This window comes from Pholis gunnellus, assembly GCF_910591455.1.
Source record: "Pholis gunnellus genome assembly, chromosome: 12".
Classification (NCBI taxonomy): Eukaryota; Metazoa; Chordata; class Actinopteri; order Perciformes; family Pholidae; genus Pholis; species Pholis gunnellus.
The window spans coordinates 11,468,403-11,525,409 of NC_136539.1; the positions used below are offsets into that span (position 1 = coordinate 11,468,403).

The window sequence follows — 57,007 nt, forward strand, 5'->3', positions numbered from 1 at the left end:
AAAACACTTTTTCAGACAAATCATGGACCTTTGTTTTCCCAAAGATGGCTGCACTCACTCCAACCCAGATTGTGTCTGTGTTTGTTGGCCTATAATAAGTGGGTACATTTATTTCCAACAGGCTCTTTTTCTAATCAGTGTCTTACGAGGCTGTGGTGGATTTTTACACTGCTGTAATTTGACAGTCAAACAGAGACCCGGCAATTAAAATACTCAAGGCATCCAAGATTTCATACCTGGCATCGGGGTGAGATTCTGTACCACTAATGAGGCATCCTTCTTACTCAGGTCATGAGGTGTTTCCTTGGAAAGACTTGCATTCTTGGTTTGTTGGCGGCTTACCACCTTAATGATCCATGTCTTCCAAAGGTTGTTTTTGAGCGCTAGGATGGAGTTTGTAATTTAAAGGAGCTATCTAAAACATTCAGAACATTAATATTGCAGCACACAACTACCTTTGAAACTGTGGGCCTTCCCCGGTTCCTTCCCTCCCTCCATTGGTGTTCATGTACTCCTGGCTAGCTAATCGCCACCGCTCTGTACTGCACACTACCCGGGCGTTCGCTGGAGAGCAATGATCATACCTGCTAGACATTACTGATTTCTTTCAAAAGGATGTATCTCTTCTTTCTAGCAGGTCACTTCATCTGTCTTAGTTTGCGTGTAGCTGTCAAGCGACTGGTTTGGATGTCATCACATGCTGATGATGCAGGCTAAAATAATTGTTTAAAGCCACTTGATATGAAGTTTAAAGGCATTCCTCCTGTATTATCATACATGGGGCCTTTATCCATGAGTGAAAAGCCACAGACTAAATCATGCATAATGCTGCTTTCTTTCACATGTTTCGTGGGTTTGGGATCTTTTTGGCGCAGCAGACTGGGGAGTCCATGACAGTCTGTGATGTCGCAGAGACAGGAATGTGGTGATTGACACGTTTTAAGTGGGATTTGGTGGGAGTGAAAGACTACAAGTGCATTAGTAGTGGAGACATGGCGCCAAAGGCAACACCTGTAATATGAGTTGCATGTTTCAAACAAAGTAGCATTACAGTCACTTTCAATCTGCAGGAAAATGATGCATAGCGGGCAGTTAAATCCTGAAAAATACAAACCCACTCATGCTTTCCCATGCCTTGACACTGATTGATTTTATTTACCAAAACAGTGAGATTATGAGAAATTTGTCTTTTCATTCCATGCATTTAGGCCTGTCTTCAGAGGCCAAATACCCTCTGTTAGGTGGAGGCCCGTGGAGCTGGGAGCAGGAATGCAGCAGAGATTGTAGCTCTGAGAATGTATTTACTGTAATGAGAAGCAGACAGGAGGAACTCTGAGCTGCTATTGTTGTGCACAGGTTTGCTTTGGATTCCTGTCTCACCCCTGCAGGCTACAGACCCATGAATATTTAAATAGGAACGGGACTTCCTCTAAACATCAATCAAAATCCTATATCTATTCCATTTCTGGCCTCAGATCTGAGATTCAGAGAGTCAACAGCAGCTTCTGATGAGAGGAAATTCTGCCCATGGCCATGCCCGTTAATGCACCAACCATGTGGACAATGAGTCAATTAAAAACAGCCCCACAATAGCTGGTAGACCTTTAAGAGAGGAAAGTCACAGGCTACATAATCAGTGGCACTGCACTTGGAAGAAATTCATAAGAAGTTTAAGTCAATTGAAAGAGGATCAGAGTACGGCAGGAAAATCACAGTAAGAAATATAATCCCTTTTTCTTGTAAAAAAAAAAGAAAGAAATGTACCCAGTATGAATGTTTAACTCAATTCAATATTTTCTCATAAAGTATGTTGAATAGGCTCAAATTCAAAGGCTCTCTCTCTCTCTCTCTCTCTCTCTCTGAACACATTTCATCCTTGATAAATGCCAGAGGCCAACACTATTTATTTTGTATGAAAAGAGAGAGCAAAAGTGTGTGTGCGTGAGTGTGTTTTCATGTGTAGGTGTGTATGTGTGTGTGAGAGAGAGAGAGGGAGGGAGGGAGGGAGGGAGAGAGGGAGGGGGGGGGGGACTGAGATGGGATCAAATACACAAACAGTAATGTTAAGAAATCTCAGAAATGAGTGATGAGAAAGGAAAACAACAGCTTTGGACACCTGTTCAAAGACTGTTCTATCAGGCCTTTGCCTTCAGATAAAGATGACTCACACTGGCGGAGGATCAGTCGATGGGAAGTGTGTCGTTTAGCAGCCCCGACATCTCTGTCAGTGAGCGATTGCACACAACAGTCCCATGACGTTCTTCAACCACAACAACAACACGGCTCAGCCTGCAGAGAAGCTGTGCTTGACACAAACCTATCCTCCTATAACAAGAGCCAGACACATCAGTCAGAGTGCTATTCTTGGCAGTCAGCACTGGTCGACTATGAAAGACAGATCGCGCAGCAAGGCCAAAGGACTACGAGAGGGATTTTGCAGCAACCACTACAGCGGTTGGTTAATATGTAATGTTTGCGTTTAGTATTATCTTTACATATTGTGGCTTCATGTTCTTCATTCGGTCATACTATAATAATCAAGCAAAAAAAGTGTTGTGCCCTGAAGCAAATGGTTGATTATGTTTTATGAACATAATACAACCATAGAGGAATTGAAATAAACACAGCAAAGGGACAAATGACAAATGATTAAAGGAATAGTTTGACATTTGGGGAAATACGCCTATTCGCTTTCTTGCCAAGAGTTAGAAGAGAGGATCGTTACCGCACATATCTGTGCGATAGACATGAGGCTACTGCCAGGAGATGGTTCACATAGCTTAGCACAAAGACGAAAGCAGCTAATGTTTGGGGCGACTGCAAAAAGAAGGCTTCTCACTTGATTCATTTTTCATTCTTTGCACAAAATACTTACAGTTCACTGGTTAATGGGGTGTCTCCACAAATACGGAAAATGTATCCAACTTAAGAGCTTGTAAAATGCATCAAAGCGGTTCATCACCTGGATAATGATATCGAATATGTTTTGTATTAGTGTGATCAGAGCTCAACCTACAGACACAAAAATTCTACAGTTTCTTGATCAATTCATGACATTTTTCTTCGACATATACAGGGTATGAGACATTCATGATCAAATATTAGTTTGACTTTGTTTGAAACAAAGTTCAAGATTAATTTAAACGCACTCCCGAAAGCCACGAAAGAGATGACGGTAAAATATTGCCAGAACTGAAGTTAATCTGCAACGCATTAGGAGCCATGCGTGGAGGAGCAGATGAAAGGAGCTGCCCTTATATTAAAAAAAAACTGCTGGGGAGGTGAAGAACTCTCAGGAGAAATCAGAAACACTCTTTTCCCACTGGCGCACTGACTGTAAGTCACCGTGCTGTCAATCCACATTAATCAAATTACTGTGATGTTTCAAACAGTTTATTTTAAAGCTGGAATGACATAAATCTGAGAGATTGCTAGTTTCCCATTATGAAGTCTGTTTTCAATCAGATCCGCACAATATTTCATTGTCTTTGGAGCTTTGCTTAAAAGACTGTGAGCACAGAGATGAACCGAGTTGAGGATCTTTGGCAGCATCAGACATTCACAGATGTGAGAATATAGAGAAGGCTGGTAGAAGCGGCACGAATGATATTAAGCAGTACATTGTTTCTGAATTGAAAAGAGGAAAATGTTTGTTTGTTTTGCACACGTGAACTGTGTTGTTTTCCAGTAATCACCTCTCTTGAGGCGCTCCGCTTCAGCCAAATGACAGCTATAATGTTTCGTAAGACGGAGCCTCTTGAGTAAATCAATGAAAGCAATTTAAAAGATAATAATAACATGTTCCTGCAGTCATCAGACTCCAGTGTAAGTGACCTGAGTGTGGAAAATATGCTCTGGGTTTCTGTCACAAGTGATGAAAAGCAGATTGTCCTCAGATAAGTAGCTGATAATGTCATTTATCCCAAAGGTGGGACGTGGTTAACAGCCACTTACCATTCAAGTGTGGAAAAAGAGAGATCATCCTCCGTCAAGCCGTGCTGTGCAAACCTTCCTAACATGTATACCATATGTTTTTTTTCTCCTCTTGAGAATCATAAATGTGTTACAGGCTGCGCGGGCACAGTGGCCTGTCCTGACACTGAATCACAGGATTCCCTCAGCTCACCTAAATCTCGGATCCACTCAACACCTCAACACAAACGGAACTGTTTATGTTGCAAACGGACTTGAAAAAAAGCACATTTATACAGGGGATTTATGGACAAGATGTTACTGTTTTGTTTCATGTTGCTGATCCACCTTTAACACAGTTTTAAGATACGAACACCTAACGTCTAGTAATACCAAATACATATGCCTTTTGTCCCTTCAGTAATGTGTAATTCTTGTGAAATAGGACAGTGGTATGAATGAGATTTACACCATCCTGCTCTGCTCACCGTCGTCCTCACCCTCTGAGACAAACAAGACCAGGCTGTGCCTCCAAGCATGCAGAGGCACAGGAAATGGTCAGCCATCACTGAGGGTGTATTAGAGGCTAGTCTCATGTGAGTTTACAGTAATGCACAAGCAACCTGTGTTTTATAGGCTTTGTTCAAGATTAGTAATTGATTTAATCATGTTGCTTTACAGATCAGTCACAGCATATTCACAAGAACAATATTTGGCCGGAGTTGAAGGCTTATTAGAGCGTTTTAAAAAGCTGTTAACCTTTAATAATGTGGTAGTAACGTACTTAGTTGGCTTGTTGGTCATTGAGTAAGTACTCAAGGGTTATTCCACTACAACAGTCCTGTTTTTGGGCCCTTAAATGCCATTTTCATACAGACAGCAGTAGAAACATGACAGGAAATGAGGGGAGAGTGAGATGGGAGGATTGACATGCAACATAAGGCCCCATACCTGAAGAGAACCAGGATGACACAGTCCCTGTTTGGCGCAGACCGGTAACCTCTAAGTGACCAGGACACCCTCGTGGTCTATTTAATGCATTAAATAATTAGATAAAGACAAAATAAGTTATGATGTAGGAGGATATACACCAGCCAATGGTTGTTTTTGCATAACTTGTCCTTATAAGTGTTTTTTTTCACTTGTCTATAAAGCATTAATTAACATGTATTTACATTAATAAATCTGTTTGTTACAACTTTTATAAACCCCATACAACCCAATTTTTCTAACATGCAGATATCAGAAATCCAAATTGCACGAATGACAAGTGTATCTGTGAATCTTACACACATCGATCCATCATTCAGGTTGTTTTTTTTTTTGTTCGATTCTTTGTAGGACATTACTGACCAAAGCCAAAGTGTCAAGTCCACCAGGTCGAACAGCTCGGCCGGCGTACGGAGAGAGACGCCGACGACCAGAGAGTAAGAGCAGTTGACTTTCGCCAGCCAGGCCCTCTGTTTGACATCATGTTTTGTTAATGAGAGCCAGCTGCATTCAACTTCATACCAGCATAAAAAAAACCATGAAAGTTAGTGCCTTAAACATGTCCAGATTCCTTTGTACGCCACGGGCAGAACTAGCCTGCTCGTCAGCATTACAATCAATGGTGCCTGTGATCATCAAGGGTGGAAATGAGTTCTTAGCCTTGGAGGACACACACACACACACACACACACACACACACACACACACATAGACAGACAAGACAAAATACTGCATATTCATTATATAAACATATGCGGTTTGCCGAGCCATGCGCAGGCTTTGTTTTTAATGTATTTAGATCAACGTCTTCATACAAAATAAAAACAAAAAAAATCTGATTATCCTGGTGCTTATTTATTTGTGGAGTCAATTGCTGCTTCGTGTTTTCGGTGGCCTGTAAAAGCTTTTGTGATTGCACTTATAAGCCGTTCTTTTACAGAGTAATCAATTTCATGCTCCCTTTTCAGCCCGTGCCTTATTTTGATTGTCTACGCACAACCAATTGATTTTAACATGAGTTCTTAAAAAATATATCTCAGTGCCATTATTGCGAGCGATAATTGCCTCTGATGCCCTCTTTCTCTCAGTAAACAAACAGGCACATTTACTATTTTGGGTATGAACCAGATGTTGGTCCTTAGCAGTCCTCCCACATGAAGAGAGAGCGATCGACTGTTTAAAAGATAGCCTTTGCTAATCTGGAACAATCAAGACGGAGACAGAGCAGAGTTTTTCCTCAGAGAAATCTCGGCATCAAAATGTGCAACTGTGATTGAGCTGAAGTGAGTACGAGATTTGTTTGTTTATTGTAAAAAAAAAAAAAAAAAAAAGAGTGCATGGACTAAAACAATTTAATCAGCCCCCCAGAACACATTTTTCACAGCTCTTTTTCCTGTCACATAAGTTTATTTGGACAAAGTCAGCAAGCAGAGGCGCTCAAGCGCAGCGTTTACACATCAAATTATGCCGGTCATAATTTCCTCCGCTACTGTAGTAGCCACTTTGGATTGCAGATGCATCATCTTATTAACACCTTTTGAATTAGTGTTCAGAGCAGGAGATGTGTTTACAGTCTCGGATGCCGCTCCTGCCTTGTGGAGTGTTTGGCGGGCAGGCACTGCAGCAGGAAAAGCGAAAGAAGCTCTGTTCTCCCCTGACAATATCTATTTCAACATCCTCTGTGTGGATTCCATCTGAACTCAACCCCTGACCCTTTCCCTTGTCCCCGAGCCTGGGCCCTGCCCTCACGCTGCCGTCCATCCTCCTGGGTACACGCCGACCTGTGAACTTTGCCTCGCCTCTGAGGCCCGGCTGCCGACCCCGCGCGCTGACTTCACAGGGGAAAAGAACACAAGACGGAAAGTTGCCCCTCATCGCATACAGTCACGCCCGGGGGGCGAATTGTGTGGTGAAAAAAGCAGCGATCCCAACTAAAAAGTGTCAGCTGTTGGTGTAGTTATTACCTATGAATTGTATCATTAGGGGCTCTATTACAAGCTCATGTAACACTGGATTGACCACAATGCATATACTTTATAGCATACCAAACTTCATTAATTAGGAGCGGGTCACTTGGGTCAACATGTGTTTATTCTCAGGAAGGAGCATTAAGGGGATTAACACTAATCAGAGGGGATTATAAACTGCTATTACCCAGCTGGATGGTGCTTTCCTGCCTGATGTCTCCACTTTGTACGCCTGTGGAGAAGGATGTTTGGTTTGGACAGAGGGATCTGGATAACGACTCCTCTGGTGACGTTTTCTCAGTAAACACAAACATACTGGACCTCTTGCTTACCTTTGACCCAAACTCCAAAGGATGGCAAGTCCTTTGAACAAAGTGTGCTTCAGCTCAGGATAATGGAGGTGCATTTCTCTTTGTGAAGCTCTAGATGTTTAGATTGGTTGACTCTGTTTCAGAGAGGTGTTGAATTGGGTGATTTTTTAAGCTGAGGTGAGCCGTGTGGTTGTGCCATACTGCAATACGCTGTACTCAATGGTGGAAAGGAACTTAGTACATTTAATGACTTGATGAAGTACAGTTTTGAGGTACTTTACCTGAATGCTCCCATTGTATGTCACTATATATCTCTATTCCACTACATTTCATGGAGATGTATTCTACTTCTTACATTTACCCGACTTTACATATTAAATGTTACATGCAAAACAGATGATTGGTTTACAATACACAGTACGAAGCATCGGTGTAGATTAAAAACCCAGCAGAAAAAGCAGTTAGAATTAGATGCAGTGCAACTAGAGACTTACATGTTGATGGAATGATAATAATCCTAATAATAACAATAATAGCGGTGATTTAATCTGTTGCTTCCCACAACAGGTCTATATAGTGTCCCAATATATCTCACTACAACAGCCACTGAAGAGCTGAATCCATAGCTTTCTGACCGTGTTAACAGAAATGAACTTTATGAGATTTGAGTTATCGGAGAGCTATGGCTCTGGACTGCATTTGATTGCACAGGTGTATCTTATAAGCTGGTAACTTTGTTTGTACGAAAGAATGTTGTTATGGTTGTATTACAGCCGCTCAGCAGCTGACTTGTACAACCCAAAGAAAGCTGTTCCAGACACAGAGGCCAGGAAATAACGTTCCCTGTGGAGACACAGAGGCAAAGGAAACTGTTGCTAAAATGAAAGGCGGTGAAAAACAAACACATTACCTGTCTGCCTTTGGACGGGCCGACGTTTTATCCTACATTGTTCTGGCAGTGCTGCTTTTCAATCACAGCACTTATCGAGCTTCTCACTTTGTCAACCTTAATAGAACAAGAGACGAATACTAAGCTGATCAACAGGGTTGTAGTTTCTAGTGCTTGTGTAATGTGTGGCATGTTCTCAGGTCTGCCCATGTGTTCTGGTCTTCATTAGACTTAGACTGGACATCTTTTTTTTGCGGCCTGACAGGGAGATCCTTTCATGTGTCCCCTGCCTGGTCCCACTCACCAGAGCCTAACCAGAAACATGCCACTGCCCAGGGCAAGGTCAGATTTCTCGCCATAGCATTAAAGCAACATTGCCTTTCCTAATGGAGGGGGGGAAAACACACTATTTTTCATCAATCTCACAGACAATGTATTCCATCTCATCATATTGAAGGAGTACCAGCGCAAATGGATGTGGTCCATGTGGTAGTAATCTGGAACAAATGCCCGGCTCTGCTCGATGACCTCACTGACCTGAAACTCACATGAGACTAACACTTGCTTTCAAATCTTTCAGGTCACGATAGGTGTCATCTGAAAAGGGAAAGTAAACTCCATCCATTTTCTTTTCTTTGCCTCATACTTCAAAGTCACGCTCGGTTCGTACCTATCATCAACACTTAGATTCCACTCATCCTTTAAGGAGTAATGTATACAGTTGCTCTCTCAGCTATTGTAGGATGACCCATAAAAGTGGCTTAGATTTGATAAATAGCAATGCATGGCTCATTGCAATGTTAATCTGCAGAACGGGTGCAAAGGGGTCAGAGGAAATGTGTGGGAGAAACAGACTATCTTTGTTGCGCTCCTCTGAATGGCCTCACTGTGGTATTCTCAATTCTAATAAGACGAGGGATAATGTCAACCAGGAGACGGGTAAATATTTGATTGACCGGGATCATTCGAAGAGCCAAATGAATAATATTGTTTTCAGAAATATGTGTTCAAATTTGAACGCGATATCCCCCCGTCTGACTTTCACAATAGGGATGTAATGTCATGCAAAGTGAATAAGCCCTCACTGGCCTTGTACCATAAGAGACAAAGCTTTTCTTCTGACGACTGGCCCATTATTTAGTTGTTGCATTTTTTTTCCCTTTCTTTTACGTCCTTGGAGACTTGGACGTCTTGCAACATGCCTCAAAAGAGGCTGGAGGCCCTTTTGTTTTGGGGTTTTCACACTTGAGGGCCATGGTATTTGGTGTGTGTAGAGAAGGGACTGTGACAGCCTGAAAGGGAGAGGGGCTGGGCTGGCTCGCACAGAAAGGAGCCTTGGCTAAACACTGGCCCGGCTCCTAGAAAAGAGAGAGGGATTAGCGTGCACAGACCAAGAGGAACTAATCTCCTGTGACATAATAGAACTGTACATAAACAACATCCCTGAGAAGTGAGCGGAGAAGCATTGACTGACTGAAGTGGCTGAGTGTGTGAAAACAAGGGCTCGGAATAATTTGTCGCTCGCCGTGGAAAATGGTGACGTGAACTGACTTGAAATCTAAACATCTGGACAGAAAGATCTCCTCACAAACACACACACACTTATGAAAGCAAGCACACGCACACATATGCAAACACACAGACATATTCAATACAGTGCATGATGTCAAATGTTGTATTTAAAACTGACATATTTGCAATATTTAATTGACACTGATTAACTTCAAACAGCAGAAAAGGAAACTATGCCTCTGCTTGCAGCACACTGGAATAATAATTGTGTATTTTGGGACACTCTTTTTCCTTAAGTGCATCTCAGGCAAATTGCAGTTGCACATGGCTCAGGGGATTAAAAATAAACAAAACTCATGAAAATGCATCAGTTTAAGGCAGAAACTTCGAACTGCACCAATTGGAAAAATTAACAATGTAAAAAAATAGAAAATGTATTTATATTAGTTTCTCCTCTGCGTACGTCTTTGTGATGATTTTTGGTAAAATAATGTACGAAGTTGATCTGAATGCACAATTTCTTTTATTCCGTTTTCTTCTTTTTAATCTATGAAGGAATAGAGATGAAGTCCAAGCACTGAATCATTTCCTGCATGTTGACTTCATAACAAAAACTTACTGATGAAGTCCAAAATGCCAGCAGATGCAGAAACTCTGAATACGTCTTTGACACTGCTTTTGTTCCCGCGGGGGATTAGTAGGTCTCTTTGGTCCAAATGTCTGCAAACTTAATGACAATGCCCACATTTATCTGTGGTGTAAATAAACCTTAATCTAAATAAACTACCATTTACAAGAATGTAATGTCAACTTGCCTGGATATGATAAAAAACATAAACGGTATGCACTATTAAACACTATTCTGCATGTGCTCCATTAAGTCTTTTACCCAACATACACAAGTAACTTTAAACACAAAAATACACACACCACACATATGTAGGACACTCTTGGCTTTTATTTGCTTGTAAACATTTCCACTTTTCATTTCATGAGGGTGAGAGGCTGCTGAGCAGAGGAGGGATTTAATGCTTTTCTAACACTAAAGTGCTCTGAGAAGCAGAGTATTCTGTCGAAGGGTGACCGACCTCAGCTATGGTAAATCCACGCGGGCTGTTGAGCTCGATGACCTGTTTATTTGGACTTGCAGAGTGAATGTATCGGGCTCCTGGACCGATCAGTGAATATGTTGTACTCAGAGTCGGCCATGATGGCTTTTACAGCCAAAATAAGCAACATTAACTGCCAAATGGTTGAGCACTAGGAGGAGAAGCATGTCTATTTACTGCTCGCGGCAGCTTCAATTAAACAAACAGCAAAGGGAACTGGTTAAGGATTATTTTATTACTTAGCATTTTGTACAGTTTCTAGCATGGAAAAATAACATGTAACATTAGACTGTATTTACAATTCCATTTTTACAAAATGTCTTTACAAGATTTTTTTGCCGGTTCAAAAACTTGAGACTAGAACACACGGAACATACACATTCACACACATCCAAACCAAACTTTGTAATACACACATAAATAAATATAGACATTCACTGACTGTTCCACGACAAATATTTCTACAGCCAAGAACATGTACAATTCATCATTTCCACACAAGTTATAATTTCATTAATAAACATTACGTATTACTCCCAATATAATTCTTTGTTAATCTTTTAATGAAATATTGCTAACATACTGAAAAGAGGTAACACAGACATTATTCCATGCCAACAGAATGCTAACGGTTGTCATGCAAAACCATTACAAGCTTTCAATTTGAAGCAAGTAATTCATTTACAGTTAAAAAAAAATCAAATGTACTACATGCAACATACTATGTGAAATATTCTGGGTTAGACAACAATGACTTTAGTTACATTATCCATCAGTACTGACTGTATGCCTAAGCGCCTCTTTAATGGGTAACACAAAATAAATAGATGAATTTCTACTTTTCTTTCTTCGTGAATAGAAAAATGTTTTACAGTTCTGGCATTTCCCACCATCCGTGTTCAATCATCAATGAATGTTATTCTTTAGACCGTGACCTAATTGCTTGTTGCTGATCAACTGATTGAATTGAAATTGTGTTAATAGCTCGTGGCTGCGTAGGACGACAGCTGGATCACAACTATTTAAGCGGTTCCCGTAACTTACTGACCTGATGAGTTCGGGATGTTTGGGGAGCTGTCTACTAACAAACGCAGAATATGAGACCTTGCAGGATAAATTTCACTGTACAGACCAACCCGTCCGCTGACATGTACCAGTCAAGGGAGAGGGGTTAAGAAGGAATAGCTGATGTGTTGTGGAGCCAGGAGAAGATGGACCCATATTTCACAAGCAGGGGGGAGGGGGGGTCAGTTCATGGTCTGGTGTGCTGTGTTTCTGTTTGGTTCCACACATTCCTTCCCTGACAGACAGGAGCAGAGAGCCACTGATGGTTCTCCATATTGGGTTTGCCTCAACGTGCAGCTCAGTGCCTCTCTACTGATGGCTTCTGGTGGTGGGAGTGGTGCTGCCGGAGTCTGGGTCCTAGAAAAACACACGTCATCAGAGATTCAGACCTTTGTAATGGCTGCCTATTCATCCATGCGGTATAAATGTGCTTGTTTTGCTCCTCGCTGTTGTTGATACATGGCCGTGTTTAACCTGTTATCTAGGTCATAAATACGTTTTACATCCTCTCCTTTTGCTGAGCTAAACACCCGGCGTTAAGTGTGTCTTCTTTGTACAAATTATATTGCCTAACACAAAGCAATGAGGCGCAAGCACAGCATCTTTTCTTAAAACTGCTGATTTTTTGGCAACTTGGAGGCTGTAGACATTGACATAATGTCCCCTTATAAAGTATACATTGAACTTGTGGGCATTAGTTTAGAGTTGTGTTTCTGGAACTCTGAACGTAAGATCAATATCCACTCTTCTTTTGGCTTTGTTTTGCTCTCCACCAATTCATGAGGGAAAAATATCAAACTCTTCAGCTGCTAAATGCTCCACTATGTTCCCTAGCTAGGCATTTGGTGCTGGGCAGGTAGCCTAACAGTATAGGTTTTTAGAAATGTTTCACAGTGAACAGCTGCTTGTTGTGTCTGGAAAACGACACGGGCCACAAAACCAGCTGAAAGATACCAAAATGCTCCAGAGCTGAGGGAAGCTGCTGTTATTCTCTGTGGGTTCACCGCTTTAAGAGACCCATTTCACATACAAGTAGGTAACTATGTGACATGAGCCATTGTTGAAATTAATAGTTTGACAATTTGGGAACTATGCTTATTTGCTTTCAGGTAAATGATTATTTGTGCAGGACTATTTCTTGGCTCGGAGCAGTTGCCAGGTAGCATGTTAATGAGTGAGCTTTAGAAGTGTGTGTAGGTGGATTTTGTTAACGTGGTACAAAGCTATGGTAGCTGTTTCTTCCCGTTTTCCCTCCTCTTTGGGCTAAACTAACCGGCTGCTGGCTGTAGCTTTATATTCATTGCAGACGTCAGAGTGGTATCGATCTTCTCAAAAATGTCAAACTATTGCCTGGCAGGATGAATGAAAGATCTACAGTATGCTGTTAGCACGGAGCAGGAACAGCCACTGAATAACACAAACTTTAACAGAAAACAAAATCACATTCGCGGACGGGATGCAGCGTCAAAGACAGTGACAGTGACTTACGGTGTTGAATGACTGGTAATATGTTCGGGGTCTGAAAGGTCTTGACAGTGGCAGGACCTTCCCCTCCAGTTGTTATGACCTGCACCTCCAGTCTGTAGTAGGTGGATGGCCGCAGGTTGGACACAACGAGCAAGTTATGATCCTGCCAAGTGAGGGAGGAGAGCAGCAGAAGACATGCAATCAGTTGAAATACAACAGAACGCGCTTTTGAATTTGACAGGACTTGAATTTGAATGGGCCGTAAAACAGGGGAGTATCGGCCGCAGAGCCGTCTTTGCATGAGCCACAGACAAAAACAAAGACTTTGTTTTCATAAGGCTTGCTGTCTCTCCTCTTTTGCTGCCAGCTTGATAAAGTGTGCGGTGGGTGGATATATTTATAGACGAGCTCCAGAGGCTGGGAGGTGCAGATAGGCGGAACGTGTTGTTGATGGAGCCGATTATGTCAAAGAGCCGCTTTTTTTCGGAGCTCTCACGGAGGATGAAAGAGGAAGACGTGCAGGCAGATGAAAACGTAGAGGAGGAGAACTTCCAGCAGGACACAACACTTGCTCAGATCTCCCCCTGCGCCTGTCTACACACACCACTGCTTCTCCAAAGATTCGTGCAAGGAGGCCACAACACTGTTATCCTCAAATCACCCTCACCTTTGACAGATGCTGTGAAATGAAATGCTGGAAATAGAACATACCTTAGGGACAATTTACAGACTATATATTACAGCATGGTCTCTGGGATAAGGGAAATGTATTCAATTGGCAGCTTTTAAAAACAGCTATGGCACTCTATGGCTATTATGGGAGTTGAAATACAAAAGCATCAGTTTGACTGAAAATAGACTTACTGGAGGCAGGATCTGGGACTGGGAGATGATGCTGTTGGGCAGGCTGTTTTGCCGGCTCTCTGTGGTGATCTCGGCCCAGGTGACCTGGAAGCCTGTGATTCGCTGATTGGGAGCCACCTTAGACACGCGCCACAGGAAGCTGCCGGTGATGTTTCCCTCAATGATGGAGAAAGAGGCCGTCAGGTTCTCTGGCTTCGCCAAAACCTTTGGAACCCCTGGAGCTGTTCGGAGGAAGGTGGTCTCGGTCAGGGTCTTGTTATTGAACAAATAGTTTGACATTCTGGGAAATGCGATTTGTTTCCAAGAGTTAGATGAGAAGAACGATACCGCTCATGACTGTAACTAGTGAGCTTTAAAGCTGCTTGTATGCGGGCTCGGTTACCTTTGGACGGAGTCAGGCTGGCTGTTTCCTCCTGTTCCCAATCTTTGTGCTAAGCTAAGCTAACATGCTTCTGGTGGTAGCATCATATTTACCGTACAGACATGAGAGTGGCATCTATCTTCTCCTTTAACTCTTGGCAAGAAGGCAAATGAGTGCATTTCCTGAAATGGTGAACTATTCCTTTAAGAGTGTATAGATTTAGCGTCCGATTACTTCGTCAGCACTAATACAGATCGATTTCAATATGGCCTGTACGCCGCAAACAGCTGAGTGCTCACCTCCCTCCCCCGGGCAGGGGATGTGTTTGTGAGTCTTGCTGCGGATGGTTGCACAGGACGGTGTGAGGAAGGTGGTGCTCTCGTCCTTGGAGCGTCTCTTGGACTTCAGCATGTGAACAGTGACTTTGTACTTGCAGGAGAACAGCAGGCCTGGGAGGTTGATGTAGTTCTCCTGAGCCAAGAAACACATTATTCAGCCCTGATGACTTTGACATGTCACCCAGGTCAGGTCCCATGGAGCTTCAGAGATAATTAAATACACGGCGCAGGGGCAGATCGCATTCCCGCTCAGGCCTCAGGAACATGCCCCACATTACAGGATCACTTTGAACACTCACATGGTAGGGGTTAGACCACTATCCTTCTATTCAACTTACAATATAAATGATTTTTTATAGCTTCCACATGTGGCATAAGCACGACTTAATTAAGAAACGGCAACCAAAGGGAATTTTTAAAACAGAAAGGCCTGTAAATCCCTGTTAATGAATGCTGTGCTGCAGTTTTACACTTAACACTCATTTCAAACTTTAATCATCTATTGATCGCAACAGAAAAACGCCTTTCTCATCTCATTCGAGGAAACAAAGCAAGAAAATCCTGCTGACTCGTGGATTTAGATCTTGCATTTGCAATAAAGAGGCTCTACATTAATAGGCAGTCCCTTGAGAGTGGGTGTGTGTGTATATTCTCTCTGATATGAAACAGCTTTGATTAAAAGGGAACGAGGCGCTGTGCTCACATAAAAGCAAAAGCCTGGAATCCTTCCCAGCGATCTATAGAAAATGGATGTATATTTCCTAGCAACCAGAGTGCTGGTCCCCGAAGAATGTGTTGATTGCCAGGCCTCTGCCATCCTGTATCAGCCTGAGCCCAAGCAGTTAACAACCCCCCCACCCCCCAGACTCTCCCAACCCCTACAAAGACTCTACTGCACGCCACGAGAAAAAGCCCCATGCACAATGCATGACTGGGGCCGTTGGAGGTGAATGATCCCCCTTCCGGGAAACATTGTTTAAGTAAATGCGTTTTATTGGCCAACACGCCGCATGCCTGACCACACGACTGACTCATAATATTCAAAACACCAGCCGGTGATTTGCCCAGTGCAAATCCAACGCAACAGGGTTTCAGGCTCGCTCAGCAGAGTTGTTTTCTTTAACGGCGCTGTCCTTTCTAAGCGTCAGACAAAAGGTTAGGCGCGTGCTTTGCATAGCACAGAGCTGTTGATCATGCCGCAGCTCTGTGCTTTGCACTCCGTCTGTGATCTGAGCTGCAGTCGGAAAGGTGTGTGAAACACGGTTGCCGGAGACTAACCTGTGTGACAGATTTCTCGGGTCCTCGGGTCTCGTTGTGGCTGCAGTACTCCGGCATCCACTGGACATGGTAGCGACTCACAGTGGGGTCTGTCAAAAAGGGGGAGGATGAGAAGAGAGAATATGTCACATATAAGACACAATAAAACACAATAAAAGACACAACTCAGATCTTTATAAGAGCAGGAGGTACTTATTAATAAAAGTGTTTATTAAAGAATGGCCCTTGTCAGTGTTATGTTATTATGTAACCGTATTAATTACTTGTGTCAAAATAATTAGTTTATCAACAAAAAAAATCTACCAACAACAATTTCTTTATGAAGCAAAAATGGCAAATATTTACTGGATCCAGGTCCTCAAATATAATGATTTGCTGCTTTTCTCTTTATATCGGCACAAATTGTGCTCTGGACTGTTGGCCGACAAAACAAGCCGGTCCCAGTCGGGCATTTTTCACTTTGTTCTACAAAAAACTAATCAATAATCACTATCATCCTTTAGCAAGACACTGAATTCTAAACTGAACGTGTGTTTGTGCACAAAAGTTGAACTTGCTTTGGAAAAGAGGCTCAAATGAATACGATGGTCGAATAAAAGTAGTCACGTAAGAGGAACAACTGCCCCTCTGACTCTGAAATGTTGTGCGGTTAACGTAAAGTAGCCATCGATATCTTAAAGTTGTACCGTAGTGCAGTACTGGTGTAACTTCACATAGTTATGTAACACCACTGCACCCACTGAATATTAAACGGATATCAAAAGACAGTCACACAGGCCGAAATGATTAACTGATGGGTATCTCACTAATTACAACACTCCCTATCTGAGATCTGATATCGCTATTTCCATTACTGATAATCACGATAACGTATGTCTCTGAAAATAAAAAAAACATGAAAGAACTTCCTTCTTTATCCTTGCATTAGTTTATTAACGTGATATTCCTGCATCCTAAACCTTTCCTTTTGTTTGCCGAAGGCTCCATTCCCAACCCAAACTTCAGCTAACTTCAACTTTAAAGGATTTGCATTCTCATCAGTGGAGACAGCAGCCTTGGTCATGCTGGTACACAGTAGCTCTCATTCGCTTCCATTACTGTACAGTAGCTCCTCGGCAGTGTTTATCTTATGTTGCTAGATTTATTATTCATTCAACTGTGTCGCTTGAATATGTGAAATATTTCTCCGATTAATAATTTAGTATATCCTATGTTCGCCCCTCGGCGGGGGCCTGGGTTGCGGTGGGGAGATAAAAGGGGTCCTTTGAAGGCTTAGACACAGATCTGGCACGTGGAGCCCCTGAGCTCTTTGGAAGCAGAAGAGAGGAATTACAGGGAACCGGGAAATCGGGGAAAAAAATAAACAAGATATGCTTAGCCGGGTCCGACAGAGATGGGGAAGTGGTATGTAAAACAAGAGACGGGACATGGAAATCAGGTAGGGAACAGAACCTCAGCAGTGTTCGATAAATCACGGCTGGAAGCGAGCCTAGGAAGTGCCGCCACAGCCGGACTGCTGTCTTTTGTCTGTGTGTTGGGCAGACAGCGATATATTATCGGAGCTGCTGTACAGTAAGGTTCTCTTTCGTCTGCTGGAGACAACCCAGAGGCCGGGCTGCTGTGGATCACAGAGACAATGAGTGAGAGTTTAATCATGGTTCAGTTAACCTGTCCCTTCTTCTCCGTCACACAAACCAGATGTCCGGAGGCTATAACTCTCCAGGCCATCTGCGTGTCTCCATGTTTACAGTAGTGGAACCCAGGTTGTCAGAGTCAAAGCCAGGGTCATCCCTCACACTAATGAGTGGCAGTGGCACACACACACACACACACACACACACACACATGCTGCAGACCAGCACTGCAAACAAGAGACAGAAAGAGAAGCTGGACCAGGATTAACTCTGCACTGCAACACTGCGATTCCCAAGCCACACTTGATCCCCGTCAGCATCACTCAGCTCTCGGAGTCCAGGCCAACCTCGCTAACAGCTCTGGGCCAACTCTATCTTCCCCTTCTGTCTCTCTCTCACTCTGATTCAGCAGTTGGTGTCTCACCAGGCCTCTCCTTCAGCCAGGGTTTGCATTCTTGACTCCAAGATGTGGAGTTTGGCTTAGGCGATGACATATATTAGTAACATAACATAGACCAGTGAATGGGACTTGACAGGTTACCCTGAGAGCATGGCTTTCAAGGTTTCCATATTTCCACTCTGGTGAGGGTTGGGGAATGGACGCTGCTGGGACAGGCATTCCTATAGGCTTTAACCCCTTGGGGTGCCGCAACCCACGACTGTTTCTGTTCCCAATGACATCAGGCCTTGTAAAACAAAACGGACCGCTTCCACTCTAATGCGAGGGCGAGGATCTATTAAATACAGCTGTCAATAAATCCCATCGCACGGCTCAGGCTCCGTGTGTTTATTGTTCTGGTTACTAAACGGTGGCTCCGCTCTAACAGTCCATGTGCAGGTTTACACCAATTTTTGCCCAGCTCTCGCATTCCTTAGCTCTCACAATGACACGTTGTTTCATTTATTTCATTCATACCATCTGATACCACATTTAAAAAAAAAAGGAATCTTCCATTGTTTAACTGAGTAGCTGTGAATCGGTCATAACACTTAATAATATGTGTACATGAGTCACAGTGATTGATGGGCATAATGGGGTGCTAATTAGATTCTAACAAAGCTGTAAATCAATATCGTGAAGTACATACCTCCCCGGTTCTTCCAGTAGACACGGACCTGCAGCTGGCCATCCTGGTAGAAGGGCGTGCCTACCTCGAGAGGGCCAGAGGGGCGTTTGGCCAAGGTCGAACCAAGAGGGGATATCTCCTCTTTCTTTGTCTTGAGCACTGATTTTACTGGGAAGAGAAAGGAGAAATATTTGCTGCCGTAGCTAAGACAGTGACTGTGTTGTGGCAAACTCTCCAGCATGGTAACAAAAACACACATTATTTCTTTGTAATATCACAGCGGTTACAACACGTTCCTTATGCATAAATGTGGTGTAACTCGATGGGTATACTTTGTGCTGCGCAACACTGCCAAGGTTAGAGGTTCAATTCCCTCTAGAGCCACACATGCTGAAAATGTACAAACTCGCAACGCTGAGGCTTGGTCTGTTATTCCAAAACACGCAGGAGCTTCGACTGAATGCAGATGTGCTGTCAGCGCACCTTGGCCATTTCTTTTTTTTGCAATTCTCATGATGATTGTTTGCCTGAAGACTCTCAGTAATTTAGGAAAATTCAACTCTCCGGGAAAACAAACAAACAAAAAGAAAATTGGATTGTGCTTGATTGATTCAGCCAAATATTTTCGGTGGTGCATGACCTAAATCTTAATTGCACTTACTACCCATGATTAGGTTGCCACATAACCTTGGCTGTGTCCCTTTAGGAGTCAACCATTAACCAAAACTAAGTTGATTTGGACAAAAGTATTAACTAAATGGCAAATAAACAAGACTAAGTGCCAGCAACACTAATTGCAGGTTTACCATGTTCACCATCTTGTTTTAGCATGTTAGCATGCTAGCACTTACAAATTCGCACTAAACAAGAAGTACAGCTGAGGATAATAGGAATGCAATAGTTTGGGAGGGTTTTGGTCATAAAGTGGACAAAGTGATATTTCGATCTGATGATGGTGCAAGATCAAAAGTCAGGGGGTCAGCAAAGTGATTACAATCTATCCTGAGAGGGACACGAATGTCCGTACCAGATTTGATCAATTTCGACAATCCATCCAGCAGCTCTCCTTATTTACATTTCCCTCAAAAGTCACATAGGTCAACATGGTGGTGCTAGAGGAAAAGTTAAGAGGATCACCAAAGTTGTTAGGGTTTATCTTCTGGGGACACATAAATGTCTCCAAGATGACATTGCAATCAATCCAAAATATATTGAGTTTTTTCAGTCTGGACCAAAGTGGTGAACCGACCGACTGACACTGCCATCAGTGTCTACAAACACACAACAAGTCTGACAGCTGAATCATCGACAGAATATTGGCACCGATGTTTACCTGACTCATTATTCTTGGTGGTGCTGAAGTGGAGAGAAGCCTTGGAGCTCTTCAGACGCACCTGTCCCCAGTATGTGATGGCCTGCAACTCCACAGTATAACTGCTGTTTTGTTGCAGTCCCTCCAGTTCCACCCAGCTCTGCGCCTGCAACAATGACAAAACGCTTGCATGTTGACTTTTGTATGTTATCGCACTGTCACTTGAGGCTCCTTTTCGAAGCCACGTCCCAGCTCAGCTCAGGCTGGGCCAGCCAGGGCCTGTGGGAAAGCCCTGCTTATTAAGAACACATGTGGAGCTGGGGAAGGTATCATGGCGAGGAGATAGGCTTCAGGGCCGTGTGAGGGAGCCGTGTTATCAGAGCCTCCCAGGGCTTCCTCACTGTGTTTGACTTGCAGCATTCCACCATCAGCGTGAGCTTGATGAATTCTTGTTATTGACTGTGCGTGTTTTGACATTCCTCTACCAGCAGGCTGCTTTCAAAGGCCCGAGGTGCCAAAGTGGAAACCAGTAGTACATGTGTCAATGGGTGTCTGGTGTCTCCCACCTCTATCTCCTCTGTGCCACATCTGCTACGCATTTCATAGACTAATTCAGGAGAAGACGCTATAGAGGTGTGTGTGAACTGTCTAGACAATCTGTCTTTTTCTGCTCGAGTCTGTAATGAAATGCTCGTCACAGATACTAAACCACAGGTATGTGCTATCAGGTCACATGATATTGGATGTATTGTGCAAATGGCTCACGAAACGCTTACATCCAAAGATTATTCAGCTATGCGCAGAAGACAGTCTATGATTTATCTACAAGGTCACGGGTTTTATCCTAACAATAAATACATGTGACAACAAATACTATCAAAATATTATTCTGTGGCTTTCTGAGTTGTCCAAGCCAGGAAGTCTAACTTTGTAAGCCTTCAGCTTGCCTGTTTGTTTAAGCTTATAAATCCAAATTGCATTTATCTTTTCTTTGTGATTGCAAGTGGGGGGGCTTTCTCTGTGTTACATCCCTCCACAAAGGGCCATGAAAACTATTCTTTCAGTCTGGAGTGTTGAGAATGTTCCAGTATGCAAACTAAAATGTTCCAAGGCATTAACAGTAGGAGTCATGTGTATTTTACTTACTTGTAGTCACACACTTTACTTAAGTATATTCATTTTATTATTAGAGAATATTTCTTGGATATTTTTAGATGTTTTGTTCTGTTATTACTGAGTCTCGCCTTAGTTTAAATATACTATAGGCAAAAAAGAGATAATAATAGGATATGAAGTATAGTTTTATAACTACTTGACTTCGAGACTATTGAGATCTGTTTAAAATACAACAAATAAATACATAAACCTGTGCACCACTTCTGAAATAGCTGATTACACAATAAAAAAAAATGAGAAGGAGGAAATGAAAGTTCAAAAATACAAACTGCAGAAAAAGGAAACTATACAAATTGAGATATTTAAGAAACAGACTTTAAAATTGTGATTTACAACTATAAATACAGCCATTTATCACACTTGTGTTTTCTTCCAAAGCTTAACAGAGCGTTTAAGGGTTCTTTCATCAGTATATTAAAACAATGAATAACACATTGTGTGTGATTGATAGATAGCCTTGCAAGTAAATAAATAAGTGCAATTCCTATTCCGTGTTTATCCTTTCTTCCGCTGAAGGCCTGCATGGATAATATCCACAGTGATGTGTTGAGGCCAGAGGAAAAGATGCTGAGATCATTCTGGATAAGTCGCCTTGAGAGCGAGGAAAAGGAAGAGAAAGAACACATCACTGGGAGACGGGTGAGGAGATTACCCCGGTGGTGGTCTTTCTCCTCTTCTTCTTGGATGGCACCAGCGACTTGGTGGGCACAGTCCAGCTCCAGAACACTTTGTAGTGATGTATGGGGATATCGGGCTCCCCTGGCAGGGTCCAGTTGAGACGGGCTGTCACCAGGCCTTCGTCGCCCAGCGTCACGTTGCTGACACGCAAACTGCTCGGGCTGGGAGGGGCGGATGGATCTGAAGACATAGCACCAAGATGAAACAACACAGTCAGCGCCAACAGATTTCAGTACATCTGCAGACATTTAGAGTGGAAGACAAAGAGGGCCTCTGGTTCTTGGATGTGACAAATCTCGAGCCAAGGCAGCTTTCTTGCAAGTATGATTTCAGGTCGAACGCATTACAGGCCAAGACACCTTTCAACACTTGCGAGTCAGCATTGCAGTTCGGGAGGGGGACCAGTATGACACCGTGTGTAGCAATTAGTCCTCCGCTGACAATCTGCCATAAGATGTTATGACAGGTGTCATGTCACGTCTATGACAGCGTTCGGCAGGACCCAGAGTGCAGGTCAAGGGTTAACAAACACATGCAGCTCACTTTGGCTCCACACTCAGCATTCCTGTACTCTAACTAATGTGTGTGCGTGTGTGTGTGTGTGTGTGTGTGTGTGTGTGTGTGTGTGTGTGTGTGTGTGAGTCTAGAGTAAAGATGGTTCTGAACCCATCCGAATGCACTGTGAGCCAGCTGATGTCAGCCTCCTGGTGCAGGAGGAGAGGCAGGGCCACATGCCAGACGTCAAACCAGAGAGAAAGGCACCTTAGTGAGAAAATTATTCACGCCACAGCCCGGTTGGCTCGCCTCTCCTCCTGCCCTCTCCCACCTGAAACACATTTAATCTGGAGAACACAATTGGACATATCGGTTCTCCATACCAGCTGATGTTGGCCGTGCGAGATAAATAAGCAGTCAGATCTTACAAATTGCCCCAACAAAGTATGGTAGTGCAAAATTGCAATCAGATGATATGGCCGTACTACATAAATAACAATGGCATGACAGAATGGCCGGGAGCTCATCAAATCCGTGACAGCTCCCATCAATCTATCAACATTCTGGCACCGATTGGCCTGATTGGAGATCGGTTTCCCTCCCTGCAGCAGAATCTTTTTCCCACCTGGTGTCTGGCTCTGTTTGACAGCCTTCCAGAACACTCTGGGGAGCAAATGCATGACGAGGGATTGACAGGGCAGGTCAACACGCTAACACACACAACGCCAAAACACACCGATACTTTCTGTATTTGGCACAGGTTTTCAGTATTCGGCCGAACACGGCAGTACTTAGGATGTTGGCCAGTGCTCCACTGCTAAAAAAACTCTCCATATATGGATGAATAAATTACCCAGGTATGGTAAAGTAGGTTGATGTGCACGGTGCATTACATAATTGGCCAAATTAAAATGATCCACACAATGAACACACTATATATACCTTTACAGACGCTTAACTCACTGCTGCGTATGTCTGAACCGGCGCGGCACGTTTCTCTGCCTCTGCATGTCAAACAAAACACACTGTATCCTGATCAGGATCAGATTCAATCCAGACCCATTATATTCACAACTCTGTAATCCATGGGAACCACTCAACAATTGGCCGTTTCTTTAACAAATGCCATCTGCAGCACAACACTGGGATTTAGCGTCATTCAACACTGAAAGTGCAGGAGCAGAGCAGCAACACAGGACGCCATCAGAGCTTGTTTCTCTAATCTGTGGCAAAGATCTGAAGCGGGCCTAGGTTACGTCACTCCCTCTGGAAGCAAGACAACACTTGCTTTCATTTGAAACCTGCAATATCCTGACTAATTCAGACATATTACATTTTATACGACCGTAAAAAGGGGGAAACCCCTGCTTTGAAGACATAACTAAAGATCTGGTTTCAACGCAGAAAGAAATATGTTTTCCACACCCAGTCGCTCCTCATTACTCGCATTCTACTTGGCAACTGCGCAAATTACCATTTCCACTTAACTCACTGGGTAAATGCGTAGAAGCTATGGAGGGGAAACTCTTACAATCCAGGTTAACAAGGCTGACAAAATAATTCAAAGGTTAACTTCCTTAATAGAGTTTTGAATAAACACATCTAAGCAGTGTGAACCCAAGCAGTCAGAAGTGATGTATTTTTGCCTTTACTGATCATATTTTAGTCCTAATTTGATTTCTGTACAACTTAGAACATATTTCACTAACATATGTCTTTTAGTCCTCTAAAGAGAGGCAAGGTGCAAAGTGCAGGCGAATGAAAACTGATTTATTTTTTAATGACAAACCAAAAACAGAATTTCCTTGTGTCTGTGATAAAGAAAGCTCCACCACGTACACTTGGTTTGTCAGATATCAAGTCAAATCAGGTATTAAAACTCTTTCCCAAAGGCTCCACCTGTTCCAAGTTCTTAACCATAACAAATGGAGGGCACTGGGTGTCAAACAGGAACTTAAGGCCACACACACACACACACACACACACATGCATATGTATATACACACACACACAGACCTCTGGAGGAGCGGAAGTGTTTGCTGGGTGCAGTGAAGCCGCGGGTCCCGTGGACATTGACTGCTGCAACTCTGAACTGGTACCATCTGCTGGCTCTGATGTCGGCCAGTTGGACGCGCTCCTCTGCAGTCTAAGGGACAGATGGGGGGGGGGGGGGAGAAAACCACAGGGGTCAGGGTTCACGCAGGGTCACAGCCCCATGTGAGTTTGCTGCCACATCAGTCATCTGTATGTTTCTCTTTTTCCAAACTTTCAAAGACACTGTGACTGTGAGGAATGTGCAACCGTGTGCAACACTCTGTCAGTGCGTTGCAGCACTTTCACAGCTGCAGCATGTGGCACGCCGGGACATGTGAAGCTGACATTTCTTAGTGATCCAAATCCCAAATGTCTGATCAAAAGAATCCCTCATTTGATGGGATCTACAAAGCCCCCCCCCCAAAAAAACCCATTTCATCTTACTGACATGCTTCAGTGTTTTGCACGTATGGTGTGTGGATTCCTACCTGTGCCACAGTCTGCCACTCTGTGGCATCGTCCTCGCTGGGGTGGATGCCATAATTCCAGCGGCGCTGCACCACATAGAGGACGGGCTCCACGGAAATGTTGAACTTGGAGGACCAACGGATCCCCAGCTGACCCGACGGCTGCTCCAAAAACCCCAGCTCTTTCCTGGGCTTCAGAGGGACTCCTAAAAGCACGAGCAAGACAGACGATGCCGTGACAGGAGTTAATATCACCACTGTGTGGAACATCGCAGGTGAACTTCAACATGAAATGTTGAAGTTTTCCTTTCTTTGACTGGAAAGATAAATGACACCACCAGATTTGGACGGATTCAGATATGAAAATGAGACATGACCTCACCGCAATAGAGTTAAATCATGCTGCGGGTCAACAGCATCATCTTTCTACTGTGACAGATCGTGATATTTCCTGGCCAGAGTAACGTGTTTTAGTAGCTGCGCTTCTTAGTAATGAAACACATAGTTTGCATCTCGGTATGCGAGACGGTGGGCGCAATGTCTCCCTCTCTTGCAGACACAAGATACACGAGCGCAAACATACACACACACACACACACATGCTGACAAAGTTCACTTGCATCACTTTACTTTACATTCAGCTTTTCAGAGGAAGTGGATGTGGCCATGTGCAGTAAATTAGAGATTTATTAAGTGCGGGACTGGGCCAAATGCTCAGCCAAGTCAGATTGACTCTCTCAAGTAAATTTACTGCGGCGGAGACGTAGTGAGTTGTTGATTGAGCGTTGGGCACAGTGATAATGAGATGGAGATTGGAAAAGCAAGTTTGAAAGTACAAGAGAAGGCTGAACACATCCCACAGTTCTCAATAAATCAACGAGAGCTTCAGACCATTATGTTGGACCTTTGTCGCTGTTGAGCGGCCCACCACTGCTCCGCACTTATAAACAGCATTAACACACGCTCAAGGCTACTGCGGCGTGTCGGTAAACAACATAATCAAGACTGTGTTTTGTATGCAGAGCGCTTGAATTTCTTATATCTCTATTCAGTCTTCATACAAGGCATGTAAAAGTGATTGATGCATATATAAAATCCTGGAAGATTGAGGAGGGTCCTTGAGCCACATGCTTATGGAGTCGGTACTTTGTTTTGTCCCGCAGATAACAGCTCTCTGCACACTAACAGCTGGTGGTCGTTGTGCTGTGGTTTCACAGCTCTGCGGTCGAGTGTGTGTGTGTGTGTGTGTGTGTGTGTGTGTGTGTGTGTGTGTGTGTGTGTGTGTGTGTGTGTGTGTGTGTGTGTGTGTGTGTGTGTGTGTGTGTGTGTGTGTGTGTGCGCGCGCGAACAAAAGTGTCCCATTTCCTGCGCAATACTGAACACCAAGGTAACCACAGCATTCCTACCTCTCCCTCTGTCTTAGCTCATCTTTCCACAAAGTCACACAAGTACTCCTGCAAAGCACAAACCACACAGAAATACAAAAACACATGCACACTTACACACACACACACACACACACACACACACACACACACACACACACACACAACCTCTCTCTTCCGCAATACGTGGGAGGGCAACGAACACTTTCCCTCAGCTTCTTCTTTCCAAAGATAACTTTTGGGTCAGGTTTGGTCCAAGAATCATACAGCGTTCATTTTTCAATGGCTGCACGCTTCCTCCAAAACCGTGATGTAACTGCTGCTGGAGCAAGAATGCGGCGTCCATTCATGTCTTAATCATGCCAACAATTACACTCCAATAATATAATTCTCAATACTCACGCACATACCGTCATAATGACTGCTCTAATTATAAGTGTTGAGGAAGAAATACAAACACTGCTTGTAGCATGAGGAGATAGCGAAACGTCATGGACCCATTGACTGACTGACTTGTTGTGACAGTGCGAGGATAATTCGAGCTGAATTCAATTTCACTCTCTGACATCTACATTTTTCACCTATAATTCTATTTGAACGCCCCCTCCAGCGCCTCTCTCACAGTACGGTGCAGCAACGTGCACCGCTTTTGATCAGAAAATACTCAAGTAACACATACGTTGGGTTACATCACATGCTGTGTCTTCTGAGTAGCAGAGAAAATGAGAGACCTAGAGAGAAATACATGAAAATGGAAGACATAGGAGAGCCTAATAAACCAGCTATCGGAGGCGCATCCCTGCACATACATCTTGGAGGCGGCATTACAGAGCAGTGGATGATGTGCAACAGCATCGGGCTCTATTGATGTAAAAAAAGAAGACGCTTTGTTGCTCATCAAAAGCGCGGTGGGGGTCCAGTGTCTCTCAGTTTTTCTCCATCAATGACATACACGTGGGCTGGGTACCTTAACCTGAACACACACACACACACACACACACACACATCTGAGAGTGATCTCAGTGGGGGAAACGCTTCATTTCTCCCCGCTAGTGTTTACTAATGGCTTCCAGCATCATGGCTCATCATGGCGAAGACTACACACACACACACACACACACACACACACACACACACACACACACACACACACACACACACACACACACACACACACAGACTTGTGCACACATAGAAACGATTACGCTCTTCAAACCATGAGCAACTAATTAGACCTTTAACACCGAGGACCGGGACAGGAATGCCATCCGGACTTTCACCAAAGCGCTCAGAGTAATTCAGTGTAAATGCAGTGCTGACGGCGACCCGTCATGAGCTCAGCGGCTGGACTACAAACCAGCGTGTAGGCTGCTTGATTTGAAGCTCTCGCAGTGTGGTGAATGGTTCTCATTGACTGGGTCACTGGATTGAAATTTCCAAGGTTACGCCTGCTTTCATCTTTCCCCGATTAACGTTGCCGTTCATCTTTTGATTTCCAAATCAAATGAAAATACTAGCATGCTGTTGCGTCTCTGAACTACACGCAGAAAAAGCCTGCGTACTCTTAACTGCAGAGTGATTCAAAGCATGCACAGTCAATCACTGCTGCGGTTCAAAGCTTGATTTAGACTCATCTTCCACCGCTCTCACTTCAACATCTCATCGTCAACTTTGTTATGGCCTCAGGCTGCCAGCAATTGTGCGCAGATAGTGTATATAATGTAGTCCCAGCTCCCATCTCCAAGTTCAGAGGCTATTGGTTCTCTCCCATAACAGCTCAGCACCCTCAGAACGTCAGGCCGCCTTGGGCTGCGCTATTAAACTGTTTTACTGGAGCAAAGATTCCTGGGTACATCTGTGTCTGTGAAACCCTCAAGCTTATCCAGCAAATTCAAGGCTGAAGATATATTCCAATTTACAAGAGGAACAGCATGAGGGATGTGTGGGTGAGATGCAACACAAAGAGATGAAATAAAGATTTATGACTCTGTGCAAGTTGTCAAAAATTGTTCAAGATGAGCTGGAATTTGCGTCATTGAGATTTAAAACTAATGTTTGACAGTGGAGGATTAATTGGTTCAACACTGTTTATGAAAGAGATGCAGACTGCAACATTTAATCACATTAAAAGGCTGACGTTAGCATTGGACCATTACCAGTTATGACACGTCATTTATTGAGACGGATAAACAGAGAGGGGGGGGGGGGTATCCATGATTCAGCTGGTGAACTGTGTTAATCTGGTCCCCCTTGGAAACAGTAATGAGCAATGATTAAATGAAGAGATGAGTTGCTGAGTGCACGGACAATTAAGCAACTGTATCAACGCACACAGTCTAACGTTTAGACACTGAGTGCATCCTAGCCTGTCAACCCGGCTCCCTGTCGAACTCCCTTCTTCCTCTAATTAATAAATGATGTTTGTGTTTATGTTCCTCATATGTGTTTTGCATCATGAACCATTAATGAATTTGCATTTAAACCTGTAATAACGGGTTTTTTTGGCCACTTGGGGGAAGCAGAGAAGCGGAGAATGCAACATTGACATATCATTACCTTTTCATGTTAATACGTCAAACTTGTTAGCAGTTGCGTATTTACACATCCAACAGTAACAGAGCAACATTATCATTCATTTGGAGTTGTTGTATTGCGTGGAGGTGTGGGGGTCAACCTATAAAACGTTTATAAATCTTGTTACAAAACAAGCTATATGTATTATGAATTAAACTAGTTACTATGATAACAAAAATCTATTTTTTGTAAAATCTCATGTTATGAAATGTAAAGATTTTTGTATATTATAAAAAATACAAACAATGTGAAATTAATATTTTAGATTTTTTAGATTTTTTGATTTTTTGATAATGCAGGATAGGCATATATGAGCATTATGCTTCTGTCTATGCCTTTTCAGTCATATTGTATAGCATTGTATATACTATACGCGATACTTATTGTGTTGTGTGTAATGGCTGAATAAAAAAACACTACTACTATTATAATCCAGGACTTAAATCAAATGGATTATAACTTTAATAAACTAATATTGTAGTGTTATATTGCAATACAATGTGCTGCAGGTGTACCCTTGAGTATTACCTTTGTAGAGGTTCTTAGGCAGCTGGCAGGTGTGACCACAGCCGTTGGAGCAGCACTTTTTCACGGCTGAACACTCTCCGTCCTCCTCACAGCTCTCCACGCAGGCCGCTGCAAAGCCGCTGGCCTTCTCTGGGGCAGGACAGTCGCCTTGCTTCACTCCCTCTACCGACTTCAGGAACTCGCAGCTCGTGAGACACTCGTAGTGTTTCTTGGGAAAGAGCGGCTAGCGGGGGGGGGGAGGATGAGGAGGAGGAGGAGGAAGGGGGAAAATATATGTCAGATTACTTTTACAGACCAACCTGTCTGCCTGCAAACAGGCAGCTCTGTGAGCTAACAGGGATTGTGCTGTTTACATTTCAGCTTATGACTCACCGGAGCGGTGGGCACATTAAACCGCTTTGATTTAGCCTCACAGAGAGTGTCATTACAGCGCAGAAAGAGTTACTTCACGCTCCTCTCAAAGTTTCCTCTTATTGAATTTTCCCACTAAGTATGAAAAAGCTCAAACACTTCAGTCTTTAGCAGACCACGGTATTTGTGGTATAGTGACATACCTCGCATAAATCCTGGCACTGGTTTTCCTTCAGGTCCCAGGTTTCCTTGCAGGGCTCCAGGCACTGTGAAAAAGGAGAGAAGGGTGTCAGTTCTTCAAAGAGCCAGCCACATCAAAGAGCCAATGCTGCGGAGATGGTGCTTTCTGTGCTCGGGCGCTGGCTCCCCGACAGCCACCTCACTCAGCCACTTCCCCTTGCACATTCAAAAACAACCAGTCACACCTCTTTTTGTTGCAGAACCCTGGCAAACCTTCAAAGCACACAAACAATCTTCTGCAAAAGCAAACACGGGGCAAAGGTGTTGTCCGTTATGAGGAGTCAGACACACCCTTGCCGCGTCTAGAACGCTACCGATGCTTGGCTTTGGTGTGTCCTGGAGGGTTCTTCCTTCATGCCTTAACACTCCCATACAGGGTCTACGCCTCATTCTCATCGCACCACTTCTCCTGCTCATGTCTGGGCCTGATGCACTCTGGCACCGGCACCAACCTCTCTTCTCTTTACCACGCGGAACAGAGAGCGCTTTCGTAAATGATACACTTGGTTTAATGTTCTTGGGATTCCCTTATTTGACACGTGGAACAAATTTACTGAATGTTTGGCATAGGCATGGGATGAAAGAATAACATCAGCATGAGTGGAACTCAAAGTCATTTTGCCAAACATAATGGGATGATACAATTTAAAATGAAAGTTTACCGATCTAGTCATTCTCCTCTTGCTTTAAATACTACAGCTCACACTGGATGGATCAAATTCAATAAAAGCAAATGTAATTTAACACAAAAGTCCATGCGTGTCCAATAGAATCAGGCAAATGCTGCCGTAGGAAAAAGAATATGTTCAGATGGGACTGAGAGAAGCGAGGGTTTTGTATGCTCCCGTTGCTGGCCACAAAGAGCTGGTGTGAAAGAGAAGAGCAGGCTCAGTCAAACAGTCAAACCACTGCCAGGCTGCTTCTATGCTGCACTGGGAGCAGCCCAAACCACACCAACCAGAGACCTGCCAAAGTCACTCATTCAACTCCGTTTAATTTAGACTCCTGCACCAGCTACAGTACTCAGAAGAGGCACAGCAGTACATTTTCAACACATTCTTCCTCTGGGACAGTCCTGTAGGTTGGTCAGTGGGAGAGAAAAATGGTAATCAGAACAACACAGTGTTATGTAAGGCACCGTACTGAAGAGTGGTGAAATGAGGGCACCTACTGAAGGGAGTATATTTTAAGTTGATTTAAGAAATGTCACTTCTCAGTCAGGGGGCAGAGTGGTATTTATGACTCTTTAATTCGCTCATTAGCCAACTCCGTCGTTATTATGCCATTGCCAGTGAGAAGTTTATTTGCTTTTTATGGAGTGCGCCGGATGGGCACATGATGAAACATAAACCTTTTTTCTTTTTTTGGAGGACCATGCTGCAATCAAAACCCCGCACACGTCTGCCAGCTCTCAATTACACTGAGCTTCGTCTCGGGAAACCCTGTGTGGACAGTATGTTGAGTGTCGAGCAGCCGGCTCCAGAGGGTGGAGGAGGCTGGGAGGGAAGGTGTTTCCTTAATTACTTCGCGGCAATATAGACATCCCTCTAGTGATAATATAAAATATGAAGTGCCGGAGGGGATTATTGGACACCTTGGAGGGAGAGCTTGTAGTTATGACAGCTGAGAGCTCCAAAAGAAAGTTATGTGGTTTCTACAGAGCTGATCAGGTGAAACCACCGCAACCCCGCAGAGATTTAGGATGACATATGAGCTCAATTGCGCTGTCAAAGTTATGCCTCACCGCCCAGAGAGAAAACGCAGTTTTATCATCATCAGCTATTAATAATACGGTGACCTTATATCATTAATTCTGTTCTCAATTGTGTCCTCTGAGAGTATAGAGCCTGCAGCGAAGACGGGCAGCAGCATCAGCATCCCAGCAGGAACAACGAGGTGTTGAGGCAATAACTGTGTGCTGCACCAGTGTCTAAAGGACATTCAGCCAATAGACGCACATGTTAAAGCCCCCAAAATCCCTTCTACAAATCACTGAACATACACACATAAGCCAGGGGATCAAGCTCATTTTACTCATTGAAAGATCTTGTGTGCACGGACTGAATGCATTCCACTGGCTTTTCATGAGGATGAATCTTTTTCTGCTTCGCCACAATCGCAACTATACAAGTGAAAATAGAGTCATCGTTACCTCGAGATGCTCGGGCTTGCATGCCAAGCAGCATGAATTAACACAGCACATTGCGTACCAAGGATATTGCAACACAGATCAGAATGCTGGCTGTGAGTTTAGTGTTGTCTCACCCCCGAACAGTCCCCGTTTTTCTTTTTTAACTCTTCAGGGGCAAAGGTTCCCAAAACACTGCTGAAATCGAACAGGAATGAGCGGTTACATCGTAAACGGCACTCTTAAAAAACCGATGAGCATTTGTGCGGAGGCGGTGAGAGCTCCCTGCAGGTGTGCTGAAAACCGACAATCTGTCAGCGTTTCACCCCAGCCACACCCACAACCTGACATTTAAGGAGGGAAGAGGAGGGCCGACGACAGATGTCTTGCCAAAGCAAATAGCACGGCTGTATACAATTACAAAGGTGCTCTCATCAATCAATTGCCTGATTCCTATTTGCAGAGTTTGGTGCTTGATGTAAAACCGTAGTACCAATGCCGTCAAAAGCATGCTTGGGATAGTGCCATAACAGATTTCTCCAAGGTCTTGTGCAATGTTTGGGGGGGGGGGGGGGGGCACTTATGCTTTTGTATGTTGAAATTTTAACGATGTGTTGCGATGCCACTAAATTGACGATCATAACAAACCAAATAAAACTAAATAGCACATGAATGACACGTGAAACCATCCAGTTAACGGGATCACATGTGGTCGAACAGTTAATATTAGTTGGTCCCATAGAGGCTTAAGGAACTCAAACATTTGGTCATCTTGCGCCGTCGATAGTGAGGCTAGCGTTTGACTTCTGAGATCTATTTTGGGGGAAACACACCATGGAACTGGAGCAGAGGCCATAATTGAGCTGGACATAGTGTATCTGCTGGTTTTGGGTGCCAACGTCTGGGTCTCCCTCGGGCAAATCTCTCCAGCTGGCAACACGGCTACCATCTGTTTGAATAGCGTAAGGAATGCATGTAATCATCCAATGATATGTTAACATATCTCTGAACAAATTTCAACTAAAAAGACACAACTGGTTCTACTTTGAGATGTAAACAAGAGCAAGGGGTTGTTTCTATGTACGAGAGCTCTTAGTCTTAACAAAAGCGTTTGAGCAGGCTGATTTCCCCTTTGTCCTCTTATCTTCCTCCCCAACAGTGACACATTCTGCATGGTTAAGTAGGAACATCCATAGCGGTCTTTCACTCCCCATTTCACGCTGTAATAAAACGCAGCAGTTGTTACTCTGGGGGACCCTGAAAGGCATTCTGTGGGGCCGATGAGAGAGTCAGGCTGAATGGCAGCCAATGCCACAGCCCATCTTCACTTTGTCATCGCCGGGACGAGGTGGAGGGAGTGAAGAAGGGGGGGGGGGGGGGAGAAGGGGTAGGAAAGGGCAGGGAGAGAGACTAGCGGGGGGGGGGGGGGGGGGGGGGGGGTTGGCTTGGTGTGCACAGAACTGCCTTTCTCCGTCACTGGAGCGTGGTTATCTCCACCCATCATAAAACTGCTAACTGCCCCCAGTGAGAAACTGGAATAACATAAACTATGAAAAAGCACACACATAAAATGTCACGCAAGTGTTATGTTTTAGTTAATGAAGCGTGGACTGCTACCAGTCGAGATTGCCCCCGGGCTTAACAATACACAGTGTGTACAAAATAAAAGACGGGTAATAATTCACGCTGATGCAGATGACATTTTGCCAGAACACATTTTGTACAGTCATAGGGAGATGAATGAGACGGCTATGACTGATTCTGTTATTTAGTAAATTACATTTAGCCGTGCGCCCATACATAGTATGGATTTCCCGAATATGTTTTTTTCTCTGTTATCAGAGCCGAACGTATCCATCCCAGTGCAGACGGTCAGAGAAAGCTTGAGCGGTGCCAGCAGATTTTTTTACAAGGTGCCTTTGGGACAGACCAGCAGCTGTCTGCTTCTCTGGGAGACTCCGATATGGAGGAATCTCTGTTGCTGATCACACACACACATTGTAAATCTCACCTCCTCCACTCTCCTTGAGTTACGGCTATTTTCTGCTGTCCCGGCACTTTTCACACTCCCTGTGACCGGACTCAATTATTCCGGCAGGTCTCAACCCTCTTCTCATATCTATCGACCCATCCGGGGAGCGAGTCGCCGAGCTCTGCTCTCCCCTCTACTGAAACAGGCACTTACTCCACGTATTCACTCCACTTCTCACTCTATTTCACTTTTGATTTGGCTGTCGTCTCCCCTCGTCTTTCTTCTCAGTTCTTATCTGCCTGTCATTCTCTTGCACTCTTAAGACCACGTCCGCTGTAATCGCTCCGTTTTGGCCTTCCATCTGCACCAAGCTCAGAAAATGTACGTTTTCCAAAAACCCTCTCCAAAGCAGATACATTTGAAAACACCAGGCTCACGTTGCAGCGCAGACAGAGAAACACTTTTTTTATCATGTGATATAGCTTTCACAAACACGGCCATTGCACTTTCACTTGCCAGCAATGTGACGGGGGCCATGTTTCTGTAACCTCCAACTTATTTCGTCATAGTGTTTTTTGTGTGTATTTTCCAGGCCTATAGCCTACCGCACAACACAGTTGATGCCAATGACGCGTGTTTTGTGTCTGTTGTAAGACAACTGCACAAGTACAAAATAACATCACAGTCTGCAGATAGTTGTGTAGAGACATTTAGGAGCCTGGATTTGAGTTTTCCATTCAAAGCAATCTTGGCAAAAATGCATATTTGGTCAAGGTGGAGGAAGAGTTGGGTTGGGTTGCAAGCAACCGTACCACCACGTCTGACTGCAAGCAAGCAGTCACACCCCGCATACCTCTGACATTTTATCAAAGAACACTTTACTGATGATGGCTGGAAGAGTTTCATACCCTTTTGAAGTGCCAGTTACCTAACACTGTCTATGCAGAAAGCACTGCATGCCTGAAATAAGCTCTGCTATTACATTAAGCCTTAAACAGCACAAAGCCTTTATGACAAATTCACTTTTTATACTTTTATACTGCGGCAATCTGAGACACAAAGCAACTCCAGAGGGAGTCAGAAGTCACCAAACTTAGCTTTAAAGTCGGTCCGCAACCAACAGAACTCACCACTAACTAATCAGTTAATGATTTTTTTCGATAAAATGTCAAAGAATTTTTAAAAATTTATCCGACCAACCGCCCCAAACCCAAAGATATTCAGTCTATGCAGCACATTCAGACCCATTACTTTCCTAATTGTGGTGGTGGAGCACAATTTCATTGTAAGATGGAAGAAAAAAAAAAAAGAGTTATTCAACTTGTTGAAAGGGGAATAATATTTTGAAATGAATCTGCATTATAATGGACACGACTCCGCACTCTCTGTCTGTCTGTGCCTCTGTTCTCAGCGGAAAGCCACAATGAGGACAATTACTCCTGATGATTTCCTCTATTTCCTCCTCAATTCTCATGCAGGCCCGACTTCAAGCTGCCTTTCAGAATTTAAAGTCAGCTTGATTTCCATCCAGAATTTCAGTCTGTTTTTGTGGGCAGAAAAGGAGTAGCCTGCGTGAAATCTTTGTAGTTGCCGATGCCCACTGAGACTATGATCACAGGTTAACCATGACTGAAAGTTGTTTCATCAAGTTCTGGAGCTGTGATCTGAAAGATTGAAAAATCATACGATAGCAAGGCTTTCCAATACATCTCCGACGTGCCATTAAGTTTCAGAGGACTGTAAAAATAGGGCGAGCAAATCAGGAAGAAGATATCCCCATCCTGAGCCGTTATAAAGTCTAGACGTGCCATTTCCTCAACCCTAGTGTGTTGAGTCCATGAGATACCGCGTAATTAATTTCTGCGCTGCTATAAACCAGCACGTGTGCGTGTTGAGCAGACAGTGGATCAAGTAGATCAACAAGATTAACAGGTTGCTGACTTGAGATGCGAGTGTGCAACTCTATACTCGGCAAGCTCACGCGGGTGCAGATAAATATGAAATGAGATTTCCCAATGAACAGAAGGTTGCTTATCTAAAATGCCAAAAATATAATTTAGGAATTGTGTTAGAGCTGGTGAAACTATTCTCAGTCAATGATGATGTTTCCTTTCCAACTTAAAACTAACAGAAAGAAAGCTGTGTGTGTGTGTGTGTGTGTGTCAATGAAAGTGCATCTTAAATATTCATACAAACTTTTGGTCTGACATTTCAGGGGGTGCACTGATACAACTATACCGCAGCGGTTGCTGTGAGGTTTTTTATATTCTGCAATTACATAAGCCTCTGCAAACTAACAGGAAACCCACATGGCCCAGCCACAGTGTCGGTGCTGCATTTGGAGCAAGAGAAGACAACAATTACAGCACGTTGGTGCTCCTCGGAGCTGCATTTGCTCCCACTGCCGAAGTGTTGGAGGTGCATGATGCCCGTATGGGGGGGGGGGGGGGGTGGCAGATAACCTATGTGTGCGGAGCAAATTAGTGTCCGTCAGTCTCCTAAAGCTGCGGGTGTCCAAACTGTGTGGAAATGTGGCATTAGGTGCAGTAGATGCCTGTATCACTTCTGTCATAGCTGGTCTGAGGAAGGACAAGCTGTCGGCTAAAAACATCCTGCAGCACCTGAGAAATAAAAGAAAATGACCGTGTCTGGTAGAATTGATCGTCTAAAAATGGAACGACCCAGGAACGACCCATCTGCAACATTTCTTAATTATAAACAACACAAGATTGATACAGACTGCTACACTCTCACACGAGTAATGACATTTTCCAAATCTCCACGTGCTTTACAGCCCTGAGAGGAGCGTATGCTGCAAACGTTGCCAGCGTCATAATTCCTTCATATTTACAACCAACCAAAACACTGTAGTACTCCAGCTCTAGTGGGGGGGTGAACCGAAACGTACACGGTTCAAGACTTTCTATTTCCCAAAACTCGGCTCGCACACGGTGAGTAACCGAGCAGGTAGTGTCAGACGTCCTTCGAGCATCTCTTTAATTATTAATTTAAATGCAGTCGAGGGTGCAGACAACAAAGAGCTGAAAAGGAATAGCTTGGCAGAAAGTGAGAAGGAAAAGAGGAGGAGCAGGAGGGGCAGTGCATGAATTATACATTCACCCCACAATCAGAGGTGCCTGCCTTATTTATGAGCCAAAAAAGCCCACACAGCGGAGCTGGAATTGTGCTTTGTCTGCTGTGGAATGCAATAGCAGTTCACTTAATACTTAATGACTCTGAAGTTTCACCCTGACACCCCCCCCTCCTCCTCCTCTGTGAGGGCTCCTTCTCTTACTTCCCTGCCGTCTCATGATGTTATGTTCTGCAGTGACAAGAGTCAAACCTACAGCGGCCGTAACTAGAGCCTCAGTTATCACCTACCTCTGGGCTCGGTTTACATTTCATGACAATTAGACTCAACGGGATGTATCCATCACGCGGAGTCAGATTTGTGATAAAGGAGGCCTTTCTCTGTGACGTGGCATGGGAAAGCCAAACCCCTCTCCGTCCGTTCTGCCTGGAAAAAAAAAGCCCCCCTGTGTCAGATCAGACATGATTTACTGCATCTACTCCCACACTATCGCACTGAATAATGTCACGGTGACAGATGCATAGGAGCGGAGTTGGAAAAAGCGATAAAATGATTAAACACTTCCTCAGCGCCAAAGCCATTTATTCGAACGGCCCCGTACAGTTCATTTACAGCAACATTAATGACCTCGCAGGAGATGAAAAATGCATTTCTGTCATTGAAGATTGAGGGGATAGTAAACCAGATTAAAAAAAAGGATGTCAGCAGTTGCTGGCTTGCTCCTACAGTGACCACTCAAGCCGTCTCAATCCCCTCCTCATCTCGAACGAAATGGGACCATGGAGATTCTCTGTCTCAATGTAGGCCGACAAACATGTAAAACACGACCTGCCGTCGAGGGGAGTAAAGCCCCCCCTAATCCCACGCTGCAGTCACATTCAACCACTATCTCCACTTGTTTATTTGAGTCTCAGAAACACTTGAAATTCACTAATCCTACTTGCCCTCTCCAGCCTCCACTAACACCAACGTACTACATACAAATTGAGAAACAAACCGCCCAATAACAGCGATATAATGTATTCTCTTGGCTTGACGCGATGATTGATATAATGTATTCTCTTGGCTTGTTGTGATGATTGATTCCTCTTTTATATGCGTTTCAAAAGCTGAGAACAACGGCTGCACAAAGAGAGGGCGAACCTGGGCAAGCTGAGAGGGACGACGTTAGGATTTACACTGAAACCAAAAAACAGAAACCAAAGACGGCGTTTTCTTTTTCATCGTTGATGCATGTACAGTCTGGAAAGTCAAAAATAATCTGCTGAAGTAGCCAAAGGTTAAGAGACTGTCAATCGCTTGAGTCTTTGACACACATTCTGGTTCTCCATCGTCCTGAAACTGTCACACACAATCTGCGGGATTTATCTGCGGGATGCAGCAGCTTTGAGTGGAACTGGAATAAATTGATAAGCCCACATCGACTAAGTACATCAGCTTTAAGAATCTTACATTCTAATCTTCTCGCCGTCAATGTGACTGCTGGCACGACTAGTCTTGTAACGATATATTAACACAGACCATAAATACAGCTGTGGAATAATTTCCTGCTTCAGTACCTTTAAACATGTAGTCTTGGGAGGGAAGAGACAGCCAAGTCAACATGAAGAGTATGCTGTAATCTATGAGATTCATCCAATCCATCCTCAGAAAAGGAAATAAACACTTTGGATGACAGCAGATTGTCTCAGTGTGACAGGTCATTATTGCTGAAAGAGGATTTTACAGCCGCTTTGATTACATTAATCCTTCAAGGGAATGAAATCCCTTCTGACGTACAAGTGAAATCAGGCTTTTCTGTGATTATCTCAGAAAATAGATGGCTACTATTAAAAAAAAAAAAGAGAAAAAAGAAAAAGGCCCCTTGCTCTGTGGGATCAATAAAAACACAGGTTGGTATGAGAACAGTCAGTGCATTTCTTCTTGGTGGATTTCCTGGAGCGCGCATCACTCAGATGCTGAACAGACAGCACTGCAGAGAGCAGCTCCAGATGAGAGCTTTCGCTGCCGAGGACGTCTCAAACTGCAGTTCCACCGCCTCTTCGCCTCCTCTCCTGTGGCCACGTCTTTAGTTTTCTTTCTGCTGTGGGGGTTTTCGTTCTCTGCCACCCACCATGTGAATAATGAGCTCCACAGATAGCAGCCAATGAAGCGACCACCCCCCCCCCCCCACCCCCAACCCCCCACCCCCCTTTAGCCAATGAAACTTAACAACCATGTCCAGATCAGGTCCTTCCTGCTGGGACTGACCAGCCCTGCTTCACACTCCTCCGCCACCCACACACACACTAACACTAACACACTGCCTCAAACGAGATAGAATACAAGAAGAAAGGCTTCTCAGAAAGGACAGTGATGGCTCTTTACGCATATATGTACACATATGAAATAAGAAACTGGGGCAAACTTTTTTCTCAATTACAGTCTGCTTAGCAGCTCCACCGGCTGGCAATCCAGACACACACTGCCCGCTTGACAGATTGATTTCCAGTCCAGCTTGCTGAGGTGTTGGTGCTGGTAATGTGGCTAACACGGGGAGGTGAGACCGACGTCTGGCCTCAGCGTGACCAAAAGGTGCTTTGAAGTCTTTCTAAGCGCCTAAACAATCCGAGCCGTGCCCGGCTGTAAACCTACCGGCCAGCACCCACTTTATCACAGCTTTTCAAAATATACTAACTAACAGCCGAAGACAAGATGACCACACAAAAGACTTGTAAATAGCAGTGACAGACTTGCAAAGCTTCGTGGTGAAAGCGACTTTTCTCCAAAGAGTGCACTTTTGTCTTTAATACCAAACTGAGGAATAAGGCGGCGCTTCTGAGTTAATTTTATGGGTTCAAATGACCCGAAAAACAAAAAAGAGAAACTCATGGGAAGTTTGACCATATTATTTTGGCGTGAGAAAATGTGGTGTTTGGGGAAAGGGGAGAGGGGAGAGGGGGGGGGGGGGGGTTGACAAGAAAGACACTTTTGAATGAGACATAGTAGCATTCCAGTGATTGTTATTCAGGCAAAGCGCTCCAAAGCTTCCGACATGTGAAGGAGAAGGCGCATGTAATCCAAAAGAGTAAACACTTCTTATTCTCGCGCGGGGTATGTGCGGCTCGGGGTGTGATTGGAAGGAAGCAGCGCTCAAAAGAGCCACCTGGGATATGTGAGCCAGCTATGAAAGACACGCACGACTCATTGCCGTCAAATGGCAACCAGACAACGTTGCTTTCTGAAAGCTTTTCCCTCTGGAAAGTCTTGATAAATAAAAGGGCAGAGACTTGGCAGGTTTAGAGAAATACAAGGCATAGTCAAAATCTCCGTTCTGCTAAAAGATCTTTAATTCACAACTCAATTTAATTCATTGTGAGATAAGTCTCTACGGGAGGATAAAAAGTACACCGATTCTTTTAACATTTTCAGGATATTCAGTGTGTTTACAAGAAATATATGACACTTTTCTTCCACAGGAATTATAAGTGATGGCCACGTTCCAATGACTCACCACAGGCCAACTTAGCCAGGCATAATGCACATTGTCCTTTCTTCTCTTCCTTCCCGGAGAGATTGTGTGAGTAATGAAGCGCTCCGCTTTGTTGTAGACCGGCATTTAGCTGCCTTAAGTCAATCCTCGCATTTGATTCGGAGAAATGGATAACACCCATGGGGCAAAAGCAAACCCAGCTTAATATCGGCCATGTTCTGAATGTGGAAAGCTTCCTTGGCTGCTCCTGCACGCTCTCCCCCGTGCACAACGCACAAAAAAGGAGAACACCCTGGAGTTTTGAAAACTTTCAGGGGACACATTCAAACTGCTCAAGTGGGGAGCTCTAACAGTAGGGAGACCAAATGACAATAGCTGCCGTCTGTTCTCCTGGCGTCTTCCCCGCTGAATGGAGTTTGTCTGCTGGTCCAATGTTACGGCGTGATAATGACTCCCCGGCTCTCCAAATGCCACCTCGCTCCGCTCTGGAGAGGGGACAAGTAGGTTAATTACCATGACAATGGGGACTCTGAGAGCGGGGCCGGGCTCTGGACACCGCATGCGAGATGACCGGGATGACTTTGTCTTCACAAATGGAAGCGGGAGGCTTTTTATTTCCTAAAAACGCAGACAGATGGACGGGGTCACTGCATCTTTGTCTCAATTATTAAGGCAGCCCTTCCTCACAGGCAGGGTGCTCTGTGAGGCCCTTTAACAGAGCGCTGGGTGGACAGGCCTTCTGCCCTAACGCACTCCCCGGGAGCCACCGCCTTTGTCTTCTCTGTTTGACTGTGCGCTGTTCATGAAGTGAAGAGGCTAATCAGCGGCTGTAGAGCTATTCACAGGGAACCACTGTACAGGCATGGGCCCATTTGGTACAATTGTTAAAGTGGCCACAATAGCTCTGTGTTTTGACACACTAGACGCAGGCCCCGAGTGTGCACTCGAGTCATTGATGTGGATGTGAAGTGCGGTGGTGTTTGCTACCAAAATATTGACTTCTGGCCGCAAATTAAACTTCAGCGCAGTGCACTGACCTGCATCCTGAATGGCTGAACCGAAAACCTAGGACACAATTAAATTGATTAAATTCAGAGGGCCCTCGAAACGATTTGGAACGACAGAGCGGCCGGGCACCACATTTGTGCAGCTGTAACACAAGCATGTCATTATTTTTTAAGGGCTTACATCAAATCCGGCCTCATTTCTTTTACGGACGACCAGTAGGATAAAAGAAGTGCTAACTGACATGCTTGTTACGGCAAGGAGGACAAGAAGTCCATAAAGGGGACGTTTGCAATAGTTTCAGCAATGTTCGCTGGTTGATTATGAAAACAGTAGGCTGCGCTTGGACTCACAGCCAGCAAAAGCCTTTTTCAAACATAAAACTCTGCCGAACGACTGGGGAACGACTGGAGCCAAGAGCCGATGTTGGCCATCACAGTGGAAAGGAGAGAAACAAGTTTCACAGCATTATGGTGAACACAGTGGAGGCTTGCCTTTACATTAACTTGTCACAGAAGGTTTAAGATCACATAAAAGGATATATTCTTCATCACACATTTTAGTTTTGATGGTGCTAAGACTCGAGACGCTCAAATTACCACATGGAGTACAAATGATAGGACTTGCTAATTAATAAAAAAGCAAGATATAACGACTGCTCACAATTTAACCACAGATTAGGACACATTCAGTGATATGATAATGTTGTAAACATCTGCTAAGTAGGGTAAGGAAAGTAACCTATACATTTGCAGATGTAGTAGGAAGAACAATGGCTCTGCTGTATCCCAGACAAATGCAAATTGCCAAGGAAACAATTTGAAATTCAAAAGAGAGAATTTAGAACTCAAACTCAAGGGGTCACTTTGTGAGGCGGTAGATAATAGACACTGATTGTGATTAATATCTACACCGAATGTGAGGCCGTGTTAAGTCAACAGGAAAAAAAAAAAGTCCGCTTTTTTTTTTTTGGGGAATTTCCAATTAATCACCATCACTGCAATACTGTAATTCGCCCCAAATTCCCAGCACGCATTCCTCTGTAAGTACACCGAGGTCTGTGGACTTTCTTTTTGGTGAACAAATAATAAATGCATACAAGCACTACATCTAATGTGTCATCACCCCCCCACCTGTATTTCATTTAGACAATGTATATGTGTTGACTCTGACCTACTTTGAGTCCTCGTGGGCAAACGTTGAATCCTGGTTTCACGGTCTGTGTGTGAGGAGATGAGAACCTCTGACAGCTACAGAGAGCACCGTTCGGATTTCTACTTGGCTAGCGTATCATCCTCCTTATTTCAGCTCCATAGTGTTCTCCGTCTGCAGCCTATACGGCACATTTCCGAGGGCCTTGTCAACAGCTCCGGGAGAGTCTGATAGAACATGTCAGCGCCATCTTTTCAGAGGAGCTGTCAGCACCAGCTTTGTATCAACCTTCTTTGGGACAGGGCACGAAACACAAACAAGCCCTGCGGGAGGTGTAGCGTAATGCATCTGCCTGAAATTCCTAATGACACGAGCCGTAAAAAAGAATAACAATCATGGTTCGCCTGAATAACTCGACGTGCATTGAACCTTTTCAAATCTTATTTACCTTAATTTACTTTAAATTTGTTCCCATTACAAGAGGAAATGAGTGTCAATGAAAGCAGCAGTGAGGACTGGCTGTAAAGAAAAGAGTTTTTCCTCGTTCTCTCGGTCTATGTCAACAGCTCTCACAGTAATTCTACAAAACTAGTCATGTCGTGACTCGCACACTTTATGTTGTATTATCATCGCATGATAATGAGGCATGCGCTGTATGTGCCATGTGTCTCACTTATGAAAGAAGGAAAAGCTTTCTACCTTGGAGCACTGCTTGTGATTCTGGCACCAAACCAAGGATCCGTTATTCTGTGAAAGAGAAGGAAAAACACCATCAATCAATTAATTCGATCATCAAGTCCTGAAATGAATTCGCAGCTCTGACCCTCTCCTCTCCTATCGCATTAGCATTTGAGAAACAGTAATGCTAACGGTGGAGATATTTCAAAGGGTCAGCTTCGCGTGCTGAGTGCATGTAACCTAAGCAGGAAAGCGGGGTCACCGGCACCAGGGCCGGGGGCAAACCTCTGGTCAGTTTCAGCAGAGCGTGGTGACCTCAGCTTTTCTGAGGGCCCGTTTGATCTCTCAACAGACGTCCCCGAGGTCACCGAGGCGAGAACTGATGACAGCACCGCTGTGTAGACTGCAGATAGTGCCAATTTCCTCTAATTGCCGTGGAAGTGCCACCTTGTGCGCGTCAGCGAGGCAAACATTTGGTCCTAATAGCGCTGCGCATTTATAAATCCCCTATGTGTAAATATGGGGAGTTGTCGAGCGAAGGACCAGTGGGGGTAAATGGCTTGTGCAAGTGGTCGTTTCCTGAATTCCATTAGGGCGAGGAATTATGCTGTCATACTCAAACAAACATAATTGTGCTTGGATGGCAAGTGCAAGGCTGGTGCTTCGGAATAAACGACCAGTTGGTCAACATGAAAGAGACGGAATGTCAGAATGTGATGTGTATCAGGAGAATTGACATTTAGGTTAAATAACTGTTTGTTTATTGGCCACCTGTTTTCTACACTTCTGGAAAAGTGATACAAATCTAATGAAAAAAAGTTGAATGAAAGAAATTCATTGTAGTCAATGATCTAAATCTGAGCTTCAACGTGGGCTGTTCCCTGCGTTTCTGTATGAGAGCAATGCAGCAGTCGGTTACAGCAAAGCTTTCGGGGGTCTGCAGGAAAAAAAGTCTGCCTAAGTTCAATGTCAAGTTCAAAGCATTTCCCACAATGTAATCCAGAGGAAATTTCCCATGAGACCTTAGGAGAGAACTTATCATTAAAGGGTTTAATTTGACATCCAGTACCAGTAAGTGCTGTGCTTTTAGTGTCAAGGATAATGGTCAAACGGCTTCAAAGGAATCCATGATTGTGTAATCAAGTCTTAGGAGAATCTCTTCAACAAAAAACTGCTGATAAGGATGAAAAATAGGAGTCTGAGCACCAAGGAGACTTGGAAGAGTCGTTTCATTTTTTACCAAATGAAGTGGAAATAAGCCCTAACTTGGCAGAGGACTGCCTCAGCAAGTTTTCCGCCCTTCTCTGTGTAGTGGAACACCTTCGCTCTGCCTGGCCGAATGTTGATTCAAATATGAATTATTCCTCACTAGTACATCATGTTGTACGATATCGCATGATTGAAATCCTTGTGGGCTTTGCTAACTTGTAAAAAATGATCAAACCAACCTTGCCAAATCCCCCCCCCCCTCGTCGGTGACACTCCGTAAATAAAACCTTGACATTTACACTGGCAGTCAGAGCCTCTGGATAATTTATACAGATTGTCACAACTATAGACCATGTTCTAAATCATCAATCCTGTTTTCTGACACCTTTCTTAACCCATCCATCAATGGCGACAGGGACAGATCCACAGAGGAGCTAATTTTGCTGCGTGACAGCATCCCTATAACGGAGAAGCTCAGCAGGATGTTGCCCCAGCTGTCCAGGCCTGACCCCACCATGTCAGGGACCAACGGGGGAATAATTATAGGTCAGGACTTCATCCCTCTGACTCACCATGGCATTCCTCTGCAGTCTCAACATTATGCAGTGCTGAGGACTGTCAAGGACTCAAGTGAATGAATGCTTTCCAGATATCCTCCTGTGTGACGGGGTCGAGGAGAGGAGACCAGACAGTGGGTGTATGAATGTGAGGCTAAGGTGAAACCGTCTGCTTTGTTGGTGACACCGGTGGAGTCATGTAAACAGTGGGTTTATCACAGAGATACATTATGGCTGTTGCCAGCTGAGGAGATAGAGCAGGTGGGCAGGGGCGTGTTGTATTGTCTAGACAAACTGAGGTGAACGCGGACATAAAAGTTCCTTTTATCTTGGAGGATAGCATTCCACCTTTTGAACATGGACATCTTTTGTTTCCCATGAGCCTCTGATTTTGGATTGAATGGATCTCAGGTTACACTCATGAATTGCGTTTGAATTCTATCCAAATCTCGCCTATATGTTTACCCCAGCAATAAAATACCGGAGAACACTGCAGGTCTATATGAGACCTTGTACATTTCCAGTCAAGTTAACAGGAGACAGGACTTCAAAGGACAGCCTCTTGTCTCTGTGTGTCCTTTGACAGCCCAGGGGTCCTCAGGCAACACCAAAATAACTGATCCTTAAGGGCACATATGCAGCACAAAAAAAAAAAAGAGGGCCTCAAGATTTAGGCTTTGACTTGAGTGGGTGTGAGGGCTGTGGCCACTCTGTTCATCAATTATTCACTTCAGCTGAATTATTTGACGGAGCTCTGAAAGTGAGCTAATGTGTCCAGCGAACATCTCATGTCAACATGAAAGGGTGTTTCAGAGATCTCAAACAACACTGGCGCAAAGTTAGGAATGAAGGCTATTTGTCAAATGAGGTAGCTCAGGGTGTAGCGGCACTTGGAGGCAGAGATTTACAGACCGGACTGTCGTGGTTTTAAAAAGCATTTACAGGAGGAGGTGAGACCAAGCTACATAGTCCTCTATTCATCCGCTGTCTTCACCAATGAAAAACTCCACACATGAGACGAGCACTGGCTGGGGTTTGATTCCACCGCATGTTATTTAATATCAAAGAGGCAAAAGATAAAGGGGACACGGAAAAACTACTTTCCAATGTTTTTTCTTCCCTTCGCTTAAATCACAAATCCCTCAAACAAGATGCTTAGACTTAACTGCGCAGCACATTAGAAATGAATGACTAAATTTGAAATGTTTTTATTGCTTTCAGTGTAATAACACGACCTCATGGACACACCTTGTTTTTGGCTTCACAGGTCCCTACATAAATAATCCACTACAAGGCTGATGCTTTCAGAATACATTATTGCACAGGGCTCCCAGCTCGCTCTTAATATTTTAAAGTGTCCGAGGCTACTATTTACGGTTGGGTGTTCCCCTCTGTCTATTGTACTAGGGTGACAAGTTCCCCAAATGCGGAGTAAAATGTCAGTAAATCTGTATTTGGAAACGCTATTACATCAATAAATCTACAGTGCCCGTAAATCTGACAACCGATGGACAGCCCATGGGTTTCCTAACTCTGCAAACACCGCGCTTGTTTCCATTTCACACTAATTCATAATTGCTCACAATTAAAACAAAGTCTCAGATTTGTCCTCCAATTCAGCCACATAAAAAGGAAAGACACGCGGGTGTTCGTAACATCTGCAAGTGCTAAATTCTCCCAAGTATCATTCCAGTATTCACAGGATGATCGTATAAAAGCTGATATGAAAAACAGAGTTTTAAATTCCAGCTGCTAAAATGTGTTAAGTTGACAAACTGTCTCTTGTACCATGACCAAAATAAGCAGTGGTCCATATTACCAGAAATTGATCGACGCAGTAAAGCATTATGAAACAGCATGCAAAAGTCATCGCTTTGACATGCAGCCAGGCGTTTGGAAAGTGTTGGTGTGTCTTCCCATCGAGTACTAAATGACCTCTGAAGGATGTCCGAGTTGAATTAAGAGGTCTGTCGTCTCAATCACTGGAGTGGAGCTCCGAGCCGCTGCCTGTCGGCCCCGTTGCTGTAATAAGATCCGGCAGAGGAAGCAGATCCACCTGTAGGTTGTGCTGACTGAGCATGCTCCAGTGTTATGGCAACAGCACATTAGAGCTTATCACATTTAGCGCAATTGGGCGCCAGCATTTAGCAGGAAGGTGACCCCGGCGGAGCGGCATCGGTAGCTCAGTGTTTGTATCCTCTACATGCCTCTGAGGTGTGATGCTGGCATTTATTGGCAGGGCCAGGGGGTAGAGGGCGGTGTGGGGGGGGGTATGTTTTTGCAGCTGACCAGACCCCCCATTTTCACATGAAAGGACTGCCGAGGACCCTGTGCATGAGACAGTCCTTACAGATTATCAACAATTGCTTTCTATTTTTAGACCTATACACGCTTGCTCAAGCAACCTTGCTTATCACTATAACCACAAAAATGCTTCTCTCTTTAGACAAAATACCTCCCTCTCATTTTCCCCTCACTGAAGAAGAAAAAAAAAAGGCTGCCTCAGACTCGGAGGCTCTGCAGTTAATTATATACACTATTAGCTGTTCATTAGAGGTGAGACTTCCATCAGTTATTTGACTTCTCAGTCATCTGGTGACTAATTTAATCACGCAGTTTTGCAAACCGGAGCAGCAATGCACCCCTGGCTTCTTCTCAAATCAAATCCTTAACACCGCTTGCCAAGTTGTGAATTAAGAAACACTGTTTTCAATCTGTGTCCTTTGGATGCACAGCACTGCTGTTTTCTGTCCAAACAAATGCAGTTAACTGCATTCATCCCTCCCCCCCCCCCTGGGTGTATCCCCCCCCCCCCCCCCTTAATAAAATTGCTAGAATTAACCACAGTGGGCCTCTTGTGTCTCACGGACATGCATTGAGAACTACTACACCAGATCAATCAGTGCTTACAAAGTAAAGTTAATTGGTGACAAAGACAACAAGCAATGCACTCTGCTGATTCATTAGACCTAAATGACAAATTCACCTCGCTCCACAATGTTTCCTGACAATCACGGGTTCATTAATGCACCTTGGGGAGAGGACGAGCCTTGCAAATGCAAATGAGGTGGGAATAAAGGTGGTCACCAGATAGATAGCTGGTGAAAAGGAGCAGAGCGGAGAAGGATCAGGGGACCAGTCCTTTTTTCCTCCATGAGTCAGCAGAGGGTGAGAAACAGCTTCTGACACCGCACACCAAATCATACAAAGAAAACAGCTGATTTATAGCACCTTCCCCAACTGGTCTGCATCACAACATGCTTTTGTGGGGACACTAGTGTAAAATTCTCCCTGTGAACGCACATGAAGCTCATATGAGGCGCCTTATAAATAACTAGGCAACACAAAAGTAACCCTGTATATAAAGTCAGAACGGGAGTTGAGTCCATCACACTTGCACTGACAGAAACGGGTGTCTCATTGTCCGGTGATTAGCGAGTAATGAATGGAAACTGGCTCCACTGAAAGGCGTCCATCACCCCTCAGTCTCAATACTGCAATGTGTTAATTAGATAAAGATATCTAAAGCGGCCCATTCTACACCACCAGTATGTGGCAACTTTATAAGCAACTTAATCCTCCATGTACATGCTTATATCTGCGACTGGTGTTAATTGTTATTTATTTTGGTGACACTTTTAGTTGAGAGAGGTCTGATTTAGGATACTTGCCAGTGACAGAAGACACAAGTGTGAAAGTATTTCAGCACCATTAGTGACCTGCTCTATCTCCTCCCGATGGGCTCAATAAATAAAAACAGGGTTGACACAGGAGCACTCATTCATTTAATAACACGAAACATTCAACGCCTGAAGTTTGTGCGTCTTGTGACCACATGCTCGTACCTGAGAGTGCTTGAAGAACGCGGAGATGCGAGTGATGTGCAGACTGAGGCATCTCGAGGCGCATCTTGCTCGGTAAATACTGGCAGTGAAGAAAGAGTCGTCCTGCTTCCTCGCGGACACACTTCCCGTGCTCATTAACGCCGTAATCCACAAACAGAGGGTCACGCACACGTTCAAGCTCCTGGAAAACATGGTCCCGCGGTTGTGGTTTTAATCCCTCCACGGATCGGTACAACACTGCGCGCAGGCTCCGCCGGAGAAACTAAAGAAACTTCAATTATACACCGGGGAGGAGTCACGGGCTCGCGCGCCCTGCGATTGGAGGATCCCGCGGTGACTGACAGACACGAGGAGCGTCAAAGCAGGTAGACATGCTGCATAGACCTGCACACTGTTTCACAGCGTGGGCAGGCTGTTCGGTGAGCAAAGGAGGGTGAATGGAAATCATAGTCTGTATAATTATATATTTGTAATATAATACTGGAATGAGCTTCAGTAAAAATAAAAAGAAGAGATAATTATTATTATTTTCTATATTTTTTTTAATCTGCACAAACCCAACCCAGAACCTTGTACCGTGCACCATTTGTGCCATTGATCTACAGTGTTTTATTACCTGGGACAGCAATAAACATCCAGTTAATTGTTAAGTTAGTGAGACATTATAAAAATACAATACAAGTAAATAATACGGCAACACACTGCAGAGGTAGTGCAGCAATTTAGTATTTCACATCCTGAATTTGGGGGGCCTCACAAGAGACAGATTAAAGGAAGAATGGTCAATAACGAAGCAGCAGAGGCCAAGATAGCCTGACTGTTAGTCCCCTAGTATGGGAATCCTTCATTTTCCATAATGCTACTAGATTACACATTCCGTTACAGATCCACACCTCCAGTTGGCAACACAGTCTTTGTGAGAGAACATTAAAGTCTCAAGTACAATCAGAGATAACCCCGATGACATCATCATTTTTTTTGAAACTTTGGAAAGCTCCCTCGAGTGCCCTTCAATGTGGATCTTTACTTCACAGACAGAAACAAATTATTACTATATTTTTACGTTCAAGCCAAGGAACATGGAAAAACTATATGTGTTAATGTGTTGTGCCTATTCTATTTATGAACTCATTTCTCTTATTTGGTTGTGTCCTTCCTTCCTTTCCTATATGAATTCCTTTTTTTGGCAGTCTACCAGCTCCTGACGTCGTCAAAATGCCCCAACAACATACCCACACGTCAGGCACAATGGAAAGCCAGGTACACACCTGTGTACTAAGCAGGAGGGTTAGCCCAACCACCATATACTGATGACACAACTCATCCGAAATGTGGAGAAGCCAGGTTTTCCATATCAAACCCTCACATATGGCCTTGGTGAAGCTTGCCAACATCCCAGGGAAGCCCTTTCCCATTAGCTCTCACCTCCCAGTTTAACAGTAGCTTGGAAAAACAAATCTACTCGGAAAACTATTAAAACCATCCTGACTAAATTCCTCAAGCTGGACTCCCAACTTCTGGCCTGAGGTATGGAGAAAATATGACATGTAGGAAAAGCTTGAAATCCTCGCTATTTATTGGAGTTAAACAGTGAGTGTTTAATTAGAAAGTTCCCTCAAGGGTTTACAAGACACTCCTGCTTTTGTCAGCTCACGGAGTACTTCCCTGAACCCCATTACAGCAGCAGCATAATGAAGTTTTATAGTTGTTGCTCTTAAACTCAGTGCAGAGTGGGAGTGAACACACACTTACACGCCATCATTAGATTTGGCTTCGGTCGCCATCTTGCCGTGGGCCGATTACACGTCGTGCCAAATAGTTTGACCCATGCCTCTGCACTGAAACTGTAACATGCCCATATTAGCACATCCTGAACCGCAGAAACTGTCTCTATGATGGGGAAATCATTAAATCAAACAAGAAAATCCCATCGGATACAAATTCCTATGTCATCCATGAACACTGCTCGGTGAGAGTAAGCAGGCCGCTGTAATGAGAGCACTGGCCCGTCGTAATTCTGCAAAAGTATGTGCTATTTATCATTCACATCATCCCACAGCGCTCTAATGATAAGATGGATGTGCGATCATTTCCCTGGTGGTCTCAGACACACAACGTTACTCGGGGTGAGAGATCCCTTGCCACTCTTAAAATATTTAAACGCGGATGTCTGTGTACCTTAAAAACAGTATAATGGCTTAATTTGTTGGCTTATTACATCCATGTGTGGTGAGGGGTTTTATAGTGCGCAGTGAAGGAAACACACTGTCTGTGTGAGGTCCTGATGTCTCCTGCAGCCTGTGGGACACGTACCCCTCCGACGCCATGCTTTCATTGACTGGGAAAAGCCCCCCCCCCCCCCCAGTTGTGAGCTCAGACTATGAAGTTACCTAGAGGAGGAATTGTCTGACAGGATTTCATCTCGATGTCACGTCACTGCGTCCACGCCTGTGTTCACAATCTGTCACCGTTGACAACACATGTTTACCTATGTAAATAAGGCTGCGAGGGCATAAACTGGCTCATGATCCAATAAAACCTGTACACAACAAAGGATGCACTTCTTGTCCTGCATGGTGCACCCAGTCATTATGACTTCACGTGACTGATCTAGATGATAGTACTCAAATTGAACTCATATTCGAACACAAACCAGTAGCTCGAATTTTCAGTCATCTCCCAACTTTCAGGCTCAATTTGCCCATTTTCAAAAAAGATTAATAACCTCAGTTTAACACAGCCAATCAATAGCCCTAGGTTCAGTGCTCACCAGGACCTGATAGTATATATAATTTCTTAAATTTGTTCAAGAGCACCATTGGTTACATTGCAGTCTCTTTTGTTGGTTTTCTGAAAGATGACTTGCTATGCTGGTGTGGAGATGGATCGGCTGCAGTACTACAGCTGCAATAATGAGGGTTTCTACCACATGATCTCACAAAAGGCACCTTAAAAGATAACACGGCGGTATCAGTTTTCAGCCAGCATACACCTGAGAAAGACGGCGCATGGCGATCAAACACTTGAGTATCTTTGATGCTTATAGTTGCAGGTGGGCTCATAGTTCACACCTTTGATGAGAGGCCACCCGGATCAGAGGAGACGGCCGGCTTTTGTTGTGACCGCCAGCAAACAAAAGAGGAGGAGATTAGGTCAGATGGAGGAAGTATTTCGACACGGGTAGTTTAAGTATTATGAACTGGAGGTGCGGTGATAATGTTGATTCAAATTATATTATCATTTTGTGCATTTCCAAAATACATTTTAATCCAGAAATATTGCTCCTTTGATTTAATCATGGACACAAGCAGTGTGTTAAGGAAGGGCTCAGAGAATAAAAGGGCACATAGATCTTTCCAATAGTGTTGCTTACAACAGGTTGACACCCGCTAATAGATGAGACAGAAAGTTCAAAGATCTCCCATTCGATGACAGACAAAACGGTGAGTCTATAACTCCACCCCACCTGACATTATCGTTGCTTAATCTGCAGAGGCCATGATTTAACACCTATCCAATTTCCAGAGTGATACCAATATCAAGAAAATGGCTTCAGGCAAATCAGCAGCCAACGCTGAATACAAAAAACATAAACTCTGTCTCATAGAGCAAGCTACGACGATGACATCATCCACCAGGTATAGATGCAGAAAACACTGAACTCTTTCTCAAGTCAGTACTCACGAAGGAGTTGATTAAACACCTTTCATCACGTGCCAAGTTCAGAAATCGTTGTTTTTGAAGTGGCAAACGCACAGAAACACACACGGGAAATCAACTTGAAAAAATGCATTTAATTTATTGATCCTCTTTTGTTCCCTTTTTACCACATCAAATATGTTGTGGCTTTCAAATGTAGGTATATTAAAACGTTCTGTCATATTCCTAACCAGAGCAACTTTATTTGCATTGCAAGCATGTTTATTATTCATTTCCATCAGCAGAATATTTTTCTTTCAGTGTTGATATGTAAGCCGCAGGGAGAATCATTTAAAAGAAATGCTGTACACATCTCTTGCAGATTAAAGGGGCTAACATAGATTTACAGTATGCCTCATCATTTGGATCTGGATGTGCTTTCTATACACCGTCTCTGATTTGGTGAATAACCTGCTGATGCTCTGCTATCTTGAGTTATGCCTTCATGCCTATGACGCTGTGCACTGCTATCCTAAAGCTAATAAAATATAGAATGTGGAAAATATCTCTAAATGGGCTGTCTCACTGATAAAAAAAACCACAGCCACTCTTTTGTCCATTCATGATTTCAAGTGTATTCCCTCCCGGTGTGTTCAGAAGATTTTTCTAACATTCCCTGTGAAAATATTTATCTTGTACACGTGGTTGGAAAAACCTACTTGGCGTGGAGGACTTCTAAATAGATGCCTGCATGAAACATGTTCCTTGTTTCGCCACGACACAAAACAATGCAGCTTTGTGCAATGGTGGAGGATGATAGTCCAGTACGAGCTGTGATTCACATGCAAACCACCCACTTAGCGCTGGAGTTACATGTTGGTTTCAGTTTAGACAGTGATGGTTGACTGACAGCTGCAGATCCCAAGGCGGTTGTTAGCAGGCCAGATGACCATAACGGCACTTTTTTTTACGGAGTGTGCTGATGATTGATTTCAGATTGGATCAAATGAATAGACAAAGAGGAGACAAGGAGGGGGGAGTTATGAAACAGCACTGATTTCAACTCATTTATTCACAGAATGAAGACCAAAAACAAAACATACTTTTTAATAGGTAGTGTACCATTTTGCACCACTAGATGGCAATGTGTGCACAGACAGATTCTAGGTCCAGACAAGCGCTTTGTTACCTATCTCTCTCTCTCTCTCTCTCTCTCTCTCTCTCTCTCTCTCTCTCTCTCTCTCTCTCTCTCTCTCTCTCTCTCTCTCTCCTTCTCTCTTTTTCTCACAATATTTTCCAGGAGATGATCCAGCATTAATACCCAACAATGGGGAAGTTATCAGGGGGGATTTTGTTCTCGTCTGAGGCAAACAATTTTCAGAGATGATGGAAAATAGAACACATTTCGACACTCAATGTAATCTCTCTTTCTCTGTATCTGTCATACACACACATATACGTTGGAATAACACATTCAAATGGATTTACACAACTCTTACATAGTGAAGTGGGATTTATTCATGTTTTATAACCTAATTTGGTGAGGAAATGTTAACGGATGAAAATGCTCTTTCAATCATTTGTATTTTTACATGTCATATCACGACATCTCCATGATGAATGACTTTTATCTTGATGTGCGATAAGACAGTTTGTTCTTTCCTGTCCGTTATACAACCCCCTCGCTCTCAGCCACATGTAAATCTGCGTGCTTCACGTTCATCATCGCCACTTATATCCACAGGGACCAACGAGAGCCGTGAACAACCGTGTTCAAATGTCCTGAACCTGGAGGTCAGGGGAGCGATTATGGAGAGTGACATGTCACAATGTAGTAGGTAGTAGGTGTCTAGCTGAGTGGAGGAGGCCCATTACACAGCATTATGTTGCTATGACAAAGCAGGAGGCTGGAATCAGTGATCCGCTGCACAGCAGACATGCCCATCCCCCGGCCTCTGAGCTAACAATACACAGTGTCACTGTGAGATCACCGCTCCTGTGAGATTCTCCTGGCTAGAAATCATACAGCAGGAATGTTTTATAACGCCCTCAGGTTGTAAACCAAAAGCTAACCCCGCCCTTTATTTTCTTTAGCAGAGCTCACCAGCCTGGTTTCTAAAGAGCTATTTTGAGGCAGCTCGACACTAACTTCCAGGAAAACAAATCAAAGGAATAAGTTTGTCTGTAATGTCAGGTAAAGAAATAACATGATAACAATTTGTTTTTAGGCACGGAACTATTTGAATTGACCCTTTTGATTGCACGGTCCGCAAGACACATTAGTGTGAGACGTCACAAAAGTGCAAATGGTACAAAACACAGTAAAGTACACTGGCATTATCTTCAGTTAGGATGTAATCGCTCAGCTTCACCATTGTGCCATCTAATTAAACCACTGAATGAATGAATACACTGTGACACCTGGCAGGAATATTTTCCACACTGCATAACATCTCAACATTGCAACTCATACGATGGTCTCGATGGTCTGTGACCTTTGTACTGTAACACACTCTCTGGATATGTCCAAATTGCATAATGTATAGGACTAACTACTAAGGATAATTTGCAATGTAGTCTAAAATATAGAGCTGACACAAAAATGGGGTCTGGTTTTACTGACTAACCTTTTTTAGGAATAGTTTGGGAAAAAATACGCTTTTTGCTGACAGATGACAACACCATTGTTAGACATACTTGTATCAATCTTCTCATCTTAACTTTCAGCAAGGAAGCAAATAAGCATATTTTCTACTAGCGCTATGTTCGATGTCCTGGAGAAACATTTTTTAACATCAAATATCAAAAGAGGAAATGATATTGATATGCTGCAGAACATGTAGCTCCAGATGCAATCAACAGATTGAGTGGGAATTTCAAAACTGTCACTTAAAGATTTACACGTCACTGTAAGAAGAAGAAAAAAAAAAGCATCGTAAAGTCAATGACTTCCATTGTGCCGGAGGGGGAGGAAAGGGAGGACGAGTCTGTTGGATGCCCAGGTCACCAACCCTTGACCCTTGTCCTCGACCCCTGAATCTATGACATCTGTCTGCTCTTTCCCGCCTTCTCTCGCCCTACCCCTTTTCGGTCAAAGGAATTTGATCGTGGGGGGGGGGGGGAAGAGACATTCTTAAGCTCTCAAGAAAATAATCTCAACTCAGTGAACAATTGTGATAATATATATACATATAAACATTATGTTTGCAGCAGCTTGCGTACAGTATAGTTTCATTGGAGCTCCCCTTCGTCAGCTGCTAGGCCTCCATCTACTTATATTTGCTTGTGCGAAGCCAGAGCATTTGCACCGGGAAATACAGATGTTCTTTTTTTTTTCACACTACTTTGCTTTGTCTGGAAAATAGGTCTGTAGGCTATGACATAACAGTGTACCACAGAAAGCCTCCTGCATCTCTAGCCTGTGTGGACGGTTGCAGAGGGGGGAGGGGAGGAAGACAGTGGGGGTGGTGTTGTACAGTGAGAGGGCCTACACAAGGCTCGCTTTTTCTTTCTAAAGCCACATGCTCATATGTGCACACACACACACACACACACACACACACACACACACACACACACACACACACACACACACACACACACACACACAGACAGATAGTGAAGCCTTTTCTTCCAGACTGGCTCTGACAGCCCGCCCCCAATGCCTCTATTCTCTTTATAGTGTAAATAAAGCAGCGGGGCTTAGGGAACTAAATCCAATATGTCAATGGACACCAGAGCACAATGAGGAATAGATACCCAACTGGATATTCCCCTGCTACAAACTGAGCTTTCCAAGCGCTTCCCCGGCCTAATAACGGCACAACAAGAGTCGTGTGACTCGCAGCACCCTTCCCCCACCCGTACATATTACCATTGCTCCTCAGTGCTGTCTAGAAAGGTCATGTGACCCTCATCAGCTTCCCGGGTTGGGGGAGGGGAGGCAGATTGAACCTGTTCTTTGTTAGGAGGTCAGCCCCAGCTCTATGGCAGGAAGTGCGCCTACCATACAGCATGTAGTAGAAGTGCAGAAGGGGCAGAATGCAGCGTGGGAGTATCAGAGATGACTGAGTTTTTGAGCACCCGTGCGATAAAGACCAGGCAAGGAAGACTCACATAGCTCAGTGCTGAGGCTTGCGTGACAAATGCAGCTCCAGCAGTTTTGAGGCTGATGTAACTTAAAGAAAAATAAGTCAACCAATTGTAGGCCTGGTCTCTGTTTATATTAGCGCCGGCTCAAATGTCTGCGAACAGT

General features: G+C 43.9%; 1 protein-coding gene across 1 annotated transcript; it reads right to left on the minus strand.

The window, feature by feature from the left end:
- Nucleotides 1–10,604: 10,604 nt before the first annotated feature.
- Nucleotides 10,605–49,319, minus strand: anos1 (anosmin 1). The gene is made up of 14 exons (XM_079169836.1): nucleotides 49,114–49,319; nucleotides 43,524–43,571; nucleotides 29,968–30,030; nucleotides 29,414–29,636; nucleotides 24,948–25,132; nucleotides 24,442–24,571; nucleotides 21,905–22,110; nucleotides 20,098–20,242; nucleotides 18,786–18,932; nucleotides 16,064–16,152; nucleotides 14,747–14,918; nucleotides 14,087–14,307; nucleotides 13,244–13,385; nucleotides 10,605–12,112 (listed from the first exon to the last, which is right to left on the minus strand). Exons 1-14 carry the CDS (start codon nucleotides 49,303–49,305, stop codon nucleotides 12,054–12,056), a joined length of 2,022 nt encoding a protein of 673 aa, XP_079025962.1. The 5' UTR covers nucleotides 49,306–49,319; the 3' UTR covers nucleotides 10,605–12,053.
- Between the last annotated feature and the right edge of the window lie 7,688 nt (nucleotides 49,320–57,007).

What these genes read in the sequence shown, in the direction of transcription:
- anos1 (XM_079169836.1), bottom strand. Translation starts at nt 49,305, where the DNA reads ATGTTTTCCAGGAGCTTGAACGTGTGCGTGACCCTCTGTTTGTGGATT. An exon ending in CGTTCTTCAAGCACTCTCAG is followed by an intron (nt 43,572 to 49,113) that starts GTACGAGCATGT and finishes TCTCTTTCACAG; the next exon opens with AATAACGGATCCTTGGTTTG. An exon ending in CCCCTGCCCGGGGGAGGGAG is followed by an intron (nt 14,308 to 14,746) that starts GTGAGCACTCAG and finishes TCCTCCGAACAG; the next exon opens with CTCCAGGGGTTCCAAAGGTT.